This window comes from Mugil cephalus, chromosome 13, assembly GCF_022458985.1.
Source record: "Mugil cephalus isolate CIBA_MC_2020 chromosome 13, CIBA_Mcephalus_1.1, whole genome shotgun sequence".
Lineage (NCBI taxonomy): Eukaryota > Metazoa > Chordata > Actinopteri > Mugiliformes > Mugilidae > Mugil > Mugil cephalus.
Window position 1 is genome coordinate 22,934,112 of NC_061782.1, and position 61,045 is coordinate 22,995,156.

Consider the following 61,045-nt stretch of genomic DNA (forward strand, 5'->3'; position numbering starts at 1 on the left):
GTAACACAATTTAGTGCAGAATATTTAGCAACTGTCTGTAGATCCAAGTGTGACTTTATTAAAGAGACTAAGTATGGACTGAGAAATCAAGTACCTGAAAACATGTAAAACACTGAAACATGTGTGTGTGATTCAGGTGTTGACTGTAGATTTGGAGAAACAAGCTGCTGAGCTGCAAGAGGAAGAGCTCCCTGTCGCCACACCAATCATCAATTTTCCTCATATTAGTGCGAGGTAATGCACATGGTGGGGCATAACAAAGTGCTTCCTGCACACCTGTACAACTACCTTCATGAATGAACATGACTTTATTTGTGTAAATCTCTGGCAGGTTGTATAACTACGAGCCTTTGACCCCGCTGAGGACGTTGCGTGCCAGTGTGTTCGGGCGGCTGGTTTGCATCAAGGGAACAGTGGTCAGAGTGAGCAATATCAGACCGCAATGTACCAGGATGGCCTTCAGGTGCCAGACCTGCTCGCACGTACTGTCTCTGCCACTGCAGCATGGGAAATACACCACACCTACCAAGTGTATTCAAGCTGGATGTCGCAGTCGCTCATTCATTCCCATTCCCAGTTCCCCTCTTACACACACTGTAGACTGGCAGATCATCAAGTGAGTATATCCTGTGCTTATGCGTGTGAAACAGTGGTAAAATGTGACTAGCTAACATCCTGCTGTAGTTAATAGCCGAGGAATAATGTAACTACCTTATGTGTTTAACTTAATACAACTATCAGCGGTAGCGACTGCACATGGGGACTCGTTGTATGTAAAGTTGGGGCTTCCTCTGTATGCTGGATGGATTTGGGAGTTTGTAGATTTTGGGTGTGTGATTTCTTCCACCATGTGCGTCTCTATGCTGGAGTTGTTTAGAAAATCCATTGTAAGCTCATGTCAGATGTACAGAGAGACCCCACTGTCAGTTCATCTCCATATCTGACCCCTTTATGATTTGAATTATCCTGATCCTCATTGCTGTTGCACCAGTTAATCTCTTTAAGTTTTTTGTTGCTTCCATTTATAATAGGAATCACATGTTTCTTCAGTTTAAGTAGTTTTCATTTGTGCATATATCTGTTGTTGTGCTACTACAGGGTGCAGGAGTTGATGGGCGGAGAGCAGAGGGAGACCGGACGAATCCCACGCACTGTGGAGTGTCACCTGACCTCTGACCTCTGTGACAGCTGCGTTCCTGGAGATACTGTTACTGTGACTGGGATAGTTAGAGTCATCAACGACGGTACAAACACACACGTTCACATTTCTCTCTGTCACATTAAGGTGGAAACATCCTGGAAGAAATACCCTTGATTAAAGAGTACTAACAGTTACTCCACCAGGCTCTTTGTGATTGACAGTAACAGCACATTTGCACTCTGACATTGTTAGTAGGTCAATGGTTACAACACAAACACACAAAATTCTTAATATTACTGCATCCTTTTTGTGTGCAGGTACCTCCAGAGGAAATAAGGATCAGTGTATGTTTCTCCTCTACATTGAAGCCACTTCAGTCAGCAACACCAAAGGTATCATCTTGTGGGTCTAGACATGATAGATTTCTCATTAACGGTTAAATGAAGAGCTTTTTCCTTTAAACGTTTCAGGCCATCAGTCCAAGTTGGGAGGTCAAGGGTCAAGAGGGTCTGTTGAAGATCGGTCGGGAGGGGAGGAGTTCAGTCTGAAGGAGCTGTACGCCATCCAAGAGATCCAGTCACAGCCTGACCTCCTGCGACTTATAGTACAGTGAGTCAGCCACAACCTGCATCACATATAACACCCCAATAGGGTACAAGTCAATTTAATTCAAGTTTGAATTAAAGCTAAAGCTAAAGCTAAAATTTATTTTCTATGAGTGCTACAGTTTATATAAATATACTTGAGACTGATAAAGTACAGCTTAGTTAATTGTCTTAATTTGTTTTTACTGCACAACGGGAGCATGACAGCATGATGCTGTCTCATGTCAATATTACTCAGTGAGTCCACATTCTTCACCTCTTTCAGCTCATTGTGTCCTGTCATCTACGGCCATCTGGTGAGTTTGGCTCTTTTAACAAGACTTAGAACACCAACAATATTTGTATAACAGAGTGGGGTTTGTTTAACTTGCCTTTCTTACCAGCTTCAAAGTCATTATTTCATTTGTGATGTAAAAGCATAGTTTAACATCCTGTATTTTTGTGCATCTCTAGCTGGTGAAAGCTGCCCTTGCGTTGGCGTTGTTTGGAGGCCAACAGAAACGCACTGACAAGAACAGCGTCCCAGTGAGGGGAGACCCACACATCCTGATAGTGGGAGACCCCGGACTGGGAAAGAGTCAGATGTTACAGGTAACACGGAAGATGAAGCTGTGATTATTATACTTACTGTCATTAATGCTGTTTTGTGACTTATAAACTCAGGCTTTAATGTATGCATACTTCTTGAAACTGCAGTGTGACGTCGGTTTCACTGCTAATGTAAAGTTAAACTAGTGTGTTTGTGTTTCTCTCTGTGCAGGCAGTGTGTAATGTGGCTCCGAGGGGAATCTATGTTTGTGGTAATAGCACCAGCACCACAGGTAAATGTCTCAAAATAGCAAACTATTGCATACATAATTATTTACTTCCGTTCAAATATAATCTGGTGATAATATTTATAGTTTATGTCTTTAGGACTAACGGTGAGTTTATCCCGAGACGGAGGAACAGGGGATTATGCTCTGGAAGCCGGCGCCTTGGTGCTGTCTGACCAAGGTAGGAAACAGACGAAATGTTGGCATTATTTATTTATCACATATTATCATTTATATTGGAAGTTTAGAGAACTTTGATCTTACTGTTAAAAAGCACTTGATAAAGTATTAACATTTTTGTTTTTTGAGATACATAACCTCAAAAATGAGTCCTAAACTTGTCAGCTAGTACAGGAATAAAAAAAAAAAGTAAAACTAGAGAAACAGGCAGAACCTTTGCTTGTTCTTTTAGCTTGTCTTTTGTCTTTAGGCTTGTGTTGCATCGATGAGTTTGATAAGCTGGGTCACCAGCAGCAGGCTCTGTTAGAAGCCATGGAGCAGCAGTCTGTCAGTCTGGCTAAGGCTGGTATAGTTTCCTCTCTGCCTACCAGAACGTCAGTTGTGGCTGCCGCAAACCCCATCGGAGGACATTACAACAGAGGAAAGACTGTCTCTGAAAATCTAAAGTAAGTTTGTAGCAGCAACTAGTAGCAACTAGACAATATTAAAATGTAAATATCAAGGATGTAACAATACATCACAAGACAATTAAAAGTCGATGCAAATGTGTGAGATTCAAATCAGCCGAGATGAAAAATGAATTGCGATGCCCTTTTTAAACAGCAGAGGGCGTAATCTAGTTTTGAGTTCACATGTTTGAGTTCAGTTTTTTATTTGTTTTTGTTAAGAAGAAATATAATTTCATTTGCACTTTTAAGAAGAGGACATCTGCGTTGTAATGCACAGTTAGCGCTACCTCAGAGAAATAAAAAGGGATTCTCTCTAATTCATTAAAGAGAAAATATAACTTGTAGTTTTCATATATCTAAATATGTGTTTTTTAATATGCATCTATTGCATAGTTTGTGTTTTAAAGTAACATTGTATCTCAGAAATGTGTTTTTTGTCTGAGATGATTAAAGGAAACTTTTTCAGTCATAATTTGTCTGCAAGCTCATTCTGTTAAAAAAATCTTACATCCCTAGTAAATACACAAGTATTTGACTTGTATATTTATTTGTACATTTTTTTGTCTAAAGAATGGGCTCTGCTCTCCTCTCTCGCTTTGATGTGGTCTTCCTCCTCCTCGACATCCCAGATGAGTCAAATGACCGCCGTCTGTCAGAGCACGTCATGGCCAACAGGGCAGGAAGAGGCAGTACCAGCAGCGCCATAGTAACCAGGACTAATAGTGAATTAGAAACATCTATTCTACTACAGCACTCATCCATGCCGCTGTCCGAACGCTTACAGGTAGAAATGTGCAGTCCACACTCAGCTCACCAGAGTGAAATTTCATCTCCAAACTAATTTGCTTATATGTGCATATATTTCAAGATCGCTGCAGGAGAAACTGTGGACCCCATTCCAGCATGCTTGTTAAGGAAATACGTCAGCTACGCTCGTCAGTATGTTCATCCCTCGCTCTCTCCCGAAGCAGCACAAACACTTCAGGACTTCTATCTGTCACTGAGGTCTCAGGCACACTCTGCTGATTCCACGCCCATCACCACACGACAGCTGGAGTCTTTAATTAGACTAACTGAGGTATTCACCCAGTACACCTGGCAACATGTGATGGCTGAATACCTAAGATATAATTCCCAGGTTGCTGACTGTATGATTTTGTGTAGGCAAGAGCCAAGTTGGAACTTAGAGAAACAGCGACTAAGAGTGATGCTGAGGATGTGGTGGATATCATGAAACACAGGTAATGCTGCAGGTTTCAGTGTGTGCGTAAGTGAGTGGGATTTGCAGAAATAAAAATTGTAAACATAATTAGCTCAAATCTTTTGCATGTGCATTTACTTGTCTGTATCCCACTATCGAGTTGGTGAAAACTAATTATGTCAAGCTCATTTCCAGAGCCTCGTTGGTTTCTCTGTAAAATAATATGTAAAATTAATTGTGCAGGCCTGGATTACAACGTGCTATCCTGTGATGTGAATTCCTCCCTCTGTTTATGTTGTTGCAGTCTGGCTGACACATATTCAGATGGTCTGGGCAATCTGGACTTTGAGCGGTCTCAGCTTGGTTCTGGCATGAGTCAGCGCAGTGCTGCAAAGCGACTGGTCAACGCACTGCACTTGCACGCTCAGAGGACGAGTCAGAAACAGTTTGACATTCAGACGCTTCGATCTGTGGCTGACAGACAGAACATCAAGGTGAAAGCAGTGGCATGCATTACACAAAACGCTCTTTACTCAACATGTGGGAAATTGGACACAATATAATAAAATAAAATATTTTAAGGAAGTGGTAGAGGTACGGTAGTACACAAATGGTGCATCACTAGACACGTCTTAAAACATAAAATCAAGTGGAGGATCATTTGGTGAAAAGATGAAATATCAAAAACAGATCATTTATCTGAGCACCAAAATTGTCTGAAGACACTTTACGGAGCATGAGCCTGAATATTTGATACAGTGTTTACACTGTCATAAAAATGCATACTGGATATTTACTTAGTTAATTCTTTGCAGGTGATGGATTTTGAAGGTCTCTTGAGTTCCCTGAATGAACAAGGATTCCTGCTGAAGAAAGGCCCCAAGCTGTACCAGCTGCAGACAGTCTAACAACTCATTTCAGAATACACAGACTTCACAACAAGGTCAGCGTACAGGATGAAGTGACCACTTAACTCTGTAAAATAAACAAAAAATGGATGGTAATCCAATGATACAGCACTTCTATCACCACAGTGTCTACCTTTGAAGAAGCTACAGTGACCACAACAGACAAAGATAGGGCAGGTCATCAAACTTCTGACATCTCATTGTGAGCATCTCTGCAGATTGTTACATCTGCCACAAACTTCCTGAAGAGGTACAGACTCCCTGCAAAAAAGAGGAATTGACCTCAAGAATATGTCATTTAGTGCCTTACTTCTACAACAATCATATATATATAACAAAATATATATGTCACAATTTAAAACAATATCTTGGTTGACATTGGTTCACCAGATAAACACATACACATAATGTTTGTCTTGTTTTTGTATACATAACATATTTTGTTTTACATGGCTAAGTATTGTTTGAGTGGCAGTATGATGATATTTAAATGGATGTACATGTATAGTATTTGACTTTATTAAAGCTTTCTAATTTTTTTGTTTCATCTATTGTTTCTTAATAGTATCGTATATTGTGCACTTTATTATTATTAATGTTCAGTTAATAAATCATTTTATTTTCCTGAAAATAATGTTTAGTTGGTTTTGTTTTTTACACTATGTCTCATGATTCATTTTGGAATGACCATGCTTTTAATTTGAAATACACACCACTACAATAAATTATTATTATTATTATTATTATTATTATTTAATCATCGGGTGCTCTTTTTTCTTTTTCAGTATTTCAATTTTTAATATTATTAGATACATTTAAGTTCTAATTTAAAGAGCCTTCAAAATAAAACCACTTTAGGAAAGACAGATTTACGACATTGAGTGTCGTATCGGTTTACGGCAACATGGCGGCCTGCTGGCTCGAGCTGAGATTCCATCGTCTCTGACCGTTACAATCGGTAACTTCATCATGAACGTCCGGACGGCCAGCAGCAGACCCGGAGACCAGTAAGGCTCGGCTCGCGAAGATGATGGTGTGTTTTGGGAGGGTTTCCTCACTGTTGTGCCGCAGCTCAATAAACGCTCGCTGGGGAGGGTCCGCGCGGTGCGTCGGTGTGTGTTGGCTCGAGCCTGCATCATGGCGGCTCAGACACACACCTGTCACGGAGGGTGCTAGGTTAAACCTGTCTCAGGTGGGACTCAAGTGGAACGACGGTCGCCTCGCGTCCTGGAGGGGGCTCCTCCAGCAGACGAAGCAGAGCCCATGGGACAAACGAGGAAGCGAGCTGCTCTACCGGGGAGGTCACGAGAGGTCGGCGGTCAGTTTCCGGTCACTGCTGTCACCCAAGGCACGGGGGCTGTGCAGCGGAAAGAGTGAGGAGGCTTCGGACAAGCCACCGGCAGCGGACGGAGGTGAAGGCGCAGTACCGGGACACGGCCTGTTCAAGTTCAAAGAACTGGTGGGTGCTGATTAGGGCTGACACAAACTAGAGGGGAAGAAAACCAGTACACCTGTATGAGGTGACCGGTGGAGGGCGGGGTTAGTTTATTAGACTGTGCTATCAAACAGCTTTAGTTATCTGTAAGAGTTGTTGATGATTAAACACGCTGATAAGTTAAAAATGAACAAAGGTGACATCATAGTGGCAACAAGCTTTGAATACCAAATGTGTAACAATTAACTATTAATATTATTATAATAAGTGAATTAATGAGATAAAGATAGTGTGCAGTGAAGCAGCAGAGGCGCTAATGAGAGTAATGATTTATTACTACAGGAAACAATGCAACTTAAGAATGCATGCATTGAGAAAATAAGCATAAATACACGTTTTAATGAGCTGTCAACGAGGCAAGAGGTGCAGAGCAAAACTGGAAATGTGCTGAAGATGAAGGTGTCTGTTTAAGGTTTGCCAGTTCACTTTAGCCCACAAATTTAATGAAATCAGAATCAATTAACAGATATATAATTCACGTGTGTTGCTAGAAAGGGTTTAGGCTGATGTATCTGACAGTGTGCATCAATGTACGTTGGATTTTCCAACCTATAGGTTTTATTCACGTGTCTGATCTGTTCTTGTTGCAGTACGAAAATCCGTGGACAATCCCCAACCTGTTGTGTGTGAGTAGGATTTTGCTGGCGCCTTTCCTGGGTCACCTGATCATACAGCAGCACTTTCACCTCAGCCTGGTTCTCTTTACTCTGGCAGGAGCTACTGACCTGGTAATGCACTTACAGACACTCCTACTAAAACATTTGTTTGCTGTGTGAAACTACATACCTGTACAGAAATACTGTTGCTCTGAATTTGGTTTAGTTTCTCCTTGTTAAGATCCTTCTGGACGTTTAACATGTGGGAACTAAGGAATTTATAAAGGATTAGCTATTGAAATATTTTCCTTGATGCATTTCCAGTCAGGGATTAGACATAAATACACATTAAGTCTTTTTTTATTTTCTACAGATCTGCATGGAGCCTGATATGAAACTTGAAACAATATTAACATACATTACCTAATTTTAAAACTTTTAATACACTGAAGTTACCTGTTTGGACGTTTTAAAGGCACTTGCTAATTTTTTGTTTTTTTAATGCTTGTCAGTTGGATGGTTACATCGCCAGGACATGGCCCACTCAGAAGTCGGCGTTGGGCAGCGCTCTTGACCCGTTAGCCGACAAGATTCTCATCAGTGTTTTATATCTCAGTCTCACCTATGCAGAACTGATACCAGGTATAAGACTTCCTGCCCTCTAATCCATTGCCAAATCAAGAGCCATTAAGTAGCTGCAAGACTTTTAGAGGTATTATTAACAATCAAACTAAATTATGAACTGTGTTTTCTTCTGTTTCAGCTCCACTGACGGCCCTGGTTATTTTCAGAGATGTTGGTTTGATAGCTGCTGTCTTCTGGGTTAGATATAAGACCGTACCTCCACCGGTGAGACGCATTACAGTTAACTTCATGCACTTGCACAAAGTTAGACTTTGGTATTTTGTACAAAAATATTCCTGAATGGCTATTAAAGCAACTCTGGGGAGATTTTGAAGTTCTCAACTAGCAAATTTGTGCATTTTATGAATGAGTCCCTGATATGTTTCTACTCCACAAGGAGGCACATGCACTATACTCTACGTGTTATTGCATTTTAATGAGCAACAGTTGTTTAAAATTGCACTACTAACGACATCTTTAAGGTACTTTGCATTACTGAGGCTACTATACTTTAGAATCATTTTGGATGTACTTTCCTCTCTCTTTTTTCCTGTAGGTGACCCTTAGTAAGTTTTTTAATCCCTGCTATACCACAGCACAACTCCAGCCTACACTCTTCAGCAAGGTGAGACACACAACCACCCACTCTGTCACCCACGCTGTTGGCTTTGAGCATTTTGTACATCACAACACTATTTGGAGATGAAGAAGAGGTCTTACAGTGTTTGATTAATGAATGAAGGATGTACAGGATTTAATGGAGTCTCTCTCACGCCTAGAAAATTGTACCATAACTGAGTTTAAGTGAGAAAGACGGCAACAACTCGACGAGTGACGTTCTCGTTCCTTTGGTTTTGAGACTCCCTAAAACAGATGCTATAGTGACTAGCATGGCAGAGCTGCCCTCCAATAAATGAACAAGTTGCAAACAGTTTGATCAGTTTCTGAACCATACAGACCTATAGAACTAAACTACATAGATTCCCATGAACACTCGGCGACAAGTGGGTGTAAGAAACCTGTAAGATGCAGTTGCATAACACAGCTTTATTTACAGTTAGAAGTAGTGAAGTGAAATCATTCTTAATACTCACTTTGCTAATTAATGACAACATTGTAAAAACGTCTTTCCTCATTAAGACAAACTTAAATGTAAACTTTAGTAGAAGAGTATTTTTAGGTAGAACTTCATGTTTTGAAATGGTTCTGTATTCATATCTAAAAATGGTGTCTACTACCTTATAAGCACAAGTCTGCAGTCCATTAACACCTATTTGATCCCAGCTTCCTCTCACTGGTTTTTACATAATTTGACGCACCTGCCCGTCATTTCTCAAGTTGTTTATTTATCCGTTGTGCATTGGTTTATAACTTGCGTATTAATTAAGCAAATTCCATTTTTTCCATGCATAAATTTGAACAAACGATGTGCCAACAAATGAATTACCATGTGGATGGTAATGTAGTCTCAAGCATATTTAACAAGGGTGCAAAAACCAAAATGGATTTCCTAACATGCTGATCATTTAGTGAGCCATTTTCAAAGAGGTGAAAGAATAACTTTTATAAGTTTAGCTAAAACACAGCCTTGTTGCTGTGAAGTTATTCTGACTATTTTTATTTCAGTATTTCCTCTTTGTTTTCTCTATATAGGATGCAGTCGAATTGATTTTATCTGTTAAAAAATAAGTATATGTGTCTAAAAGGTATTTATACATTCATAATGTTTTATTTATTTTTCTCCAAGGTGAACACAGCCATCCAGCTGTGTCTGGTGGCAGCGTCTCTGGCTGCTCCAGTCTTCCAGTACACAGACAGCGTCCTGCTGCAGTGCTTATGGTAAAGCCCAACCCAACACACAAACACAGGTCTCATCCACTTGACCTTAATATCCATAATGGCCTTTTCTTTCCAGTCTAGTGGTTCTAATAACAACGTCAACAACAAAAAAAAGAAATGCAGATGGTTTCATCTCAGTCAAGCACATAAATGCTGTTTGTTCCAGCAGAGTGTTCAGGTCAAGTGTGCTGACTCATTTCAGGCTACACCTCAGAGTGAGTTGGAATAGAAAACGGATTCAGGACAAATATTTAACCTCTATTATTATACACATCTCCTTCAGCTGACTAATGAACTGACTGACACCGTGTCAGGGGTCTGTCTTTTTCATTTAAGTCCTTAAAAATATTACTACAGGTTTATGGCAATTGGCACAATTTTGAGCGCACATGTTTATGACAGTCGTACTTGTTTTAGTTTTCAATTATAATTACTTAATTCTATTATTTCATACATGTATATAAATACATTTAAACTGAAAGTCTCTTTATTGTCATATACTATTAAACAATGCAGCATCATCACCAGTAATTCAAATATTGTACTTGGTGCCAACTCAAGTTTGCAGAAACTAAGTGGAGTAAATAACAAAGTACTGGTATATATAACACAATAGAATAAAACCTATAGAATAGAACTAAATGAATAACATAATAAAAGCAGAAAAATGCATAAAGTTTATGTTGTGTTTGTGTGTGAGGTAGTTCAGCCTGATGGCTTGTGGGTAAAATGTGTCTGTGAACCAGCTGGCTGGAGTCTTGGTGCTCCAGAACCACCTGTCAGACGCCAGCAGTGTAAACAGTCTGTAGCTGAGGTGACTGGGTCAGAGAGGATCTGCTCTGCTGTGGCTTCTCCTTCAGCGCAAGGTTTAACTGTCCAAGCGTGACGGGCTGCTCAGACCCCGTGATCCGCTGGCCTGAGTTTAGATCTACACATAGTAAATTGAGTTATCAATTAATAATAAGTTAGTAATTAAACATTGCCATTTTAATATGAAGTTAAATTTTTAGTGTATAGTAGTTAAAAGTTCTTGAAATTGTGAATTTTGTTGTTGTTCCTGATACTACCACTTCAAAAAGAGTTTCCTAAAACTGGATTGGGATTAGCATATAGCATTCAGAGCTAAATTGTTTGAGGGTCAGACACCCTGAATGAAACTAATTAAAATGAATTACTGTATACCAATCAGCTACAACATTAAAACCACTGACAGGAGGAGTAAATAACATTAATCCTCTTGTGATAATTCAGTGTTTTGTGGGAAACTTTTGGACCTGGCATTCATTCATTTATCTGGATGTTACTTAGACATGTATCACACACCTAGACCAGACCAGACACCCCCACTCCATAGCATTGACACTCCTTGATGGCAGCAGACACCCCCAGCAGGATGCAGCCTGACACACACACACACACAGACACAGTATCTGTGGGATGATCCATAGAGGCCCCTCCACTAAACCCATAGGACCCAAAGGCCCCTACTAACAAGTTCCTGTTACCAGACACCACAGGACACCCTCAGAAGACCCATGTCCATTTTCTGATGAGTCACAATGTCATGGAGACACGAGGGAGACCTGGAAAATATTAGGAAGGTGGTCATAATGTTTTACCTGATTGGCGTATATCACTTATTGTATTACAGGTATGTAACAGCAGTGACTACGGCCGCGTCAGGATATAGCTACTGGCATTATGGCCGCAAGACTGTCCGGGTGTTAAACACCAAATCACCATGATAACCACACCTGGAGACACACCGAGAGCAGAACAAAAGCAGGAAACAGGCGCTGCAGAGACACTGATTAGCTGTGGCAAGAGAAGGACAGACGGACAGTCGCCAGGAGCTCTGAAACCAAGTAGTTGTGACAACCATGTATGAGTCGCCATGGCAATGACATGCGGAGACCAACTGAGGCCGCAGATGGTTTACTGCAACTCTGTGGAAATGCCTAACAGCAGCTCTACCAGACTGGACTGGAGACAGATAAAAACAGCAAACACAAATATAGAGCATCCACCCACTCCCTGAAACATACACATCAGATTTACGTCAGGTTATACGCCAAGAGCTGCTTCTTTTGTTTTTTGGTTCAATCAATCACGGAGTTGCAATGTCTCAGATCATTGTCACATGATTGTCAGTTTTGTAAGTCAATGATTTGATTAAAAAAGTAAGTCTGCTTTGGTCTGACTGCGTGTCAATGATTTTTATTTATTTTTTTCCCTTCAGGCAAGAAACAGATGTTAATCTTATCGGACAGCTGATAAATTTGAAACCAGCGATCAGGGGATTAAAAATGCGTATAAAAGGAGATGACAGCTTGGCAGGGCTACACAGGACCCGATCTTCAGAAACGTAATCCTAATCCCAGAGCTACAGGTTAATCTCCTTATTAAATAAAGTGGTGTCAGTCTATTAACGTCTGTATTCATATCAGAAATCCTATTTGTATGACTGTAAATTATGCCTGTGTTATTAAATGCCAACTTCAATTTCTCATGCTTAGTTTAAGAAAAAAAAATAAGCAGCAGATTAACAAGTGCGGGGGGGAAAAATTAGTTGCACACTGGGATTTTTTAATTTCTGTTATTTTAATTGTCATGTCATCAGCCCTCTTGTGAATGAAATGTGTATTGCTGCACATTTCCTTTTCTCGCTCTTAGGATCATTAAAAGAACCAAAGCAGGTCCTATCCTCTTTTTAGGTTCTTCCAGTCTCAGGATCAGTAGAATAGAGTAGAATGCCTTTTATTGTCATCATACATTGTATAACAATATAGGACACACAAATCCAATAGATGCCCAATAAGCCAAAGGTTACACGAAGGCCCGGGGAGAACATCAGCTGCAGCTCAACATTGTTTAACGTCAGCTCTGACGGTCATATCTGACTCGGCTCCTATTTTTTTTTATTTTTTTTTTATTCCCCCCCCTCCCTCGAGAAGGGAAAACGAGTTTGTGTAACCTTTTCAACTTCCACTTCTTTCACAGCGGTTTTCTGCACCACTCTGGTGATGCTGCTTCATTACAGAGTGCGTGCCGACGGCTGCCGGGAGTTGTTTTTTTTTCGTGGCCTTGTGTGGGATGTCTGCTCATTATCTGTTGAGTGAATAACTTACAGAATCTCAGTCTGCAGCGAGATATCCATCACTGGGAACAAGTTGGTACCTGCACTCATGAAACGATTGTTTTAAGGAGCCCCCGTGCCTTTTTTCAGACGATGGCAAAACTCTTCAATTAGTAGTATCTCTGAGATTCCAGCCAGAGAAAACACAAACCTGTTCTTCTTGTCAAGCTCACGGTGAAGGATTGAAGTGACCGTAACTGACTCTTCAGTGTGACTGAAGTAAGTGAGTAGGAGTTTAAACAACAGCGTTACTACTTGCCAAAAACTGAGCATAAGGGCCCCAAACCTTATCAAAGATTTCATTATTCTCTTTCAAAATAAAAGTCGTCTTCTCCGTGGCATAACAGTTCCTGATTCCTCTGAGCTATTGTCTCACATTTGGCCTCTGAGAGTTGTTCCGTGACCAAGCACAACGCTTTGCTCGGAGTAAACACACATCTGTAAGAGCTACTTTATTCCTTGGTGTGATTGGCGTGATCGGATATAACCCCAAAATAAAAAGTTTAGAATCAAAGAGAAGCTTTACGCCCAACATTTTCTGTATTATTCATGAGATCTCCCCTAAAAGGTTGCAAATTTATTTATTTTTTTATAATTTCGCATGCAATAAAAAAGTGTGTTCACATTTAATACAAATATCTGGGATGATGTTGTTTCCTGGTGTAATTTAGCTGGAGATATATAAGAAGAAGAAATATCTTCTTGAACGTCCTCTTTCCAAGCGTTGGTCGTTCAGCCGAGGATTCAGAACATTTAGAAACAAGAAAACCATAAAACCACTCGACCTTTATCATAACACTTTGTAGAGATCGACCTCTCTAATCAGAGAGGTGGAGAGCTCAACTGATTATGTGATGTTACAAAGCTCCTCACCTGTAAATATTTAAAGAAGTGACCATTAGAAAGTTCGTATTTAACACGCTGCTGTTAAGACTACATCATCCCGGAGCAAATCTTCTATTTTAATGAGACCTCTGGTGGTCCAAAGGTGAAGCCCTTGGTCTGCTTTACCCGGTTTGACTTGATCATCACCCAATATTGAGCTGTAAAGGACACTGAAAAGTTTTCACTTAACGTTTCTCTCACACTATGCCACACATTGATCATGTGCAACACAAAAGAATTTGATATTTTTCTTACCGGCTTTTTAATATTGGTGAATACAAGTATGAATCCAGCGTGAGTTTTGGTGTAAGGGAGAGCGATTCAACTTGAATCTAAGGCAGATTAGAGTAAAACCCACTGCAGGACGATTGACCTACTCTACATGTTTTCTGTGTGCGATGATGAAGTAAAATTATTTTCGTTCAGCTAATTTATCAAAGAGGCGTTTTACTTCGCAGGGAATGTTTTAACTCATTGTAAGGCCTCTCTCAGCCACTAGATGGAAGAACTGGAAAGAAACTCTAAAGATGCTTTTACTTAAGTGCAGTGGAGGCCTTCAGATTCATTATAGAAGAAGGATGGAGAGAGGATTTCTGTCATTTTTAATAATTTATTGATCCCTCCTCCTTTTTCTGCATTCGACCCATCCATTCGTTCACATTCACCTCAGCCTTTAACTATTGCCCCACAGCTCCCCAAACTGCCCCCAGAACTCAGCAAACTACCTGTAACAGAGCGGCTGCCCTGGTATTAAACTGTACATAATTCTACTTTAATGTTTATTAGACAAATGCTGGATTTGGTCATTTCCCATTACCAGTGATTTAAGACTTAAGACTGTCTGATCACAGCAGCATGAAGACAGGGTTTTAATCATATTTTTCTTAGCGCTGTTAGCTCCTTAAGAAGATCCTTTGATACAGTGCCCTATACAGCTCTAGGCGACAACTTCATCTTAGTTCATAATGTTTCTGATATAGTATTTGTTACAAAGCCTCAAGCTTTCTGCTTCCATGAGGGGACTATGGTTACTATGTTAATATCAGCTACTCAAATACAGCAACTGTGCAGCTTTAGAGCATTTCAGTGTGTCAGCGTTGCATGTTTTGCTCCAGAGAGAGAGGAAATGAATGTGGAAATTATTTTAGTTCAGGGAAACAAAGATTTGAATTTCTGACATTTTGCGGAGGAGAAAATACCAATGGCAGATTAATCAATCGGAAATAAATAAATAAAGTCGTTAGATAGGATTTTAGGGCATCTCGGATCTCGGGCCGTATTAAATCATTAACTCTTCTGCTGGAACGTGTCTGCCCTGAGAGGAATACGATTCCCTTGTAAATATCAGCAAGTGGTGGCTCAAATCTAGCAGCTGCAGTTTTAAAGAATTTCAATATGTCAGTGATGTGACATGATACATTGAAATGTGTTTCAGTGTGAGATGCTGCAGGCAACAATGATCACTTCATCCCAAAGGGACATGGAGAGAGAAAAAGATGGTGGAACAGAGCAGTCTAAAGAGTTGCAAAAGCTCTAGTTTATTCTAGTTTATTATCTGTTTAATGATAATAATTAGTTTATTAGCTGTATATCTTGTAAATCGTACCTACTTTGCACTATTTTGTACATACTTGTGTTTTTTTTGCACTGAAAAGGAGAAGCTCTCCAATCTCGTTACACTGTATAATGAATAAAGGGCATTATACTCGATTCTATTCTATTCTATTCTATTCTATTCTATTCTATTCTATTCTATTCTTATTATGCTTTTTCCACACTTCAGTTGTAAATGAATGGTAATTTGTAATTTTTTTAGTTAGTTTCATACTGATTTTCTTTTCCTGAATGCAGGAGCCATCAGGGAATACAGTAGTTGTTCTTCCATTTTTGACAGGAAGCACTTGGAAACCAATCTCTAAAGAGGGTCCATGTTTTGAGAGAGTCTAGCTTTTAAAGCCGGTGAAAGAACCTCTCCGACGCTGATACAGATGATTTAGTGATGGAGGCGAGAGCAGCCAAATGTGCCTTCACACTTCACAGCCCGGCTCTCCAGAACCCACAGACAGGCTGAATCACACTAACAAGGATAAACTTTGGATCTGTATGCTTGTGTCAGCACTGCCCCGAGGCTAGCGTTCACTGTTTCAGTCGGTGCTGCAATCAAGTCAGAGGAACCCTGTCTCCTCAGGAGATACAGTAGAGAAGGCTCAGCTCTACCCATCTTGCTACCTTGGTGATATTACTGAGCAGGAAATAGGATTAATTTGACTATGATTGTGCCCAAAGTTAGTATTATTCATACATTTTTTTGTCTGCTTACAACTCAGAGGGCTGACCTGCCATTTAATTCATTAGTCTTTCTGAATTTGCAATGACTTCTGTCAATGTCATTACTTTTGGAACTGTTGAAGAAACCCAGCTGTGCATATAGTATGTTAAATGGTTCAGCACATATCTGAATCAACCTGAAGCGTGGCATTCGAACAGCCTTCATTCATTCATTCTCTTTGATCCAAAAGAAACGACTGTACTGGACATTTCTTTTTAGCTGCAGTCAGAATGTAAAACTGTTCCTTTCTTTGCACCTGATCCATCTCACTTGCTGTGTAATTCTGTTAGTGTGATGCTCAGGCTTCCCTGACCTTGTTTCTGGTCTGTCCCTCCACCGCAAATGAACGAGTGATGGCCGTCCAGCGCAGTATTTGGCAACGTGTTTCAGTCTGGACCCAATTGGTGGGCAGACCTGCTTACATTCCCATCCATCTCCATAGCAGCTCAGTGCTAAAAGCATCTTCACACAATAGTCACAGTTTAGTTTTGGAAAATGGCAGCACTCATACTGTATGAAGCACAAAACATTGTGCGGACAGTTTTACTGACATCGTTCCTTTAGATAAAAGTTGCTTTTATAACCTCTCCAAGAGGCTTGAGGAAGCTCAGAGGAGCTTTTTGTGGGAAAAGACTGCAATTAAAAGGAAAGGCTCTCATCAGAGCTGTGAAGGGAGGGTGCTCGACATGTCTGCGTCCAGGACAAGCAAACATGTGGGAATCTTCCAGTTGCTACGGAGCTCTGTGGGAGCCATGCCTTTTGATTGTGTGTGCAGGCAGCTCCGGGGTGTGACTGAGCGCGTCGTAGGCACACACACACACACACACACACACACTCTGGGAGCTGCCAGAGGTTTGGAGCCGAACTTCGCTTCAAACTTGACTGCTTATGAAACCCACTGAATCAGAGTCCTTACAGTCCTTACAGCGGGCCTACACACACAGAGCTGCACCAATACAAATCCATACGGGTGCACATGGCCGTGCGCAAACACACACGCTCATGCACACGTACGTCTTTTCTGGTCCTGAAATAGCTCTCAGCCTCCCACTCTCCCTTATATAAGCTCCCAGCACGGAGATCTGCTGGTGAAGACTGGGGTGTGTGCATGGTGTGTGTTAATGCCTGTGCCTGTTTATGCGTGTGCGCACATCTGCCTGAGTTTGTGTGAGTGCCAGTGTGTGGGCAGTAGGAGTGTCTTGAGTCGTGTGTGTTTTTCTGCAAGTGTATGTAGGTTTGCTTTTATGGGAACATTTGTATGCCTTTCTCTTGGCAGATTCCTGCTGGTGGTGCGGCAAAATTTTGAGGGAAGAATTTGTTTTAATCTAAAAAAAAAATAAATATTGCAGTCTTATTTTTGAGACGAGGTCTGGTGACATGATTAGAAAGGAGTTTTCAAGGGCAACATTCAGTCAGGCAAAACGGTTGTAAACTAACACTAGAGTAAGAGTATGCAACACATTTTTAGGCAGGACAATAAAGAAGAAGAACAATATTCTTATGTACTATCTTATACGGACATTATGTGTAAAGACTGATCATGTTATTTTAGTGGTTAGAGAAGCAGCTTTGGGATTGGTAGAGGTAGAGACAGAGAGAGAACAAAGTCTTTGTTCTGTTGCATAATACGGAGATCCGTCATAGTTCTATTCCATCTATTTTTTTTCTTGTTTTACCAGAAACTCGGAGCTGTCTGTGTTGCATGCTGGCCTTGTGTTGTGTGAGCCAAGCAGACTGCTGCAGCAACACGCAACAACTCATGTTGTACAAAAGACATACAACTGAACACAAGTCTTGACTTTGTGATTGTACTGGGTTGAATTGTTTTTTTGTTTTTGTTCGACTTAATCCTAATAGACTTGCAGCTTTTGCAGCATTATTCGATCTTAAATTATTAATGCCGAAAAGAAATCCATATAGGAGAAACAGCCATAAACAGACGGCGCCAATTGTTGCCGTTCGTTATACACTTTCCGAGTGCACGTTAAGCAGGAGGAGCCTGAACTGAATTCACCTGAGATGAAACCTCCCACCACTGCTGTGGTAGTTCCTCGAACGGCTTCGTCTCATCTCACCAAGGTGCAGCACAGAGCACCTTAACTGCTCTTTTGTGCTGACAGCCGTAAAACTGTTGAGTGCTTCCCGGGGGTTTGCTGAGGCAAAGTGCCTGCTGTGTTTATGTGTAAACTACCTTGGATTGAAAACTATAAAGTAACAACTATCAGATGGAGGATTCTGAATAGGCCGCATGCCTCACTATAAACAGTTTTCATGAGGGTGTATTTCCTGTGAATATTCATTGGTTGCAAAGGCAGATGAGTGTGTCACCTAACACTTTTATTTGCCAGCAGTGTCCCTGTGAAATCTGTGATGATAATTTTATTTATGCCTGTATATTCTGCATCTGTACAGGCAGGCTGGTGTCTTTTTGAATTAATTGAAGCACTACATGTGGTTTTCTCTTCTCTGTCTTCACAGTTTGGACTTCAGTTTCAGTTATTGTGGGCATCTGCACTGCACTGAAGTTCTGCCAATGTCTGAATTCACTCATTCCCTTATATCTAAATAATTTATTCATATCAGTATGTTGAAATTGCATCTTAATATAACTGCATCCTGTTGTTATATGTATACACTCATTGGTCTCTTTATTAGGTACACCTGTTCAATTGCTTGTTAACACAAATAGCTAAACAGCCAATCACATGGCTGCAATTCAATGCATTGAGGCATATAGAGGTGATCAAGACAACTTGCTGAAGTTCAAACCGAGCATCAGAATGGGGAAGGAAGGGGATTTAAGTGACTTTAATCATGGTATGGTTGTTGGCTGGTCTGAGAATTTTAGAAAGTGCTGATCTACTGAGATTTTCACAAATAACCATCCAGTTGTGTGGATGAAAATGTCTTGTTGATGTGAGAGGTCAGAGGAGAATGGACAGACTGGTTGGAGACGATAGAAAGGTAAAAGTAACTCAAATAACCACTGGTTACAACCAAGGAATACAGAATACCATTTCTGAACACACAACACGTCCAACCTTGAAGAAGATGGGCTACAGCAGCAGAAGACCACATCGGGTACCACTGCTGTCAGCTAAGAACAGGAAACTGAGACTACAGTTCACACAGGCTCACCAACACTGGACAATAGAAGATTGGAAAAACGTTGCCTGGTCTGATGAGTCTCGATTTCAGCTCCAACATTCAGATGACAGGGTCAGAATCTGGCGTAAACAACATGAAAGCATGGATCCATCCTGCCTTGTATCAACGGTTCAGGCTGCTGCTGGTGGTGTAATGGTGTGGGGTATATTTTCTTGGTACTTTGAGCCCCTTAGTACAAACTGAGCATGGTTTAAATGCCCCAGCCTACCTGAGCATTGTTGCTGACCATGTCTATCCCTTTATGACCACAGTGGACCATCTTCTGACGGCTACTTCCAGCAGGATAATTCACCATGTCACAAAGCTCATATCATCTCAAACTGGTTTCTTGAACATGACATTGAGTTCTCTGTACTCTAGTGTCCTCCACAGTCATCAGATCTCAATCCCATAGAGCTCCTTTGGGATCTGGTGGAACAGGGGACTCTCATCATAGATGTGCAGTCGACAAATCTGCAGCAACTGTGTGATGTTATCACGTTAATATGGACCAAAATTTCTGAGGAATGTTTCCAACACCTTGTTGAAAGTATGACATGAAGAATTAAGGCAGTTCTGAAGGCAAAAGTGGGTCCAACCTTTTACTATTAAAGAGGCCAGTGAGTGTATATTCCTTATTTCTTTTTTCAGTACAGTACTCTACCTTAAAACAGCCCTCTGTGTAGTTCACAATATTGTCAGAAATGGAAGCTAACATGAAGCTAACACGGCCCTACGGTATATTTAGTCATTTTCTTTGTCATTTCTTTAATAATTTAATCTGACTTTAAAATTGCTCTTAACACAAGATTATCTACTAACACTGTAAATGTCAGCCGTTCACTGACAGCATATATTAGATTTTTAAGACAGGGTGACCCTTCACTTTCAGGTCAAATTGAACAGGTCATAACTTAAAGTGAGCATGAACAGCTCTGACCTTATGAGCACGAACATCCCTCTTGCGTCCTAAAATAATCTATTGTTGTGAATTCTCCGCACATATCTGTGCCCGCTCAAATAACTGTAGTCTGAGTAGTGTTTGGCATGATTCGTGGTCTCACATGTTTTGTCATGCGTATACTAAAGTACTCGCTGCAGTCAAATTTGCAATTCGTCCATATGGTCCAATGATGACAGATAACAACGCTGAGGGAACCTGTGTTTTCTGTACATCCACCGTGTCTAAACCAATATGTTCATTTTGGATACTTGCCGATAAATGTTGCTCTTGCGCTGACTAACAGTATCACACAGTGTCATGGCAACATGAGTCTCTGCTCGTGTCTTTTCGTGCACTGAAGTGTGAGTGTGTAGGAGGCTGCAGGCTGGTAAAGTGGACCTTGAAAGAGTTTAAATCAAATATGTTCCGTATTATACTCATATGTAATGCACTGTGTAGGTTAAGGTGTGCATGGGAGTGTACTCATGGAAATGCAGTATTTTCATACATGTATGTGTGTAGGTTCATGTGTTAAGGCAAACAGCTTTGTGGTTAGGTGGCGGTGGTATGGCTTTTTCTGTCCACTATTGACATTTAAATGTGCTTAAACCAATTGCATAATGTGAAAGTGATTGCTGTTAATCTTGTGTTCATCACAGTTTTCTTTCAACATACCAAATCATTTGTGAACATATTTTACAGACGAGAAGTAGAACCAATGAATCACAAATCTGACTACTTCTTGTTTATTTTATTAAAGCAATATGCCACCCATGTGTGAAATTTATTCCCCAGAGTTGAATAAGTGATAAAAAGTGTTTTTAAATCAGTCCAGGCATTGTGCTAATCTGGCAGCGCAGCTGTTAGCTTAGCACAGGTATTGTAATGTAGAGTTGCCAATTAGCCAGTTGTTTGTTTGCAAAAATAAACTGAAGAATTTTCTTAATTACTTCTTGTGACCTGTACATTTACATCAAGTACAAATATCAATTAACACAAAGAGATTGCTTAGGGCAGATGTAGACTTGGTACTATATTCTGGCAAAGCAAGGCTGCCAGACGCAAAGACATCACGCAGCACCTGAAAACCAGTCACGATGGTGTGTTGACAGTAGTTGGGGGAATTGGCAACTCTACATTACAATGCTTATGCTAAACTAAGGCTAACAGCTGCGCTGCCAGATTAAGACTCTCCCTGTGTCCGAAATCGTTCAGTCACTCCATAACCCCTACTCCCTATGTAGGGTTGCACAATATAGTGAGCTCAATCCCAACAGCTTTACAATACTACACATATCATCGTTTGATGTGCAGTTAATAACGTCACTGCTGTTGCATCATTATGTGTCAGACTGCTGCGGCTCCACTAGTTATCCCATTATAATTTACACATTACTAAAACATGATGATATTGTAAACAAATATATGTGATGTTCATGGAATAAAAAAATATTAGTTTAGTTTAGTTTTTAGTTTAAAAAAAATTGCAAAAATGTGTCTCACTGCCACTAACGACCATTAACGGCGACAGTGCTAGAGGCGCTATGCTAGCCGTTAGAGGGCATATGTATGCTATGTAGGGCATAGAATTTGTTCACTAAGGTTTTGGACACTACAAAGTAGGATAATGAGGATTTTGGACATAGCTATTGCCTGGGCCGATTTAAAAACATACGATGACCCAACTCACCAGGGTTCAAGCTACGCAATTGTGGTTCAACGTTAGAGCTGTGGATCATGAGAGTCCTTTGAGAAACTACTGTGAGCTATGGACCTGTTTGGCCTGGCTTCAACTTTTTTTGGACACTCCAATGATGGACAAGGTGTTTGTTTTACCGGAGGCCCTTGAAACGGATCATGTCAACAACACTAAGCCCTTGAGCAACATGTGATGGCAAATTGCTAAAGATGGCCAGCCACGCTTATGTGGACTGTGATTTATATTGACATTGTCCTTACAAAGACAGTAATGATCCGTCTACACTATGAGCAAAGAAAACTACAACTTGTCAGCATTGCAAGCAACATTTTTGCCAAATCTCCATTGAAGTTGAGTGTCACTCAGGCCCTGGGAGGGATGGAATAGTCATTGACTGTAGATTTAAGATGGCAAATGCAAATGATTGGTTGATGCATCATGGTGAAAGTGGAGTGACAAAAAAAAGCTAAAGCCCTCTCAACTAACATGTCTCGCCCAACACCTAGGCACAAGTGTTGTACATCAGCTTGTAACTTTATATCGCCGGCTTTCATTGATAATGTACTGTAGCGTATCGCTCTTGCACTGCTAGCATGATCACACCATCAGACCTGTCCTCCAACATCCTGCATAGCTAGCCACACTGACTGCTTCCTAGCTTTCAAAGTTTCTTACGGATCAGATTGTTGTATTTTAGCTCTTGGTGGATGGGTGGTTTATTAAATCACCCGCCAAGTACGCTTTTCAAGAACAACTTCTGATATTGATTGGTGTAATCGGGTGCTTTACCTTAATGAACCTGTTGTGATTTTCTTATCTTTTTGTATCCTTATATGGAAATTGGCTTCAAAAGATCAGATAACTGTCCAGATCAGATGTTGTCCAGATATTAACATCCTCTTCCTATACCTTGTGTTTCTAGTGACAACAGAAATCTGTAAATAATCGTTTCCTGCATTCCAGCAATGACAGATAAATGGATCAGGCAACACGTTTATTTGCCAGCACACATCCCTGTCAAATCAGTGCATACATACATTCATAAGCATTTATTATATTTATATGCCTTGTTGTTTGGTGCCATTTGAACACCTTTTACTGAAATTGCTTTTCGGAAAACAGCCAGATTTAAATCCATGGCTTATTGTTAGACATGACAAACATTAACACATATTGCAGATATTTATTTGATTGTGTCCTTAAATGTCCATACTGGCCTTTTGTTCCATCTATCTTTACATTCAGACTGCTACTCATCTATTTATTGGACTTGTCACTGCACCAATACTGCCAGTTTCAGATTGTGCATTTAGAGAAAGAAACACATTGTGAGTGACTTGTGCCCGTTTGTCCTTGACTGTATTTTTATTTTTCTGAACATCCTTCCAATATTCAGTAATTCAGCCTCCACAGTCTCACCCACACTCTTCCTTCCTCTCTTATAATAAACTGGGTTTGTAAACATAAAAGATTGATGGCCACCCTCAATGTGGCCAAATGTATGTGGACACGCTTGCTTTTCAGTTGTTTCGGGTGCTTTTAGTCAAGAGATCATTCTTTCAATTCACAGTAGTTTTGGTTGTGGACACAGCTTGAGGAAAAGCCATTTCCTGTTTGAACAATATAATTTACCTAGGGGGGAGACCAGGAAGCTGCTTCACATTTTCTGTCAAAAACAGACTATTTGACTATCTCTTGATATGAAATCATAAAGTAGTTATGAGCATCACTTGATAATACAGCTGATATGTTCCCACTGATAAGGACAAGACTATAGTATTAAATGTAGTGAAGTAAGAGATTTAATGATACCAAATACAGGTGCTAGTCTCAAATACCAGCACACCTCAGTTATCACATTACTGCTGTAGTATTCAATGATGTCAACAGTGTCAGCATTCAAAACAAAGGTATATTTCTACTTTTAGCAGAAGTGACAATTATTTTAATGTTAACTGGATTTAAATGAAATGAATTGACTTATATTCATATTTTACCAAATACATCAAAAGTCAACAGTCTTAAACCACATTCACATATATTAACAAAGTTTTACAACTACCATGATAAAATCTTGTGTGTTATCATACGCCTGTTTGTTTTATAACCAGTAGTCTCAGGATATTACTGATTTGAATAAAATCTCTTTTTTGGTTAAAAACATTTTCCAAAGTGAACACGGCTCTTTTTCTACAGAGAGAACATCCCACTGAGCACATGCAGCGTAATGACCCAAGCTTGTTTCTGATTTAAGGAAATGAGTGTGTTACAATTGCTCCGTCGTTACTATTGCCCTCGGTCTTCCTTGCTGTAACGGGGAAATTAGTCAAAACCACACAAAAAATGTTGTACAGTCCAAATTAACATAATTAACAGAATTTCTGATCTTGTGGTTAGAAATATCAAGGCTCATTAACAGGTTATTTTATAATACATTCTCATTGGCATATTTACTGAATATACACATTGTTTTCTGTTTCTCTCTAAATGTAGTGACATTCGTGTTGGGGGAAAAGGGGAACTGTTATTTGTGATTTGTATTTGCATCCTGGAAGGTGGCTCTGTCACAGCAGCAGCAGCAGCAGCAGCAGCAGAAAGAGTGCATTCCACTGATTCTTTACGTGGTCTGAACGTGATGTTACCAGGAATAGATCCATTATTGGGGTAGAGATTCCATCGATGCTAATATCCACACTCAATGCAATACACGGTGTCAGCTGTTTCTTCCTTCATCTAACAGCGGTGCTAGACTGAGCCAGGTCACATCGTCCTACACCAGTGTCAGCCATCATTAAGTCTCAAAATCTAGTTCCAAAATATAACAGAAAGCCCTGTAATGGTGACGAGCAATTGCATGATCATAGCGAGAACGGGCGTGGTCTAATTTAACAGTTCTGCTCTAAGTCGAAGAGCTGAACTGTATTGTGTTGTACCAACACGTTTCTATTATTTTGGCAACCCCCTATTAGTGAGTGGGTTGAGCTAAACAACAGAAACCTCCAAAATGTTCATGCAGCTGAAGTATCACCTTTCTTACTCTGTTTTCACTAGTGTGCCTAATGAACTGGCGAGCGAGTGTGTATGAGAGTAATTTTCAGTGTTTCAGCGCATACTTATGGCAGAATACTCAAAAGTGGCCTCATTTGACCGTAATCCTGGTGTGGTTTGATTCACCCCCCTGCCCCCTCTTAACCGCCCACTCTCTTTCCCTTTGCTCCCACTACCTCTTTCATTCTTTCTCCTCATCTCTTCCCTCATTTCTCTCTTCTTCTCCTCCTCTCGTTTCTCTCCATCTCTCCCACTCTCCTCTTTCTTTCTCTCTCTACCTCTCCCTGTCGCTCCTGCTCTCCCTCTCTTATCCCTCCCCCATCTGTGGGAAGCTGCCGTTGTGCGCATGTCGCCTATGAGTCAATTTGTGGAGGCAGCGCGCACACACACACACACACACACACACACACACACACACGCACACACACACACATATCCTGTCTCCCACGAAGGCATCTGTTTCAGTCTGTCTCTCTGTGAGATGCAGCACCAACACAGGAGAGAGGGGGAGACGAGCAGAGGGAGGGAAGAAGAAGAGAAGAGGGAGGGTTAAGAAAAGAGAGGTGTGAGTAAGGAAACAGAGCAGAAAGGAGGAGGAGAGAAGAGAGGAAGGAGTGAAATTAAAAAATAACAGAATAACAGAAAATAAGAGAGTGAACAGAGAGCAAGCAAAGACCTGATGAGGAGAGGATGCTCCTGCAGCCTGACTTCTGAGGAGTTTGGGACATGACTGAGATGCAGCATCCCACCATCTGAGCCTGAGCAGCCCCTGTTTGCGTGCACGTGAGAGCGCGTGTGTTAATGTGTGTGTGAAGCCATGGCGAGCGCTCAGCCGGGGGTCCATGCGCTGAAACTCCAGCCTCCCTCCGTCTCTCACACACTGAGGAACGGAAGCAACTTCATCAAATGGGATGAGGTAAGGGCACAGGTTTTTCAGAGTACTTGCAAAATAAAAAAAAAAAAACGACACACTAAAGACATTCAGAATTTTTTCCTTTTTAGACTCTTGCTGTTTTCGTTTCTTTAAAACACTGTAAGAAAATGATTTCACACTGAACCGCATCCAGTTGAATTAATGTGGAGTGTGAGAAAACGAGGAGGAAGAGGAGGAAATGTGCCATGTTGTCATATGTGTTTACTATTCATTTGTTGATTGAGCTCTGGCAGTAAGCACCTGTGGGTTAGACGCCAGTGAGACAGACAGCAGCGTGGCTGTGTGTTTCTTTGAACTGTATTCATGGTCAGTTTCTCTATTGCCACCTGTTGTCACAGAATTCATTAATATGCCTTTTGCTGCGTTTATTTAAATGAGTGCAAAACACACACACACGTTGCTCCTTCATTCCCCTTCACCAGCGTAGTCAAACACATAATTGTGGGTATTTGAGCCGTGTGCGTGCATGTGTGTGCGTGCATGTGCGGGGTGTGTGTTGGTATGCTGAATTGCGGAGCCCTGACAATGAGAAACGTGCCGTCCGGTTACTATGGTAACTGGCATGGTTATAACCACAGCAGATCTGAACAGATCCAATGTATGTGAGGAGGAATGGATGTTTTGTGTGCGTCTATGTGTGTTTACTTCAGCGCAGCAGATCCAGTATTGTTGAATCCATTCATGGCAGTTTTGGTTTGTGAATTTCTCCAAGATGTGGAGCTGAGCTTTATGAAAACTAGAACTGGTTGCCAGGGCAACCAGTGACAACCAGGGATCTAGTTAGAACTTTATTAAGGCCTGCAGGGACATTTACATCTGTAAGTTGTTCAAAGATGGTGGAACCTGTAAAGTTGGAGGTCACACATTCAGTAGAAAGAGGAGGGCTTGTGTGTGTAGATGAGCACAGGAAGGATGGGGCAATTAGTAATTTGTCTCAAAATATGCCGAAGATGGAAGAAGGAGAATTTGTCAGTGATGGAGATGAGTTGTGACAACATCATAAATCTTAGGGCTTTGTCTCGGGGCCTGTTCAGTTCTTGGTAGCACACCAGCTTTGTTGGGAAAACTACAGCTTAACATGGAACTTTGCCCGGATACTTCAGAAAATTCTACCATGTACAATTTACTTTTCTGAGGTGAACCTTTGAGCATCTTCTTAAAAACCTCCATAGCTGACATAAAAAGTTGATTTACTTTTGCCTGTTCGATTTCATTCATTTAGTACACATCCACTCATGACCATGTCATGATGATTCTGGTTCAGATTCCACTGATACCTGTTTCTTGACGGGAATCAAGATGTGAACTTGATCTCAGCCATTTCTTTGAAAAAACGACCAGGGTCCAGGGTGCTCAGGAAGATTTTTATGCCTATGACGAGGGTGCTGTTTGGAAAGGGGCATAAATAGGAAAGCTCAAAAGAAAAGCCCAAGGCACTCCTCTAACTCGAAAAAATATGAAAAGCCTTTATGAGATGGCTATTTCATAATGAAATGGTTAAAAACATAACTAGTAAAAAACTGGACAGTGGGATACAAGTGACATGTAGCAGCAAACAGCCTTCCTCAGGGTGAAGAACACTGTTTGCCAGATTGGCTTTTTATATTTTTTCGAGCTAGAGGAGTGCCTCGGACTTTACTTTTGAGCTCAGCCATTTCATTGTTGGTTAAAAGGCCTTTACGTGCGACTGTTCGTCATGCTTTATTCATCTTAAACAGCTCAGACAGCAGAACCCATAACCTTTTCAAGAAATGCAGAATATAGGGACCTTTAGAAGTACACAGTGCAAGTATTGTTGGAGATAGTTTTCCTGCACAATAGATAAAGCCAGTAGCTATATTAGTATTATTATTTCATTATAAATTAGATACCAAATTTGCACTTTTCCTCTGTTTTTAACAAAAAAAAAAGAGAGATGTAATCTTTCTGTAATATTTTATGACACAGTCTCGTAGAAAAACAACCTGATGGCCACAGGAGTAGAAACACTCATTTGTTCCAATGACTTAAAGCATGGGTCAATGCCAAACCTTTTATATACCTTATATATCAACACAATAATGGTTCCCTGGAATGTAGTATTATAGCTAATCACCTGCTTGATTGTCAAAATGCTGTGAAGTCAAACAACTTACAAATCTGTGCTGTGAAATTTTCTGTTTTAAAATTCAGTGTGACATTTCTTGTTTTGTTTTGTTGAATTTGACTTATCAGATAACAGACTTATCAGACTTCTAACCTTTGGCTTTAGACTTCTCATTTTGAACCTGATGAAATGTGGAGCCATTAAAATAACAGTTGCATATTGTGTTCTTAATAATATATATTTTTTATAATTTGGTTTATGATTTTGCAGATGATTTTTAGGAATCACACAGATGGTGTGATCTGAAAATGTCAGCAAACGTGTCTCTCTCTCTCTCTCTCTTTCCATTTTAAGCTTTGTCTCATGAACTGTTCCTGCAAAGGCTTTTCAGTGAGCAGAGACACCGATTAAAATCAGACATGATGGTTTAACATAGGATATTAGTTAGATGTCATGAACACGGCTTTAGTTTTTGAGATATATTAGTTAAACTGTGTTTTTAATTAACACATTGCAGAGCAAACTGTATTCTGAGATGTAAAATGATATTCTGCCCACCTATGAATCCTGATTGTTTTCTGCCTCCACAAAGGTGAACAGTTACGTTTTCTTAGTGAGTAAACAGTGATCCACTGAGAACTACTTTCTATGAGCAGTACATTTTCTATGATACCGAAGCGGTTTCTGAGTGAATTACAATACAGAAGAAAATACAGACTTACTTTTCTCTGTGTTCACCTGCCATCCTCTCCAGGATCTGTCTACTGTCAGCCCAGTGACTCTGCATGTGGATTCGCATGGATTTTACCTCTACTGGACTGACCAAAATAAGGTTGAGCACGCATATAAACACAAACACACAAACACACACACACACACACACACACACACACACACACACACACACACACACACAGGTGTCTTGAATTGCGTCAATGTGCTGCTCAAGATTAAAAGCTAATCTGATGAGGATCAAATTTAGCTTCAAAGTTAATTAACAGAGTACACCATTATTAAGGAGTCGTCAAAACATTAGTAGCATCAGTATTTTTTACCCAATAATGTTTTCATGTTATTGAAGTCTTAGTTTTAAATGAGAACAGGCCAGAATTATTCTCCATTTTCATTTCAGACAGGGTCCTTTCGGTGTCCGTAGCAACAAACATGCTATAGCCGCTACATGCTAACTGTTAAGCTAATGCTGAGCTAACAACGGGACCAAATTAATGTAATAAAAAAACTGTAATAAAATTCAAAAATGGGTTTGAACACAGCTTAAGTCTTCAGCTGAGATACACATCTGTGTTAATACATGATGTGAAAAATGACAGATATGCATCGTGAAGTTGTTCCTCAGCCACCATAATACAATGAAATTAGTCTTATTAAAGGACAAAATGATTTACTGGATATTCTACGTACAATTTATTGTACATTATAGTATTATTGACATTTTTAATCGTACAGTTGGAAAAATTATCGCACAAATACGGAAATGATTACACATTTGTAAATGCTGCTGCACCCATCAGACTTTATAATTTTTTTCATCTAAACATGAAGTTGTTTTGCTTATTTTTTTTAATCTATTTTATATTTGCACTAAGCATGCAGTGGATTATAATATGATACACTGTACAGTACAAGTATTGCATAAAGCCAGCATTAAGAGACAGCATGTGAGAATCGATTGCCACACACACACTTTCTCTCCAGGTGGGCCTAAATCCTTAACAGGAAACCGGAGGAAGCGTTCAGCTCCCAGTAACCGCCGACGCTGTGTGTGTTTCTATTGGTTTCCATTAGGATACAGAATTATTGGATCTGACCCTCGTAAAAGATGTCAGGACAGGCAGAAGCACCAAAACACCCAAGGTACCACCAGCTGTCCGCCTCCATTCACCTTAGTTTGACCTGTCGCCCTTCATGTGTCAAGACTTTGCTGCTGTGTCTCTTTCCTGAATTACCTCTGTCCTGGGAGACAACCCGGGACGTCTCACTCAGTGGTGGTTTGTCTTATGCAGCAGAGCAGCAGATGTTTTATTCATTACATTTCAAATTGACAGTTTGATTTCATGTTTGTACCATCTCTCACACCTGGAATTATTCTTTTATAATATGTTCAGTCTGTTTAACATACATATGTATGCTTTATTCTCTTGCTTTGATTTGTATTTGTCTGCTGTTGTGCTGTATTTAATGCGTCAAGGCTGCCCTGCCACTGTGTTTTATTATCCTACCTCTGTGGAGGACATGTGCTTTGCTTTGCATGAAATTTTATTCTCTGTAAAATAACAAAGTATTTGGTATATTTTATTCAGTGGCAGCTGTAACACCGCTATTCTCATAACTGGATTTTTTTTTAAACATCATTTCCTTCTTCCACTATTTCCTCTTCGACTTTGTCACCCTGAAATGTATGCACATGTAGCTGCATGAAGGTAGAATTAAGCTCATTCTGATCCTTCTGTTGAAGTCTATTATTGAGTGAAGGCAGGTAAAAATATATTAGTCAGCTAATAGAAGTGATATGCTAATGATATTTTCAGTGCCATAGTGTAGCAGAAGCATATATAGTTAGTTATAGTTAAAACTGATTGAGAACTAACAGCATTTGTATCATAACTATATAACTGAAACACGAATTTCACTCAAAGGGGGGGATGTCAGTTTTATATTTTATCTACTTATTATTTGTAAATTAAGTTAAAGTGAATTATTTCCTCAGTTGGAACCACAACTCCTGCCTCAGTTTGATTTTCAACATTTTCCACCTTAAGTTTAGGCAGGTTTCCCACCTTTGTCGCTACATAATATACTCTCACCACGAGGATTGTTTAATTGAGAGGCAAGTACCTCCCTTCATCCCCCCTCGCCTCGTCCGTTCCCTCCCTGTCCAACAGGAGGCCAAGCTGCGGGAGCTGCTCGATGTGGGGAACCTGGTTGGTCGGCTGGAGAACCGCATGGTTACCGTGGTTACGGCTTCAGATCTTGTAAACGTCAACCAGCTCAACTTCATCGCTTCGCAGGAGGACGAAGCCAAGGTACTGCACAGAACAAAAAGACTCATGATGAGGATGAGGATGAGGATGAGGAGGATGGTGAAGATGATGATGATGATGATGATGATGATGATGGGATGTGGTGATTTTTGCAGGTGTGGTGTGAGGAACTGTTTTCTTTGTCTTCCAACCTGCTGAGCCACAATCTCAACAGAGACCACACTCTGCTGAAAGCGTGAGAGCACACACACTCACACACACACTCAGATTCAGACTGGGAGAGTTCATGTAAACAGATTAAAGGTCATATTTCTCTAAATACTGCAGCTGTGTCTGCCAGGCACTGTGTGCCACAGGAACGTAGTACTGTATTTACGCTAGATTCAAGTAGGGCTGCCACTAATGATTTTACTCTGATTATTGTAGGTTTGTTATTTGTTGATAATAATCAGTGGAATTGTTGTCCTATACACAATTCAGCCGTAACATTATGACCACCTTTTCAATATTGTGTTGGTCTCACTGTAGTCGCCGAAACAGCCGTCCTCAGGACATCCTTTGAGGCTTGCAATTTGCGAGGACGGGCCTCCATCATTTAGATTAGTTTGTCCAACACATCCCACAGATTCTCAATAGGATTGAGATCTGGGGAATTTGGAGGTCAAGTCTCGAGCCCCTTGTTGTGTTCCTTTTGGCTTTGTGGCTGTGGGTGCATTACTCTGGGGGCACTGCCATCAGGGAATTTGCTTCCATGAAAGATGGAATGGCACATGGTCTCCAAAGCATCACTCTGCCCCCACTGGTTTGCCTTCTTCCTATGCGAGTGCGTCCTGGTGCCATGTGTTCCCTGATAAGCAGTGCACGTGATGCATAAACGTGCAGGTCCATTGCTCTATGCTCCAGTTCTGAAGCTCATGCGTCGATTACAGGGGCTATCAGCAGTGGGCAGGAGTCTGCATGGGCACCCTGACTAGTCTCTGGCTACACAGTCCCATACAAAACAAAGTGTGTCAGATCTTTCCACTTCACCATAGTCTTACTACTGACAGTAATATACCTCACTCTCCCACAGGAGCCATGATAACCAGTTTTATTAATTTCACTTGTCAGTGGTCATTATGTTATGGCTGATCTGTGTATATTGTCAACATAGTAGATACTAAATAAACACCCTCTGTACTCTCTGTGTTTCAGCTATGTGAGGTTAACTCTTCAGCCAAATGCCGAGGGAAGGATTCCCGTGAAGAAGTGAGCTCCCGATCAATTATTACGTTTCTTCATCTTCACTTAATACCTTCTGTCAGAATGTTAACTTTTCAGGCACATGTTACAGCAGACGGCTGCGAGGAAATAGCCTGGCGAAATCTGCAGAGACACGCACAAACTTAAACTTTGCTCTTGCCCGTCCCTCGCTTCCAAAAATACACTTAATTCCATGTGCACTTGGGGAAGCAAAAACAGGGACAGAATTCACGAAGGTGCTTAATTCAGCACTGACCTGGTAATCAACCGCTGTCGGAGCATGAGATGGATAATACAGTTATGAAGGAAAGCCGCATGCTAGAGGCAGACCCAGAGCTGCATTAGGACCAGTTGATATCTTGGAATCGGATGTTTTAAAGACGTTTTGACTGCTTAAGAAGTTGTACAAGAGAGTGAGAGTGATCGGTGAAAACTGTGGTCGGGGTGACCAGAGGAATTTAGAGAAGTTTTTTAGGGTTGCGTCAGATAAATGTTCCTGGAGTTAGAGGGGAGGAGTACGACCAGTAAATTTTAGATGGTTAATTGGAGGGGGGCGGCTGAGGAGGATATTTTAGGAAGTTAAAGAGTAGGTTTTGTGTTGGTGGCATGTTGTGTTTAAGGATGAGCTGATAATGGTGTCACTGTCTTTGTCTATTGCAGCATTGTTCGGCTGTTCTCGTCGGACAGAAAGAGAGTGGAGAACGCGCTGGAGAACTGCAAACTGCCCTACGGACGGGTAAATGCTCCGAATGAATTCGTACTGATATAAGTATCAGGAGAGGTGCAGTCTCATATACTGTTAAATACTCCGCCGATGCATCCCGTCGCTTCATCCTGGCGCATAAAACATCCTTCCCTTCACCCATTTTCTCTTTAAGCTTTTATCTGATGCTTTTTGTACAGAATGACTCACAGTGCATGGACGGGTGAAATGAGCTCAAATATCTGGGTCATCAAGTTTTCAAGCAACCAATACAGAGAGCCAGACTCACATGAATCACACACTGAATATTCCTGTGAGCACAGAGAGATGTTTTTTTTTTTTTTAAATCGAGAAAAGTTGGTAAAACGTTGCTTTCATTTAAAAAGGCTTTTGAAAACTTTAAGAAGATTAAGCCTAATCTTGAAGCTATAAATTAAAAAAAAAATGTCTTTACATTAGGGCGAGAGCATCAAACTGGAGGACTTTACACTCGAGGTTTACCGGAACTTCTTGGAGAGTCTGTGTCCCCGTCCCGAGCTCGGCAGCATCTTCAAACTGCAGTAAGAAAGACAACTGAGCAGCTTCTGGACCCAGTGAAGTGGGAAGAAGTTACTATGCCAAATGAGCTGTTTTAAGCGTGTTGTTTTTTGCTTCAGGCCAGTTGCTTCTCTGATATGAGAAGGATGATGAATTATGATTCATCCTCCGTCCCACTGGTGCACAGAGAAGGTTTATCTTTAAATCTGGAGCATTAATCACAGTCTTCTGTCCTTAACATTTATCATGTTCCAAATCAGTCAGAAAGTAGTGGCTTCTAATTCGACTGTCAATATTTTTCTTTCATTCATTTAGTCTTTAAAATGTTAAAGAATACCCATCACTAGTTAGTTTCATTACATTACATTTTACTATTCTTTATTCGAGATAAAATCCTTTATTTGACTCTGAAAAGCAGTAGGCAGGTCTGAATATTTTATAATATTGGTTTTGTTTGAGAATATCTGAGTAGATTTTGCAGCCAGCTGCTGTTGGATTAGAACTCCCTTTTATTCAAAATAAAGTACTTCTAATCGTCAAATAACAGAACATGTTGGCGTATTGTAGTTCTTTTGGACAATGTGTCCTTTAATATTTCCAAAAAGCTTTTATTGGGACCGTCACCAGGGTGTGACTGTGTGAGTGAATGAACAATACATGAACAAAGCGCTTTGAGCATCTAAAAATGGAAAAGCAATATAAAACCAATGTATTATTATTATTATTATTATTATTATTATTATTATTACTAACCTCCTCCTGACTCTGTAGAGGAGGGGATGACGGGGCGCTGTCCGTCGATCAGATGACAGAGTTCATCAACAACAAACAGAGAGACCCGAGGCTCAACGAGATCCTCTACCCTCCTCTGCGTCCAGCGCAGACACACGCTCTGATGGAGCGGTACCAACATGACCAGGCACAACTGAAGCAAGGTGAGCGCACAAGAAAACAAATTTTTTTGACATACTCCCAAACAGCTAAATTTGCCTGATCTAAATTCCAAAATGTGCACTTGGATTGATACCAAAATGTTCTTCCAACCCACCCACATACCCACTGCTAAAATAAGAGGCTCGCACTTGAGTTACATGCTCTCAAAATAAAATGTGGTATCTACTCTGAATCCAGCATCAGCTATTGCACTGGATCGCTTCTTATTTTCCTTATGTTTGTGAGGTGATAATAATAAAGTCGGATCTCTGTCTCTCTCTGCTTCACACACTTTAGACATTAAACTCATGTATTTTAAAGGATTGCCATAATATTTCATATATCCTTTAAACAACTTTTATGTTCTGTATCAATGCAGAAATATTTATTTCCCCAAAAGTTTAAAAATGACCACAAAAGGAGCAGATTACAAAGTGTTAGTGTGGTTCTATTTGGAAGATATTTTGACATATTCTTATTCTTCTTATTTTCCGTAAGGATTTACAATCTTCACACATCATAATGGATGAAAGATTTGCATGGAAGCTATTTCAGTATGAAGGACAAGTCAAATGGGGGGTTCATGAAATATTTATCCAAAGAAGAGACATATTTCAGTCAGCACATTTGTGGATTCAGTTTTTTTTATTTTTTTTTTATTTTTATTTTTTGGAATACAGAGTATTTCTCACTTTTATCTCATGATGTTCTGTGTTCTTGTGTGGATGTTATCTGCAGGGGCGATCTCTCTCCAGGCGTTCTCCAGCTATCTGTCCAGCGATGAGAACGGAGTCATTCCGCCAGAAAAACTGGATCAGTCAGAGGACATGAGCTACCCTCTGTCCCACTATTTCATCAACTCGTCGCACAATACGTACCTGACAGGTACGCAGGCACAGCACACCTCCTTCTCAACACAGTTTCATTCTCTTAACAGCATCTCAGAAAAGTCCCTCCACTAAACACATTTTGCAGCACAAACAAAAGGAATTTAGGTGGCTTCAAAAACACACAGACCTCATCTGAACCCACCAAACCACTTGAGTGTGAATGGACTCAAAGGAAATCTGGCACAGAAGGGCTCAGCACACAACATGTGTGGGTTTAATCAAAATTATGCACAGACCAGAGACTTGTTGAACCTGAATCTAAAACGAGATGGCCTAAATAGTGATGTCTGGATCCTGGTGGGATTCAAGTGTCTCCTTCCTCTTCTTCCTCTGCTTCCATAGTATGTATGTGAGTCCCTTTGCTCGCACACAAGTATAAAGGAAAAATCGTTTTAAAATTGATGACGGAGTTTGTTGGTAAAAAAGGACTTTTGATCATGAGCAATACACAAACTATGTAGACAAAAAACTTTGTTGGGATACCTGGAAGTATCTTTATATTTGTCCCAGTTTAAAAAACACCTTATTTCCTTTTGTTGTGTTTCAGCGGGCCAGCTGGCAGGAAGCTCCTCTGTGGAGATGTACAGGCAGGTCCTGCTAGCGGGGTGTCGCTGTGTCGAATTAGACGTGTGGAAAGGACGGACTGCAGAGGAGGAACCCGTCATCACTCACGGATTCACCATGACGTCAGAAATCTCCTTTAAGGTGTGTTCAAGTGTCTGCTTGGATGCAAATGTCCCACAGACTTACAGACGGCGATTTGTTGGGTGTCAAACGGAAGGTGCGTTCAAGGAGCACATCTAAAAAGACAACTGGTTCTAAATGAGTAGCGAGAAGGTTAGATTTTTATTTGGGACCACCATGGATGGTGCCCACATGAGTCACACCCTCTTCATGTGAGTTTTATGTAGGCACCACCTACAGATGTTCCAAATACAAACCTAAACTTCCCATCAGTCATTTAGAAGCCTGTTGGATAGGTGGAAAAACATCATTAAAAAAGTGACTCAAGTCCAGTTACCTGCTAAAAGGAACACTGAGACACTTAAAAAGCAATTTAGCAACTTAATCTTGACCTTCTGGGTTTCTTTGCTCACAGTGTTTCTGTTGCATTGACTTATAGCCTGAATACATCTTTGGCAGACTTGTTCAGAAAGCCAGCTTTATGTTTTTTCAGGCCCTAGTTATTGTAAGATTGCATAAGATGCTGATGTTGTTCCTCTCTCAAACTGCATTTCAATTATAAGTGCATTCAAAATTTCCCTGAAATCTTCTATTTATTGTTTCAGCTTTAACATTTTCTTTTTCACTCTGCTTTGGTTAAATCACTGTTAATATCAGAGCTGATGTTTTTACTCATTCATTTTTCAGGAGGTGATTGAAGCCATCGCGGAGTGTGCATTCAAGACCTCGCCTTTCCCCGTCATACTCTCTTTCGAAAACCACGTAGACTCGTGAGAATCTCATCATACCTATTTTGATTTCCTCCAGTGTGTCGATTGACAAGTATGATTGATGTGTGTTTGCATCTTTTATCTGCCCCCTCAGATTGAAGCAGCAGGCCAAAATGGCTGAATATTGTCGATCCATTTTCGGAGAAGCTCTGTTGATTGACCCTCTGGACAAATACCCTGTAAGGACGGCTGGATTAATACCGGACTGTGTGCTCTGAGCAGACTACAGCTAATGTTACATTAATGTGTGTGTGTGTGTGTGTGTGTTTGTAGCTGGAGTCAGGCGTCCCGCTGCCCAGTCCTCAGGAGCTGATGGGCAAAATCCTCATCAAAAACAAGAAATCCCACAAACCCTCCAATAACACAGACACCAAGAAACTGATGGACCAACCTGCCAATCAGAGCAACGAACCGGCGTCTCCTAGCAACAACACAGGAGGTAAGACACAAAGACAAAGGGACTTTTCTCAGCCTTGAAATCCATGTGAAATGTATTCAGCGGCCGAGTCCTTTGTATCAAAATGCAGAATGGACAACTAGAAATGATTCTGGGGTTCCTCGGGCTGCAAGAGCCCGGAAACTGTGCATATACAGGCTTCGATTTAAGGGCAACACTTGGCATAAAATGTTTGGTCTCTGTATCTTTCAAACTGTTTTCACATTCAGTGAGCGTATGTCTTCACAAAAATGAGTCACCAGCAAATCAGCCACATGTTGAAGAGGTACAGTGATGGAGCTTCTGCAGCTGCTTCTGCTCACTGCTCCACGGAGAAACAAGACTGATCGGGACAATTTAGATTTTTATTTAGAATATGGATTTCGGATCTAAACTTTGCATCCTGATTATTGCACTGAATGTACTTTGGGGGTATTTTCTCCCATTCTTTTGCCTCTCCAGCGATGGGTCTGCTGACATTTTTCTCCCCTGCAGCCCTCTCCACCTCATCTGGGATGCCTCGGTAATGAGAAGGGCATCCCAGATGAGGTCAGGTGCTCCGAACACCAATTACACAGCAGTGCAGAGGGAAATTCAGGACGTTTATTGACATGTTTGATGCGCAGATCTTGAAAATAGGTCTGGGACTGAGAGCCCAGCTGTGCCTGAAGAGCACTAGTATCTGAGAATGAAATACATTGTCACTCAAAAGCCATGACCCTTGAGCTCCAGAGCTGTTTACTGGCCTGCAGGCAGCCGCTTATTTTATATACTGATCCTCTTCTGTGCACTTTTGCATTTGTCATGTGTCACTCAGATAGTAAGGGTGAAGAATTTACCTATTATTTGTGGATAGATTTTGACCCAGAGCTAAAGCAAATTCAGGCCAATGAACAAACAGAAAGACACAGTAAAATACAGAAAGATATACAAACGCAAACAATGCATGGCAGGAGGTGACTGAAATAATAAAGGATGAACATTTTATCCATGATTAGTTTCATTTGTCTGCATTTCTGTCTTGAAAATACAGGAGCTGGTGTTAAAATGATCGTTATTCTGAAACCTTTCCTCCAATTTAATTGGAAATATCCTCAAATTACAGCTGAGAGTCTGCATTGAGAGACATTATATTAAATTAACACTTGGATTACATGCATTATGGACAAAGCAATGCACATTTCACCGCGTGGATATGTTGACTACCTGCAGCTTCCATTTATTTGTCCCTGTCTCGGGCTCAAAGCTTTTCGCCAGCCTTCTGGCCCCTCTCATGGAGCTCAAGTTTTACATGGTGGCATTTTATTCGCAGCGACTGACTGCCACGCCTGCTCACCATTAACACAAGTCTGAACTGAATACATTGAGTCATGTTTTCTCCTGGTCTGTGATGTTTGACAAAGACGAACGTGTGACGAGACGATGAAGACTTGTTTAATTTTAACAGAGATGGAGGCTGAGAGTGAGGAAGACGATGATGATGACGATGATGATGGTAAAAAGGTCAGTGGTGACGTTGCACGGAGCTGAAGGAGGGTCACCCTCACCGCTGTCGCCATGTGTTAATGTTCACAAGTGCGTGTTGTTGTCGGTGATGTTTTTTTTTCTTCCTTTCCAGCGTTGTCATTGTTGATCTTGTTATGGACTCTGGACGGTGCTCTTTGTTTGTGCTTTATTTTTTCTGTCGTCTCTGCATTTGGTGTTGTTTATTTCTGTCAGTGTGGGCTTGAGCTTCAGCCATGCAAGTAGTGATTGTTTACCGTTTATTGTTTGATTTTTTTTTTCTTTTTTAAATAAATCACTAGCATTTCATTTCCTTTTCCATATCGTAAGACACATTGTGGACTATTCTTATGAAAACAAACAAAATCAACTCTGCACAAGCAGACATATAATCTTTTTCACTCCACGTATTCCTGCTCCTTATCAACTCACTCGAATGCTCAAAATGAATGCATCCTAATATAACAGTCCTGCACTACATCCTCCATTATGACTGTTCTCGTGTTCAATTGATGTTGAAACTGCGTCAGAAAGGTGGTCATGCTGTGTATTAGAATGGACTTTCTATATCACATCCACTAATGTTTAAAGTTACAATTTAATACCTAGCAGCATGGTTTGAGACAAAGGGGTCAGAGCAGAGCACACAAAGTCCTTGTATAACCTCCCCTTCTCCAAACTCTTCAGTGCAAAGGTTGATTCTTCCACAGATCTCACAGATTATTCATGTGGACGTGAGATTCTTTAACAGCTAGTTGATGTCTAGTGAGTGTACATTGCCCACAATACAAAACAACTACAGCTACATCAGTCACAGTCTTAAAAACAGGCTCAGCAAGAGACAACAGACAAGCTGAAATAAGGCTCCTGGACTTCTAAAGTTTCTTGAGGACGTTTCATCCAAGTAGCTTCTTCAGTTGTAAAAGACTGGACTGAGAGCTGAGTAGTATCTAGATAACTAGGGTCTGTTAAAAGACTTCTAGAACTGAAGAGCTACATGGATGAGTGGCAAAACGTCTTTTTTTGGTTATACTGTGACCTGGATGACCGAGAACCTTCACAGACATTTTATGTTGTGTTTATAGCAGCTAACATAGCCTCAAGCAGAGACGGGGAGCAGGTTTTTAGAGGTCTGGTAAGCCTGCTTATCCTCCAACTTTCCAAATTTTAATCGATGTTGACTGGTGTGAAATCACCGGAGGTCATTTATCAGATTTAATATATCACCGTCCTCACCTACGGAAGGATTTTACTCCCTAGTTTCCCCTTTCAGTTTCAGATCATACTGAATGAGGGGAAAATAGAGACTGCTAGAACATATGAAACGTACAAGAAAATAGAAAGCATTATAGAGGAGAGAAAAAAGGTGGAAAACAATTATCAAAAAATAACAGGACAAAGCTAAAAGTGTGGTGTGTACTGGTGCGTTTCAGATGTCTTGACCATGACACCGCTGTGAATTCACCATGTGACAGTGTTATTTCTGCTGTCGTTTTCTTTCAGGGCTCAGCGGAGCGAGAGGCAGTGGCTGCAGAGGAAATGTCCACTCTCGTAAACTACGTCCAGCCGACCAAGTTCAACTCCTTCGAAGCCTCCAAGAGTAGGAACCCATCTTTACTGTTCAGTGTTAATGTCTCACATTATTATTATGCTAAATCCTTTCACATCTTTCACATCCTCAGATTCGTCTTATTTCTTAAAATGACTTAACCAAAGCTATGAACTGTAGCTATTCCACCAAACAGGAAGTGAAATTATCCGAGTCTAGAGCAGGTGCAGGAATGTTGTAACCCTAAATAATTGCTCAGAAATGTGTGTGTGTGTGTGTGTGTGTGTGTGTGTGTGTGTGTGTGTGTGTGTGTGTGTGTTCTTGTCATTGTGCGCGCAGAGGCAGCCCGCTGTTACCACATGTCATCTTTTGTGGAAACCAAAGCTTTGGAGCACCTCACAAAGTCACCAGTGGAGTTTGTAGAGTATCCTTGGCAACAGTTACCACGGTGACAGCATACCATGGCAACCACATCTATACTTTGTGTTTTTCTTCTTCCTCTTTTGATGATGTTTTTTTCCTGTATAAGCCTTCCAGAAATCTGAGTCACAGGGCGACTTTTAATTTCCTTTTCATTTCAATAACAGCAGTGTTGTTTAAATGGACTGTATAGATCAAGCTTTAAAGCTTTTTATCTTAACAGTATTTAAATGTCCTTTAGGGTGTAGAAAAACATCCCCCTTAACTTGCTTTAACCAGATATAATAAATCCCAGTTGAGTCGCATCTACCCAAAAGGTACCAGAGTGGACTCGTCAAACTTTATGCCTCAGCTCTTCTGGAACGCTGGATGTCAGCTGGTGGCTCTCAACTACCAAACTATTGGTAACACACCATCACATTTCTCCCTGTGTAAAAGGTGCCTGGACACCAGGAGCCTGGTGTTTTCCCATCTCATGCATTTAACACAGACTTTGCCTCAGAGAAAATGAAGATACATAAAAGCATGCACATGAAACAGGTTAAACAAAGAAAGGGCGTCTTCCATTTCCTTCGAATGTCAGCGAATTTACTGCAACTTTATGGAGAAAGTAATTCTTTCCATTATAAAAGTGAAATGGATTATTTTGTACCAGTCATCCAAAGAGGGCAGGTCTGGTTTAAGACACTTCTTATTTTTGAATTTAGAAACCCAGTATAAGGTACCTATTTTGTGCCTAAAATATTTTATAAATTCTGCGGCAGAAATAAATTATTAATATAAAATATGGGGTGATAAAAAGCCTCCTTACAGATTTCCAACCAACACTCTCTGTGAACCTGAACAGGTTGCTATCCATTAAAATTCACAGTATTTCATCCACCCTTTAGTTTCAATGTCTATCTCACCTTTGTAGTACTCCATCTGTGAGCCACTTTGATTCATCATTGGGGAAATGGAGAAGAATTGTACTTCAGAGACCACAGATGCCCACAATAACCTCCACACTTTGCTATGAACGGCATCGACTACAGCTCCAACCTGTAGCTTTAAGCTTAGCTTTTGACATTGCTGTGTGTAACGTCAGCTTTCCATCCCAGACTTGTCCATGCAGCTGAACCTCTTCACGTTTGAGTACAACGGTCGGAGCGGCTACAGGCTGAAGCCCGAGTTCATGAGACGTCCGGACAAACACTTCGACCCTTTTACAGAAAACACAGTGGACGGCATCGTAGCGAACACCCTCTCTGTGAAGGTACACTCACTTTAGAGCCAATGCTTCAGTGAAAATGAGGCTAGAATAAGTGGCAATGTGTGTTTTCTTTTCCTATCCTACACACTTTAAGGGAACGCGCTTTGGCTATATACCAACCATTTTCATATCTCTGCAACCCTCAAGGGGACGTGCTTTAGTTTATAATTAATGCATGTAGTCAGAGTATTGAACACTGACACATTTTTTTAGCTGTTATATGCATGTATGTGTATAATGAATATGTGCTTAAAAAGCTGACTCTTCACTATGATTTAAGTAGATTACAACAATTTTTGTACAAGGTACCTTCATTTCAGAAACTAAATTGCAGACGTATCAACCTTATCATCAATAAAATGTAACCCTGCAGTGCTTGTTGCTCTACATCTTTGCGTCTCTTCCTGTGTGTCCCAGGTGATTTCAGGCCAATTTCTGACCGAGCGCAGGGTGGGTGTGTACGTGGAGGTGGAGATGTTTGGCCTTCCCGTAGACACCAGGAGGAAAGCTCTTAAAACTAAAACGTCTCAGAACAACAACGCCGTCAACCCCGTGTGGGACGAGGAGCCAATCGTCTTCAAAAAGGTGAAACACGTCAGAGAAATGGCAGCGCTGGATCTCATGCCACAATCCACCAGAGTTGCCAGAAATGAAGAAATATTGTACTGTCACTTTGAAATTGTACTAATGTACTAAATGTACTAAAGTCACACTCTAGGACAGTTCAGTCAAAAACAAAGATATTCTACGTAAGTTGAACTACAATGAGGAATAAACTGAGGAAAAACCACAGAAATAAACACAGACGTTTGAATGAAGCAACTGCTTTATTCATTGTCAGTCAAATATTGAGCTGTTGTATATTTGCCCTTTTATATCATATGGGCCTGAAACTATGGTTTTTGATGCTAATTATCATAAAAATATGATCATTTTATAATGTTCCTTTTTGATTTCATCTTTCCAACAGGTGATTCTTCCAACTCTGGCCTCTCTGAGAATCGCTGCTTTTGAGGAGGGAGGGAAGTTTATTGGTCATCGAATTATCCCAGTGTCTGCTATTAGACCAGGTATTTAATTATTTCATTCATATTTATTGTTTATTTTTGACCTTTAAAGTGATTATTTTCACTTGTTTTTTCCCTCTTCATTCTCTCTATACTCATTCAGTAAACGGATTGTACTAAATTGTTACTAAATTTAAAGCTTTCGTGAAATAGAACTGCAATGAATAACTATGTACTATGTCCAAAAGTTGTGCGGAGTAGAAAATGTGCGTTTCCTTATATGCAAATGTAATATACAAGTATGTAAGGTCCGTTTGTTTAGCCACTAATTTCTGTAGAGAACGTAAATATCATTATTTAAACAACTATTCTGTGTATTTCCCCCATGGAGGACACATCCTGCTGCTACCATCTTTAAAAACATGTTAACTTTTCCTTGGCGGTATGTTTTAAAAGACTCATTAAGATCTCTGTCTGCTGTCTAACTTCCTTCCTAGACTTTTAGATTATAGTTCTAACTACATGAGACTACATGAGACTCTCCATGCTGGTAAATGTTTCTTCTGCAGGCTATCGTTACATCAGCTTGAGGAACGAGAAGAACCAGTCTTTGATTCTACCGGCAGTCTTCGTCTACATTGTAGTCAAAGACTACGTCCCGGACACGTTTGCAGGTACAAACTTCTGTCAGAGCTGGACGTAGAATGCATTTTCTGCAGATGTTTGTATTTTCTGACTTCTGAAAGTTTCCACTAGACCCCCCTACAGGACATATGTAGTAGCTACAGTTAGGCTAATGAAAGTGCAACAATACATTCTTTCTTTCTGCCCTTCAGTTTTTATGAGTCTTTACTCAATAGATATTTAAACACAAGAAGTTGGAGACTAGATCTAACATTTTTAAAAATGTGTTAGATAGATAGTAACTATTAAAATTTAATGAAACCTATAAAACCTCACATAAGTCAATAATTAATAAGTTAAGCAGCAATATGGCAGCAGCATTGCAGTCCAGGCAGTGCCTTCAACACAAGTGAAATATTTATGGCTACTAAACTGATATGTTGATGCATTTTAACACCACTATCCACAAAACATCTACATCATCAGCTCCATAACATACATACACATACATATACATAACTTTATTGACGTGTTTCTCCATATTTCCACTAGATGTGATAGAAGCTCTGTCCAACCCTATTCGATATGTCAATCTGCTGGAGCAGAGATCTAAACAGCTGGCGGCTCTGACCCTGGAGGACGGTGAGGAGGACACGCAGACTGAGGTCAGGCCTGTTTCCGTCACGTTAAATCTCGGAGGCGCAAACGTGTGGCTGTAGGTGTTTTCTCTGTGTCGACGTGCAGGAGGAGACTGAAAGCTGCGCAGAGCGTAAGAGCGATCTGAAATCAGCTCCCCTGGAGAACGGACTCAGCCCTGCGCCTGGGCCAGCGGGTCACACCCCTGTTGCCACGACGCCCAAGGCTTCTGCAGCCAACCAGCAAGCAGCTACGACAGGTGAGCTTCCAACTGCAGCAAAGGAACAAATAATCTTAAATAAGCTAATACTAAATATTTCCAACTGGTGCTAAATGTGCAGTTTAGTAATGGTGATTTTGTCTTTTATGCATTTTAGAAGCAGCCAAACCAGCAGCAAAGACTGAAGACCTGGTTTTGAGTATTTTAATTGGTCAGTGTTTATATCTGTGTCAAATAAAATGACTGATTGAAGTTAAAAAAAAATATTCTTCAAATCTGGCACGCTGCATGCTGTGTGCCTCACTTGTGCCATCAGATGTTCCAGTGTGCACCATGGAGAGTCTGCAGCAGTCCAAGGTTTACCAGAAAGAGCAGAGACGTCAGTTCAAGGAGCTGAAGGAGCTGGTGAGGAGGCACCAGAAGAAAACCTCTGAGCTCCTCCGAGAGTTGAACAACAAATACAAGAAGACAGCCCGACAGTGCAGCAAGAGCAGGTACGTGCATGCAGTGTTTCTGTTGCTGTTGCTCTAAGAATTTCCTCTTTTTATTTTATTTTATTTTATTTTTAGCAGTATGGAACATGCATGTGGCTCACTGCAGTCCCCCTGTTAATGTGGTCTGAAAGGAAAAGTGTAAAATTTTCTAACCTTTGTCAGGAGTTCGTGCTCGGACAGCGAGAAAGACGAGCGTCTCCAGCAGCTGAGAGACGAGCAGCAGCAGCAGCTTCTGGCTCTGAGACAGGAACAGTACTACAGTCAGAAATATCTACAGAAGGAACATATTAAAACGGTAAAGTCGACTAACGACCTGAACCCCTGTCTGTGTCTCTGAAATGTTAAATGTGAAGGAACTTGCTTGAGACTCCTTTGACATGGGTGATTCAGTTCATGGACGCTCTGTAGGACCTGACCATGACTGAGTCTCTGTTTCCTCCAGCTGACAGAACGACTGAGCAGCCTGGCTGAGGAGAGTCACAACGCCCAGATGAAGAAACTTAAAGACATCTGTGATAAGTACGATATAAATCTGTGACCAAAGTCTTGCAGGTCTTCAATCTATAACATTTATCAAGTTAAAATTCCCCCAGTTCAAAAGCTCTAAATGCCACTAATATTAATTATTGTGCACAGATGTTACTTAAAATTTTAATTCGGGTTCATTCCAATGCTGCTGATCCTGCTGCTATAGGGAGAAAAAAGAGCTGAAAAGACAGATGGATCGAAGGAGAACGGAAAAAATCAACCAAGCGAAGACCAAAGAGAAACATCTGGCTGAGGAGTAAGAGCTATGGACACACACTCACACTCCTGTATCTATCTGTCACCTCGCCTCACCTCACCTTAGACACCTGCTGTAGCTTTTTCATCTGCATGCCCCGTGCACAAGCCTGAGGAGAAAAATATTTATCCAAAACCCAATCGAGCTCATCCCATCTGTCTGTGTGTTCCCAGGGAGAAGATAGAGATCAACAAGTCCTATGTCAATGAAGTCGTCCAGAACATAAAGCGGGTGAGCGGCAGATGGAGTGGAGGGAATTTTTCATGGCTGAATTCTGAAGAGATGATTATGAAAATTTTATGGCTGCAACTCTATTTCTTCCTCTAGCCGTAGTCCCGTCTTTCCATAATCATAAAACGCTTCATAAAACTCTTTGACTGCCCGCCTGTTTATCTCCAGCTCGAGGAGACTCAGGCGAAGCGCCAGGAGCAGCTGGTGGAGCAGCACAATGATCTCCTGCAGGAGATACAAGACCAGAAACCAAAGGTGAAAATGGAAATGAATGTTTCTGTTCGTTATCAAGCGCGTTCAGTTTTTGTCTTGCAGTGGTGAAAATTCTTACACACTGGACTCCAGGCTGGTGCCAAGTCTGTGGCTGCACACCCACACAGCTTAGAGTCAGTCCTGCTGTCAGTGCGCCCTCTGGTGGCCGTGCTGGAGCTCTTCAGCCTTTGGCTGGAACATCTGACAACAGCTGGTCGCTTTTCTAAATGTTCCGTCCATCTATTCATCTAAACAAAACAAGTTTATGGCTCTTTGAACCGGATTGTGTGTATCCATTCTTTTTACAGAGCTACTCAAATGACAGCTCATTTTGATATGTAATTATTTAGATGCCAGCCTGGGGAAAACTTATTTTATCCTCAAAATAAACATTGTGATAAATTCGGATCGGAGCTATTCAATCTTAAACATCCTACTAATACATATTCTCTTTGCAGGATATGTGAGTTTCTCAAAAATAGACAGAACTTATTTATCGTGTTCTTTGCACTGACCGCAAATCCACTGCTGCTCACCTGTACAACATCTCTGCCAACAACATCATCTCAAAGCAAAACAGGAGCGCATATGTGCAACTGTGTGAAACGCACCAAAATATAAAGAAAATGAAAGGATGAAAAGAATAAGAAGGAACGGCTCACACCTGCAACTCTGTTCCCATTGTTAGCTTTAAAGAGCCTGTCTGTAGGTTCGGTTCGTTCACCAACGTCACATCTCTAACCATCAGTCAATGTGACTCTCCAGCTGCAGGGAGCTGTGGAGGCAGAGTTTCAGGAGAAGTTCGATCGGTTGCCCGGAGAGATTCGCGACTTCCTGCAGGACAGGAAGCTGGAGGTCAGAGGTCACAGCAAGTCCCGACCGTCGACCCCACATGAAGCTCTGTCAGGGGAGGACTGAGGAGAGAGGTGCATCAAGAAGTATAATGTCAGCTGTGGAAAGGAGGAAATGAGAAGGAAGCGGGGAGGTTTGAAGGGAGTAAAAGACTGTTATTTTCCTTTTTAATGGAAGAATGCTTTAACTGTTTATTTTATTTTTTTATTCCACTATAGCATGCACTTTGCTGTACTTCAGCGTTTAATCACAGCCCATTTAGTCTCATTTTCTGTCATTGGTTACAGAAACCTAAGAGTTCGTTCTGCATGACAACCCCTATCTATCTATCTATCTATCTATCTATCTATCTATCTATCTATCTATCTATCTATCTATCTATCTATCTATCTATCTATCTATCTATCTATCTATCTATCTATCTATCTGACTGTATCTCATACACACACATAGACACTACACAGTCAACGCACATTTTTCTCAACAAATTCTAAACAACTATTCCTTTGACACATATTTCCCGCTGGGTGAAATGGCCTCAGAGCAGCTCCACTGGAGCAGCTGGGGGTTAATGACTTTGCTCAGGGGCACCTCACTGGTGGTTAACGAGGCAAAGTCTCCCCCCAGTCTTAAAATCAAGTAAAGTTCCAACTAATGCTGCTTACAGGCCGTACTGGCTACCATGTACTTTTAATGCACACACATCTGTCCATTTGGGAAACCTTACTCATATAAACTAACTTTAAAAAGCCTAAAAAAGTCTTTTAATACTCACTAACCTCTTAGGGAAATGTCAGAGAACTACGGTTTGCACTTTAAATCAGAAAATATAAGTGGTAAAACTCTTTAATTGTGCACTTGTTTCCACTCATTACTGGGTCAAGGTGTAATGTGTGATTCTATTAATTACCAAACAACAGTAGCATCAACTTATATCTTCACATGTCTGTAATTTAGAGGTTGCTTATAATTTTTACACATGATTGTGGACTCCTAAGTTTTTCTTAAGGATCAACAACAAAAACTTCACACACTTGACGAAAGAGATAAACTTCATTTTCAACCTTATGGCTAAATCTGAAATTTCAAACAGTCAAGCAGTGTGGACAGTGGGGAAATGTGCTCATGATGCATTTCAAAATCAGCTATAAGCTGAGATTTATTATATTTATTTATTTATTTATTTTAGTGTCATGATTTTATGTTGCTCCCGCATCTAATGTCATGTAATAACTCTAGAGCATATTATCAGGCTCATTGTGTGTGTGCGAGAGAGAGAGTGTTGTCCACATTAAGACCTGAGCAGGAGTAAAACCCATATCCAGAACACTAAAGAGGCTCTTGACACACTTGGTTTGGAGTAAATAAAGAAGCAAAAAAAGAAGGATGTTAAGAACTTCTGTTTCCTGTATTTCATGCTGGAAGACGCTTTGATCATTTAGGTCCTGTTTAGGTACTCTGATCTATTAGATGCTTCTTTATTTACAGACTCATTCATGAGATTTTTGAGAGAAGGTTTCTGGTGAGTGGTTGAAAATCACAGAGACGTTAAAGGGACGGAGTAAGAAAGATTTTGGGATTGACTCATATCTAATTTCTGTGTTTCTGACTAATGGCAGCAACAGTCACAAATGATCCGGCCGTCAGAAAGGCCTCAACGTGTGCTGCCACTGCATGATCTATTTGTTTTGATGTGAAAGTACACAGTCATCACCCTGATTTATTGGTTGTTACTTAAGCAGCAAGAACTTCTTCAAATGTTTTACTCTGTTGTAAAAATGTAAAATGAATGGAGCCCGTCACTCTTTGTACAGTGATCTTCCAGAATTTGTTGGAACATTTTCCACGATGTGTTTTTCCTCTGGACTTATTCCTCTAACGCCAAAGCTGCGTTCAACAACCCTCTTTTTTTCTGCTGGGAACCATTTTCTTCAAATTCAAGCCGCTGTTGATTTAGTCTGGACCCAAATTCTTAAAGGTAGCCTGTAGTTTTTAACGGCAATAAATTGGCTCATTGCTTCATGCTAAGACCTGAGTACCTCATTATTCACTAAATTATCTGATAAATCACTTCTGCAAAGTGGCTGAAGTTCTCTAGCGAAATGCCTTGTTGAACGCACCCTGGCTTTAGTGGTTATACTGAGCATGCTTTATTGTCTTGGATTTCTCCACCAGTTGAATTCTTGGTTTTAATGAATGCTATTTTAAGACAAGGACTATTAAAACATTTGATCTAAACACAAAGTGTTATTAGTTTATATTTGTTACTGTTCTGTATCTGAGTTACTGCGTTAAGACGGGTGTTGTTATGGAGGAGGAAGCGGAGGAGGAGGGTTTTCAAGCTTTCACACTCTATTATATAACAATTACACACACAGTTCATGTCAGAGTTAAAACAAAGTCAAAGTCTTCTTGAAGATGTTCCACCTAAGTGCTCAGCTCTAAATGGCCGGAGGGGAGTTAGGGTTTTAATTAGGAATATCTGTGGGTGGTGCCCACTTGAAACTTACAAAACACTCACCTACAACTGTAGGAATTTGTTCCAATTAAATTCAGATTAAGGTGTGAATGGAGTCAAAACCCCTCTCCGAATGAGGAAAGTGGACGGAATTTTCAGCCATTTACAGCACAGACACTAACGTCTGTGTCAAAACAAGTTCACCCTGCATTCGCACCAGAGTTATCTGTTTGTTTTTCCACAATGTGATTCTAGTGATAGTTTTATCATTCCTACATGTACAGCTTGAAAATTTGCTTTTACGAACAAAACTTGCAAACAAACACAAATATTTTTACTTTTTCAAGCTTTTTTTAATTGCGTGAAAAAAGTCTTTACTGATCAACCATGTAAAAAAAATGAACACAAAAATCACTGAAGCTGCAGGGCTTATGACCCCAGGGTTGGTTCACTGAAGATATGTCAAAGATGTACCATGCGGTTCTTGGAAAACAAAAAACAAAGAAAAGAAAAACATTCTATGAGATGTCCTACTATGGAGTCATTTACCTTCTTTTAGCTCTAGCAAGAGACATAAACAGATCTAAAATAAAACTAGTATTGGATTTGAATTCATCAAAATAGCATGTTTCTGCAACAACTCTGCTGCCACCTAATGGTCAAATGCGGTAATGAAAACAGAATTGCTGCTTTCGATTGCAGCTTGATCAGAGTGGATTATTCATGGAAAGCGAACATCACTGAAATGGTATGCATAGTAAACGACCTGAATGTCGACTAACTTTTAAAGGTAAGTGATAAATATGTTGCTTTATATGCCATTTTTTCTATTTTACCCCTGCGGGCTAGTTTTTATTTAAAATTAAATTTTAAAAATAAAAGTTCACTTGTCCCTACCAGTTACCTTTCTTTTTTCCTCCAGCAGATGGTGCTGTTGAGTCGCATGTGTCCCTTCTCTCTCGCCGTCGAAGAAGAGCTGCAGCCTCTCAGCATCAGCACCAGCAGAGACGTCTCCCTCCTCTCTCCTCCTCTGCTCTGCTCTCCTCTCCTCTCCTCTCTTCCTCCGTCCACTGCGGTACATCGGCCCGTTTTCCTCACACCCAGCTCGCCATGGACAACTCCGGCAAAGAGAAGGAGGCCATGCAGCTGATGGCTGACGCCGACAAAAAGGTCAAGGCGTCCGGATCCTTCCTCGGGGGGATGTTCGGGTAAAAGATGCTCTTATTCACCTTTCTCTCAGTGTTTACCAGCTCATTTTTTTTTTTTTTTTTTGGTATGGGGGAGGGATCCTTGCACGCAGGGCCCATCACAGCCTGACAAGTGATTTTCATCACGGAGAAATCTCTACAATGTGTCCTGTATTGACTGTATCATACCAGTAGCCTCTCGAATACCTGATAACGCGCTTTAAGGACCAGATCCTCCATTGATCCGTTTTATAATTTATCACCTTAATACTCGTATGCTTTATTATATTCATCCCTGTATGAGCTGGTAACTTTCATTATGACGCTGTGTCCTTTGGAAACATTTATCCAAGGATCCACGGAGCGCTGTTTTATTTTTTATTTATTTTATGTGTGTGTGCCAAAAACATGAGCACAGAGTGCGTGGCCTTCGTGTCGTGGCCTGACAAGCAAAGAAAACGCAAATGCAATCATCATCTGCTGCTGCTGCTGCTGCTGCTGCGGGAGATGAGCGGTCTCGGATGGTGCGTGAGGCCGAGTCGAGGATGCAGGGAGGCGGGCAGGACGGATGTGTGGCGATGTGGTGCTGCGGGGGGGTTGATGGACGATGGGAGTGGGCTAGCGGTTTTCATGAGTGGGAGGGGCGGATGTTTACAAGTGAAATGGAAACACAGAATATTAATTGGATTGCTATTGACTGATGAGTGCTCGCCGTGAAGTGGTCTTTTAGCCTGGATCTATCTCTCGTATAGATCCTGCAATTGTCAAGTTTAAGCAGTAGCAATCATTAGAGAGTTTTATGTTGTTTTTCAAAAAAAAAAAAAAAAAGCAATTAATACAGAAATGATTGTAAAATTATTTAAGTAATTTTATTTTAGAAAATTTTGGAAAAAGGAGTTTTGGAGAAAGTGAAATAAGATATGAGAAGATATTAATATCAAAGCCCGTACGATGAAGTTAGAAAGCAAAGATACAATTAAACCAATGCTCCTTAATGCTCCGTTAATCTGCCATCAAATCCATATAAATCCATATATACGGTATCTTTTAAATCTTTGTCTTCATCAGGAACATGCTACATGTTTGTATGTTATGTGAACCCTCTCCCTGATGATATAATGAGTGGGATCAATAAATAACACATGTTTAATAATGTACAACATAAGAATGATAAGATAATTCGGGCAGATCCAACTAATATCATCAGTTAAGAAAAAAAGAAGCCATATGACTGAATAAGTCTTACAGGATATTTAAAAGAGGGCACTGAGTTTTCTCGCCTCATATCCAGACTGGGTGTGTCACGTCTGAGGGCCCTGGACAGCAGAGATTGTGGGACCATTATCAGGGTCTCGGTGGTGATCAGGGTCGTAGTAAATCAGAACTGTGACCAGGACGCTGATTAGTCAGGGCTTTAAAAACAAGCACTATGGAAAGGAGCTCTTCGTAATCAAACTAAAAGTTATCATATCTGTTTTCAGCATGTTTATTTAATGAGCTGATTCAGTCGTGGTCACTTTGTAGCCGGTTGTAGACCTGCAGCTCCACCTTGGCCACTGTGGTAGAAGGATGGTCTGGAGTCACTCTCTTGGTGACTGATCGTGCTCCAGTAAAGATCCAGTGAAGCCCATTTAGATCGAAGAGTCGACTCCACCGTCATCTGAGCCGATGGAGTTAAATTAGTTTACAATAAATTGCCTCTGATTGCTTGGAGGACTATCCAGTTATGGGCAGAGGTTGTTTCCCTCTGTACTGATTGAAACCCCATAATGATGGTGTATTACCAGACTCATATTCTCATAAAAATAGAGGAGACATATAACTGCGCCACGATGCCCAGTAGTAACATCATATTGTTTCGAAATGCCTGATGTGCCTGAAGATTTAGAACCACATGGCTTTTATTTGTCAGGGAGGCAACAAAGCCACCAAAGGTCAAATAATGAAATGAATATCTCCTGTCTGAGGCTTACAAACCACAACACCTCATCACACAACAAGGAAGCTCACCGTTGTTTTGACATGTTGTCCCTTTGTTGTGGCTTGTTAGCCCCAGGCAGCGTGCAGCATCACTCCTTCATGTTTGATGGGTTTTAATATCTGTGTTGTTGCTTTTCAGTCTTTTATCCACCTTATCTATAATAATGCTATTGCCAGGTGGCACTTTTTAAGGGCAGGGATTCGGCTGCTGGTTAACACAGAAAATCATGTTTTGGAAAATTGAAATGATGCAAAAAATGATTCGGGATAGAAGCAGAGGGAACATCAGATATGAACCAGATGGTCAAATGGGCAGTGTGTGTGTGTTGGTTCTGCAGTTACACATCAGATTTATTACTCATGCAAGAGAAAAATAAGAGAAATATTTCAGAGAGGATGCTTTCCTCCTCAGCTGCCCTTTGCTGCCACGTCCTTCTAATGAAAACCCTGCGGGCTAGTTTGGAGTATTTGTTGGGGCTGCATCATCATGACTGGTTGCAACATGACTTAACAGAAAAAGGGGGCGTTATTTATTTATTCATTTATTTATTTATTCTACAATGAAGTCAGACCAAAAGAGCTGATTAGTTCGCTTCTGTTTTTAATGTTTGTGTTACAGCGGGAACCATAAGGTGGAGGACGCCTGCGAAATGTACGCCAGAGCAGCCAACATGTTCAAGATGGCCAAGAACTGGAGTGGTGGGTGACACACACAACTGCCACACGTGTAGAGGCGTCACATTCACGTCGATTACTACACAACACAGATAAACAAACGCCCACACAAGACGCCTACACGCGGACACGCGTGTGCTTCAAACATAATGAGTGATGTGAGTCCACAGAAACCAGCGTGCGTTCCAGATAGGCCAGATGTGCCAATAATAGCTCATTCTGCGCATAATTTTAGCTGTTTAGATGTGTTTTGATGGTGCTGCTGCTCGACAACTGTCTGAGTCACGAGCACAGACAGTAAGAATTTAAAAAGAAGAAATGATCACTGAATATTTTGTTCCAGTTTTCACCTGTTTTTGTTGCTGCATTTGACTAAGAGTGTCAGACTGAAACTGTGTGTGTGTGTGTGTAGCTGCTGGGAATGCGTTCTGTCAGGCCGCTCGTCTCCACATGCAGCTCCAGAACAAACTGGACTCTGCCACCAGCTTCGTCGACGCCGGCAACGCCTACAAGAAGGCCGACCCACAGGGTGAGCGCCACACACAGTACGCAGCATGGCCACAGCTCCACTCTGACAGTGTCTCCTGCTCACACGCTTACATTTAAGCCACGTCTCCTTTTAGTGTTCCTCTTTCTTATGAGCTACAAACCTGCCATAAAAACATTTTGCGTATAAGTGCTAATGTTTTGCTCAATGTAAATGAACAGGTTGATACATAGATAGTTACTCTGATTAACATCACAGTTTCAGTGTCTGGATTTATCGGACCAAGACGGACTGACGTCGATCTGAATTAGAGGCTGCTGTTGACAAAGGAGATAAAATCCTGAATTCATCTCAGCTGGGAGATAAAATCATGTTATTTGTTTCTTCTTCTCATTGAGGTTTCAGTATTTTCAGCAAAAGAAATAGCAAAGTGACCACAGATGCATCCTCCATTGCTCTTTGCTCAGACACTTTCATTTTTATTGCATCTCTCCATTCACCATTTCACCAACATTTTTTGTTTGTCCTCAGTTTTTCTACCATTCATGCACACATTGCAGCATAAATGAGCAAATAGGAAATTCTTCATGCACAAATGACTTTAGTTGTCATTCACTATGGTATCTTTTCATTATGATATCTATTCCTTGGAGCCTGGAAGTCAGACCAGCTCGTGGCCCGGGAATATTATTTTTTTCCATCTTTCCATCATCAACCCATTCCCTGATGATATAACATCAGTGTTTAATAATAACTTTATTTTTTCAAAACAAAGTTACAGATTAACAATACAAAAGTTACAAAGTAAAACTCAAGACAGAAAAATAACAAGATTAGATCGTTTCAACTGTTACGACAAATACCACCCACTATGAATAAAATTAAAATAAGTCGTGCCTCCTATTTAGATAGGGTTCACATCTGATGGGGTAAATCAGAAATCTGAGCAGAAGCCTGACTAGTCAAGACTTAAAGAACAATCACGCATTTCACAGAGTGAGAAATGGGGCTAATTTAATCGTGGTCATTTTGTAGAGTTGTAGACGCTATTTTTCGTTGAGACGGAAAGTTGGTCTAGACAGTTTCTGATGACTGAACTGATTATGCTCAAGCATACGTGTCACCTGAGAGCAGTGGAGGAATTTTTTAACAACAAAATGACTCTGATTGGTTGGGAGATTATGCAAAGGTATTTATTTTCTCTCTGTATTGCTTCAAACATGCCCTATAAGGAAATCTAAATTGAGTGCTACCAGACACACAGTCTTTTTGTCACTAAACGAGACTAAGGACTAAAAATCTTCACTTCGTTCCAGACAATACTTTATCATTAGTCTAGCTTTTGGGTAGACATAAATTGTCTGTGATTGTAATGGACAATTCACTCCCCGGTGGTTTTAAATGTTTTGACTCCACTTATATAAAATTAAAAATAATAAAATAAAAAATAAAATTCAAAAAGAGTTCAGGTGTCCTCCATACAAAACACATTCTTGCTGCTTATTGATGATGTTAAAAAGCTCTGGCCGCATAAACATCAATTCAAAAGGGGTGGTGGTTCCTGCTTCATAATTTACATGATTATTTATGGGCAGGAACAGTGGGGGCGACACAGATCCGTGCTGCAAAACCTTCAGGAGACTATGGTCGACCTTGACGTAGAGGTCACATAATGATGTAGTAAATGAAATTAAAATTCCTCCCTTTTCTCAATAATGATGTCCTGGTGAAAGGGTAAGCCTCTGCACCACTGTTCAACCATAGACAGGTTCAGGACCCAGAAGTGGTATCAGCGGAAATATTTAATTGGTTCCCTGGGTTGCTTGAGGAAAATCATTACTGCAGCAGACGTCCGGCTTCATTGAGATGAGTTTAATAATAAAATACAGTGGGGTAGCAGGTTTGCAACCGCGGAGGGAGGAAACCGGAGAGCATTAATTTGACTGTGCTGTCTCAGAGGGCCTTGTATTTATTAAATCCCGCCTTATTTTCTTCTTTGTCTGCTTCCAGAGGCCATCAACTGTCTAAATCAGGCCATTGACATCTACACTGACATGGTAAGCCCCCTCTTTGCTGGTAACCGCTCATCTCTGCTCTGTGTCCGATCACTGAATAACACCTTGTATGTCTTGATCACAGGGTCGCTTTACCATTGCAGCCAAACATCACATCACTATAGCAGAGATTTATGAGTCTGAGCTGGTGGACATTGAGAAGGTAAAGCGAGGAGCATAAATGATTATCTTCTATTCACTGATATTCATTTAATATGTTATTTTTCTTTTGAATAGACACTGCACTCTTATTTGTGCTCACTTACATATCTTTGTTTTCAGGCCATTGCTCACTACGAGCAGGCAGCAGATTACTACAAGGGAGAAGAGTCAAACAGGTAAATGTGCTGCTTGAATTTGTGTGGGTACTAATCACATGCATACGAGAAAATAACTGAAACAGACACGAATACATACGGGAGATTGTTTTATTAATCCAGCCATAGTTTCATCCACTCAAATATAAGAATTTCCCATCGACCGAATATAAAGATGGACAGGAACCTCCACTGTATTTGAAACCATAAACATATTTAACTAACCATTTTTATAACTTAGAATGCAAATCTCAAGTGTAAATTTCAAAAGCTTATGAACAACAAAGCTATTTATAACTATTGTCTTATGGTCGTGTTTTTTATTTTTTTTTTGCTTTCGAGCATTTTAAGCTGGCTAGCGATCTCTGCTAGTTAAGTGTTTTGCTAGTGTTGCAACATGGCCACCTCTGTGGAAAAACACTCAATGCTTTGTAGATGCAAAGGATTTTTTCCAATCAAGCAAGAACCAGGGTTATTATTTGCCGGCGATTATACATTAATGATCCCACACACACACTGGCCCTTTAAATTATAGTTACTCGATATTTTTGGTTGTGGATTGAACATTTTCCCTTGAATTATGGGAAATTATGTTTTGAAGACTCAAATTGATAAAATAATTGACCGAGTGATTGAAAATGACAAGTTAATTAAGTCCCGTACAAGTATGCAGTTTGAAAGTGACAGTGGCGCTCTGAAACAGCTTGATAAAGTATGAAAGGGTCAGGGTCTTTTAGGGCAGGAGCATAATGCTGGGAACAGCAGTAATATGCATCATAGCTCATGGCTTTGTTTGTTTTTCAGCTCAGCCAACAAATGTCTTCTGAAGGTCGGACACTACAGTGCTCAGCTGGAGCAGTACCAGAAAGCCATTGAAATCTACGAACAGGTAAGAGCTGCTTCATTCAGTCAGTGCACGGTCCATGTGGAAATATTACTTTTGTAAGTGATTTAGTTAAGTGATCAGTTATTGTTCAGAGACTCAGAGACTCTTATCAGAATAAAGTCCGGTAACAGTCAATTTAGATTTCATTATGGGGTTTGTTTCAGCAATACAGAGAAAAAAACAAACGTCTACGCAATCAGAGAGGCAATTGGAGCAGTTTTTTCACAAATTCTCTTCTCCCCATTACCATGTAAAGGCCTGTGGATGTTTTGATTGAGCCCAGATCTTTGCCAGAGCACAATCAGTTCCCAGCAGAATGACTCCAGACCAACCACCCCCAACAAAAATGTGGGCAAGGAATTGGTCTGGTTTCCAGGCTATTCCATTTGTGCCCATCAAAATCCTTTCTGAGATTGAAGTTTGTGAAGTTGACGATGAAATCAACAAATGTTTACATTTAAAAGCTTTTTAAACATTTGCTGATTTCATTATCAACTTCAGGTTCAGTTATTTACCAATTTCATTCGTTCAGCAACAATTTCTGATAATGACAACTCTAGTGGTGCTGGTGCTGTACATATATTTATGACCAGTATGTGTGACCAGATCTTTCTTCATGAACTTTCATATAAGTATCATTAAAATGAAAAGTAAAATTTTACAGTTTCCTACTAAAATGTAATGTGTGTAAAAGTATATACTATGAAATTGAAATACTCAAAATACATAGAGTCCCAGAGAGACTCAATAAGTCAGTAATTTCAGTATGTGTGTGTGTGTGTGTGTTTCAGGTTGCAATGAGCACCATGGACAATCCTCTGTTAAAGTACAACGCTAAAGAGTATTTCTTCAAGGCTTCACTGTGTCACTTCATAGTGGACGAACTGAATGCGAAGGTACCAAAACCAGTCACCAACAACGCATACAAATACTGCTGAGCCCACACAGAACCAGATACATGTGCATTAATGCACAGAGACCCTGCTGCTAAAATCAGCACAGCACACGGCAGCTTACATGCTTACTGGACTGCTATTACTGTGTTTCAGCTCGCCATAGAGAAGTATGAGGAGATGTTCCCAGCCTTCTCTGACTCAAGAGAGCTCAAACTGTTGAAGGTAACGTCGCATTTTTCAATTATTTCTACACTTGTACGACAAAAATTCAAAAAAAAATAATTCATAAAAAGTTTTGTCATTTCATAAAGGTATCTGCTTTCTCAACATAATTCATTTTAAGTTCACTGTGATATCAACAGTAGACTTTGCGTCACAAACAATTTCTTCAAAAACTCATTTTAAAAATGCAAATCTTGAGATAAATGCAACAATAGGTTCAGATTAAAGCAAAACAAGAGCTTACCCAGGTCGTTCTCGTCTTCTGAGAGCGGGTTTGATTCCTCTGTTGTAATTTTTTGAGTTTTATTGCAACAGAAACTCCTAGACGCCCACGAGGAGCAGAACAGCGAGGCGTTCACAGAGGCCGTGAAGGAGTTCGACTCAGTGTCTCGTCTGGATCAGTGGCTGACCACCATGCTGCTGCGCATCAAAAAGACCATCCAAGGAGATGCCGGAGACCTAAAATAGACACCTTTAGGACAGGGGCGAGAGGGGGGGAGACGGGAAAAGAGGGTGGTATAGAAAGGTTAAAGAGACCAACAGGTGGGGAACCTGTGTTAAGGTGAGGAAAAGGGTGTAGGAATAGAAGCTGAGAGATAAAAGGGGAGGTTATAGAGGGAGGGTGGGAGTTCACAGTTGTACATATCAGTCTGCATGTGACCCCCCAGTGAGCTTATCATCTCCTTTAAATCATCGTTTGATGACCGCGTGTCCCCAGTCCTGCAGTATTGCTCTCGTAACACTGGACAAAACTGTAATTAAAGAGAAAATAAATGTGTGTGTGAAGGATGAGTGTGTGTGAGAGAGAGTGTGTCCACTGCAGTAAAGTCAATTATATATGAGATTTAACTATATGTCACAGAAAATGCTAAAAAAAGAGTTATTTATTGATATTCCTTGTCAATACTGAAAATATCTATTGTTTATTTCGGTGCTCAGTGTTACGGTTTGTCTTAATATTTTAGGTATTAGCCCTTCTCTTGTTGTTCCCCTTTACTTTCTTTCCTCATCTATTCTTCCTCCTCCTCCATTCTCTTCCCTCGTCCTCTCCTCCTCACCCCGTCAATTCAGCGCCATCACCCATTGTGATTGGTTGGCTCTTTGTATTCAGGCCAACGTTTGGTGGGCGCAGATAGCACCGCAGCGCTTCCTCCCGTCACTTCCTTGTTTGTGCATGTCTACCGTCATGTTTGATGTAAGTGTTCTCCGTGTCGTGCTAACGTGTCAAGAACATACATGTAGCCTGGTATCATTTGTGTGAAATCAGTAAATATGTATCCCAGATACAGAGTTGAAATAAAAACATTGTCACTCCAGATACCTGCTGGTTATTCAACCTCATGAGACACCAACACTTCAGTGGTTACTTATCCCCTGGGAGCCCAACAATTAGGTCAGTCTTGCAAACAGCACTTATTAAACCTTTAAACGGTCTCAAAGACAATAATTATATCAATTAATTTGGTTAAGCCAGAATATTTTTGTAAAGAAAGAATTTGAAAAGCAATAAAGGTGATGATGAAGCCAAAAGGTGATGTCTGAGATCCAAATTAGATTAGTAGTGTAGTATAGGCAAGGGAGATTACTATTACAATTGAAACAGGGTTTCAATAGGCTCAGAGTCCTCTTCATAAACTTAAGAAATCACCTAATTTTACATTAATATAAAGAAAAACATTAAACAGAGGAGTATATCCACCTTAAATGAAATATTTCGAATATTGTGATGAATGCAGGTGAAAGAAAAGAAGAGGGTATTAGGGGTCATCTGGCAGTTTACCAACAATGCTAACAGCATCACTGAACTGTAAAATTATGTTTATGGGGCAAGGAACCATATATGGTCACTTCAGCACACATTTTAAATTGTGTTCCTGTGAGGTTTATATGCATGTGGTTTTCATTCAGACAATCAGATCAAGGAAACATTCTCAGGTCTAATGCAGTCTACTGGGTCCACCTCTGCATGAATCATAGATATATACACATAGATGCCACATTCAGGCTTGTGAGACACGTCAACATGGCTGCCATCTTGGGTTGGGGTTTCTGACCAATGGTCAGATCACTGTCAGTGCATCTGACTGACTAAAATGACAGACTTTTGTGAATCACCAAAACCAAGCAACAGGAAATACCATTTCACAAGTGAGAAGATGTTTTATATTATTTAACTGTCATGAACGTGCTGATTTTGATGCATCTCTTAAGCTAACATAAATTAAACTAGTTTACTAGTTTATGTAAGGATATGAAAACAAAAAGATGTTTTTGTTAGTAAGACATCAGTAAGATGATGAAAGTGATGTTTATAAATCAGCAAATGTATGTAATTGTACTAAGTAGGCTATATTTTCCCTAAATTATCAATTAAATCAGTTTTATATACAGGTTAAAAAAAAAGTGTTGGTAAAAACCCAACTAATCCATACATTAAAAGAAACCAAAGCAAATAAGCTCAGAAATTAAGTTATGTGTAATAATGTAAAATAACAGAGGGAAAAATGATTGAACACACTCAGAAAGGGAGGTAGAAATAGGTATGGAAAGCCAAGACACCAGCTGAAATCTATCAGTGATCAGAAAGCCATCCTGCCCCTTGTCAGTGCAAATGAATATCAGCTGGTTCAGTCCAACCTGATGGCCTATAAAAAGGTGTGTCATTACCAAGGTGTCACACAAGGAACATCTCATGATGGGTAAAAGTAAAGAACTCTCTCAAGACCTTCACAACCTTATTGTTGCAAAACATTCTGATGGCATTGGTTACAGAAGGATTTCTAAACTTCTGAATGTTCCAGT

General features: G+C 40.5%; 4 protein-coding genes across 5 annotated transcripts in view; all 4 read left to right on the forward strand.

Moving 5' to 3' along the window:
• mcm8 (minichromosome maintenance 8 homologous recombination repair factor) overlaps positions 1-5,930 on the forward strand; it is an 8,514-nt gene extending 2,584 nt beyond the window's left edge. Inside the window, exons 5-20 of one of the 2 annotated variants that reach the window (XM_047602307.1) lie at positions 137-234; positions 332-616; positions 1,099-1,244; positions 1,459-1,533; positions 1,612-1,750; positions 2,012-2,042; positions 2,200-2,337; positions 2,507-2,567; positions 2,662-2,742; positions 2,992-3,187; positions 3,761-3,974; positions 4,059-4,268; positions 4,355-4,431; positions 4,696-4,885; positions 5,207-5,334; positions 5,426-5,930. In XM_047602307.1, the coding sequence (XP_047458263.1) occupies positions 137-234; positions 332-616; positions 1,099-1,244; positions 1,459-1,533; positions 1,612-1,750; positions 2,012-2,042; positions 2,200-2,337; positions 2,507-2,567; positions 2,662-2,742; positions 2,992-3,187; positions 3,761-3,974; positions 4,059-4,268; positions 4,355-4,431; positions 4,696-4,885; positions 5,207-5,299 (2,034 nt within the window). In that variant the 3' untranslated portion in view covers positions 5,300-5,334; positions 5,426-5,930. Of the gene's footprint in view, positions 1-136; positions 235-331; positions 617-1,098; positions 1,245-1,458; positions 1,534-1,611; positions 1,751-2,011; positions 2,043-2,199; positions 2,338-2,506; positions 2,568-2,661; positions 2,743-2,991; positions 3,188-3,760; positions 3,975-4,058; positions 4,269-4,354; positions 4,432-4,695; positions 4,886-5,206 lie in introns of both variants that reach the window. The other variant, XM_047602306.1, reaches the window with a different exon arrangement.
• Positions 5,931-6,185: 255 nt separating this feature from the next.
• On the forward strand, positions 6,186-12,053 carry crls1 (cardiolipin synthase 1). Its single transcript, XM_047603940.1, has 7 exons — positions 6,186-6,758; positions 7,385-7,522; positions 7,903-8,032; positions 8,154-8,239; positions 8,571-8,639; positions 9,762-9,853; positions 11,505-12,053. The coding sequence occupies exons 1-7, from the start codon at positions 6,327-6,329 to the stop codon at positions 11,596-11,598; spliced, it is 1,041 nt and encodes a 346-aa protein (XP_047459896.1). The 5' UTR covers positions 6,186-6,326; the 3' UTR covers positions 11,599-12,053.
• Positions 12,054-25,576: 13,523 nt separating this feature from the next.
• Positions 25,577-49,319, forward strand: LOC125018743 (1-phosphatidylinositol 4,5-bisphosphate phosphodiesterase beta-1). Its single transcript, XM_047602957.1, has 32 exons — positions 25,577-25,956; positions 28,815-28,892; positions 29,867-29,935; positions 30,964-31,104; positions 31,218-31,297; positions 32,257-32,310; positions 32,965-33,040; positions 33,467-33,567; positions 34,316-34,479; positions 35,216-35,362; positions 35,915-36,072; positions 36,739-36,821; positions 36,916-37,000; positions 37,095-37,260; positions 38,705-38,760; positions 40,264-40,360; positions 40,649-40,733; positions 41,009-41,133; positions 41,830-41,984; positions 42,399-42,566; positions 42,952-43,051; positions 43,558-43,662; positions 44,165-44,277; positions 44,357-44,507; positions 44,626-44,679; positions 44,785-44,962; positions 45,125-45,257; positions 45,405-45,481; positions 45,657-45,746; positions 45,920-45,977; positions 46,146-46,232; positions 46,995-49,319. Exons 1-32 carry the CDS (start codon positions 25,858-25,860, stop codon positions 47,145-47,147), a joined length of 3,486 nt encoding a protein of 1,161 aa, XP_047458913.1. The 5' UTR covers positions 25,577-25,857; the 3' UTR covers positions 47,148-49,319.
• Positions 49,320-50,525: 1,206 nt separating this feature from the next.
• Positions 50,526-59,559, forward strand: napba (N-ethylmaleimide-sensitive factor attachment protein, beta a). The gene is made up of 10 exons (XM_047602958.1): positions 50,526-50,747; positions 53,326-53,405; positions 53,794-53,910; positions 55,879-55,925; positions 56,008-56,085; positions 56,205-56,260; positions 57,044-57,128; positions 57,917-58,021; positions 58,175-58,243; positions 58,559-59,559. Exons 1-10 carry the CDS (start codon positions 50,650-50,652, stop codon positions 58,709-58,711), a joined length of 888 nt encoding a protein of 295 aa, XP_047458914.1. The 5' UTR covers positions 50,526-50,649; the 3' UTR covers positions 58,712-59,559.
• Positions 59,560-61,045: the final 1,486 nt, after the last annotated feature.

Coding starts and splice junctions, on each gene's coding strand:
- LOC125018743 (XM_047602957.1), top strand. CDS start 25,858: ATGGCGAGCGCTCAGCCGGGGGTCCATGCGCTGAAACTCCAGCCTCCC. Junction 40,361..40,648: donor CTCCTTCGAAGCCTCCAAGA/GTAGGAACCCAT, acceptor TTGTGCGCGCAG/AGGCAGCCCGCTGTTACCAC. Junction 45,258..45,404: donor AGAAGGAACATATTAAAACG/GTAAAGTCGACT, acceptor TGTTTCCTCCAG/CTGACAGAACGACTGAGCAG.
- napba (XM_047602958.1), top strand. CDS start 50,650: ATGGACAACTCCGGCAAAGAGAAGGAGGCCATGCAGCTGATGGCTGAC. Junction 53,911..55,878: donor CAAGAAGGCCGACCCACAGG/GTGAGCGCCACA, acceptor GTCTGCTTCCAG/AGGCCATCAACTGTCTAAAT. Junction 58,244..58,558: donor GAGAGCTCAAACTGTTGAAG/GTAACGTCGCAT, acceptor TTATTGCAACAG/AAACTCCTAGACGCCCACGA.
- crls1 (XM_047603940.1), top strand. CDS start 6,327: ATGATGGTGTGTTTTGGGAGGGTTTCCTCACTGTTGTGCCGCAGCTCA. Junction 7,523..7,902: donor TGGCAGGAGCTACTGACCTG/GTAATGCACTTA, acceptor AATGCTTGTCAG/TTGGATGGTTACATCGCCAG. Junction 9,854..11,504: donor GTCCTGCTGCAGTGCTTATG/GTAAAGCCCAAC, acceptor ATTGTATTACAG/GTATGTAACAGCAGTGACTA.